Consider the following 61,583-nt stretch of genomic DNA (forward strand, 5'->3'; position numbering starts at 1 on the left):
TTGAACCTACAGCTCTTTGCAAACATAAAACTCAAGTTGCTTGCTGCCTGTGAGTAATAAAGTTCTCTATCTCTGACCCAGGGTTTCGTGTCTTCTGCCAGCATCCATGAAACTGTGGCAGGACAACTTTTTAACTTGTAAAAACAGTAAAATTTTAGACCTTTACAGTTCTTGGCAATTTGTCAGCTGTGCACAGTGAGGCTTTGATCACCTGTGCCCAGAGTCACCCAGGCAGAAAGCAGCAAAACTAGGTGTCTTTTTTTTTTTTAAAATTATTTATTTATTTTTAACATTTATTTTAGGTTTAGAAATACATGTGCAGGTTTGTTATATATGTAAATTGCATGTCACAGGGATTTTGTGCACTGATTATTTTGCCACCCAGGTAATAAGCATAGTACTAGAGAGGTGGTTTTTCTTTTCTTTTTTTTTTTATTACATTTTTTTTTATTATTGCATTTTAGGTTTTGGGGTACATGTGAAGAACATGCAAGATTGTTGCATAGGTACACACGTGGCAGTGTGATTTGCTGCCTTCCTCCTCTTCACCTATATCTGGCATTTCTCCCCATGATATCTCTCCCCAACTTCCCACCCCCACACTGCAAGCTTTAGTTATGCTAATGTGGACTTCCTCTGTCAGCAGGTAAATGGCCTGGATCATGACTAGGCTTTTTTCAGCTGCTTTATCTTTGTGCTTCTCCCATAGTTCATGGATCTCATGCGTTGGGCTAGTGGTTCTCAGACTTTAGTGAGCCTCAGAATCGCCTGGAGAACTTATTAGAAATTCAGACTTATCAAATAAGATGCAGGTTCATCCACAAAGACTCGATTCAGTAACCTTGGCTCCCCTCCCCATGGGTTCTGTCCTGAGGGTGTAAGGACCACACGCTGAGTTGCTGCTGTAAAGAACAGGCTGACCCTGAGAATTTGTGAGCAGGGATTTGATCAAAACTGGCTTGAGACAGAGGAGTCTGGTGCTGGGCTGAGTTGCTGGAGGAGATCAGCTCTACGGGAGGCCACTGTGGTCCTTGGGTCTTGAGGTGATAAGGCGATAACGGTGGGGGGCAGCAGAGGGGAGGAGTGAGCCAGATGCAGGTAACCCTGTGTTTCTAGCCTCAGGGCTTCCTGCACCTGGCTGTCTGACCCACCTGGTATTTTGCATGTGTCATCTCCTGGCTTAAACAATCACTGTTGGCTTCTGCAGGAAAAAAATAAAAATAATCAAATCTGGTGGCTTGACCTGCGAGGCCCTTTGTTGTCTGATTCAAACCAGCTCTGCAGCCTCTGCTCCCGGTTTTCCTTCGGCACTGTGGTTAGCCCACGTGGTGCAGGCCCAGACCTTGTGGGTCCAAATCCCAGCTCTGTGCCTTACCAAACTAAGCTTAAGCTAGTAGCCCTCAGTTTCCTAGTTGGCAAAATGGGAGTGATGACAGTGTCTACAGCATAGGGGAGCTTCGATGATTTAAACAAGTTCATGGATGCCACATACTTGAACAGAGTTAGGCATAGAGCAAGAGGCCAATACATTTGGCCTGTTTTTATAAGATCATTCTTTTTTACTGGAACTTCCCACCATCTGCCACCTCCACATCCTCACTCCAGGCACCATTTACTGTGCCTGACTATTTACTGTGGCCCTGTGCAGGGCCCCCTCCTTCAGGATGCCTTCCCTGCTTACCCGGGCCTCGCTCCCTCACTCAGCGTGCCCTCCATCTGAGCTCCAGCAGCCCTGGTCTGTGTCCCTCCCCCTCCCCTGGCCTGCCTCTTGCCTTTGTCAGGAGCCTGCAGTGTTTACCTCTTTCTCTTCTCTGAGCTCAGGTCGTTCCCTGGGGACACACATCCTGGGTCCAGGGCACCTGCCTGCAGGTGGGTGAGCAGGACACCAGCTGTGGGACTTTAGGCAGGCTGAGGCCCCACTCTGTTTCAGTTTTCTGACCTATATAAACTACCGGAGATAGGCTAACATAAGTGTTTGAGCTTTAAAAGAGGGAGAATCGAAGCAAACTCTCCCAGAAAGCTGAGTATGTAAAAGCAGCGTGAGTGCATGTGTGAGAAGGCCTGGGAGTGTGTGAGCACATATGTGAGCATCTGTGTGCATGTGTGCATGTATGTATGGGTGTGTGTGTGTACTGTGTGAGGTGTGTAAGTGTGTGTGAGTGTGGGTGGTCACAGCAGATCCGCCCAGCTCCCACCTCTCCGCTTAGGGCTCAGCAGATGAGGCTTGAAAATCTCTGGGCTAGAAGAATTCTATGCCCCTGAGGAAGGAGACCTAGGCATCTGGGATTCCCTCCCCCTCTGTCATCCACTGTGCAGCTCAATAGAAGAGAGAGCAGGCTAGCTGGCGCCTCCTGAATCTCCTTCCTGAAAATAACACGGTTGGTCTTGGGGAAACTCTCTGGAAGACACTGTTTTTACTTAAAACAAGATCAAAACAGAGATCTTTTCACATGTGAGTCCTAAAACTGTAAACCAGAACCCTTTCATATGTGATTCCTGAAACTGTAAACAGAGACCTTTTCACATGTGAGTCCTAAAACTGTAAACGGGAACCCTTTCATATGTGATTCCTAAAGCTACAAACCTAAGATTCTTCCACGTGTAACATCTAAAGTATAAGCCTATATAAAGGCAGAACCTTCCTTTGTTAGAGGAGCTGGGTTTTTGACGAATTACTGCCTGGTCTCCCGGCCGAATAAACTCCTCCCTCCTTTATTCGGTGTTCGTGTTCGAGAGATCCGCTTCCCTCCGCGGCTCCTGCTACACCCCCACCCTGCAAGTGTAGGAGTTTTGTCTAAATCATCTTGCTGGGCTTTTAGAAAATGCTTACTATGTTTCTTTTTTCTTTCTTTCTTTTTTTTGAGACGGAGTCTTGCTCTGTTGCCCAGGTTGGAATGCAGTGGCTCAATCTCGGCTCACTGCAACCTCCACTTCCCACGCTCAAGCAATTTTCCTGCCTCAACCTCCTGAGTAGCTGGGATTACAGGTGCCCACCGCCATGCCCAGATAATTTTTATATTTTTATTAGAGACAGAGTTTCACCATGTTGGTCAGGCTGGTCTTGAACTCCCAACCTCAGGTGATACATCTGCCTTGGCCTCCCAAAGCACTGGAATTACAGGCGTGAGCCACCGCGCATGGCCAAGAAGATGCTTACTATGTTTTTTAGCAGTCAAGGTGAGGATAGGGATGAGGTACCGTAGACATAGCAGGAACGGGAAGCTTGGGGTTCCTGAAGCCTCCTCTCTTCTCTCCATGCTCCAGTCCTTCCTTCTGAAGCCCCAGACGTGGATCTCTCTGTTGGGAGGTGTTTGTTTGGTTTGTGTGTGCCAGGCTCTGGTTGTATGTTTACCCAGCCAGGACGGATATCTCTGGTGGATCTTCTCATCCCCACAGCCTCCAGCCCTAATCCCAGGCAAGGCCTTTGGAGGAAGCACTCCCCTCTCCCACCACAGCACATTCCACTGGAGGGGGAGGGGTCTTGGCAGGTCTGAGCCAGGGGAGGGCAGGAGACACTTCCTGGCGCTGTGGTTCCTTGGTGCATCCCCATGCCCCCCTGGTGCTGGCACCGCTGGCAGGCCTCGGGCTGGTGCTTGGACATCCTGATGAGGACTGATGCTGGCACTGGGTAGTTCCTGCCTGGAATGGAAGCGAGGTGCCTGAGGGAGCCAGTGAGGTTTGTCTTCTGTTAACACTCTGTGTGTGTGTCTTTGGGGTGGGGTATTGTTCCCTTTCAACTGACTTCAGAAAGCCCTTCAGATACCAGGCCCCTGTCATGGGGTCAGGCGTCAGCTGCTCTTCCTTGGGGCAAAGGGGATCTCCCCCGTCTCCCTTATCTCCCCCAGAGCCCCCAGGTCGGGGCATTCCTGGTGTTCCCAGCTCCTGGCAGCCCATCTTGCTGTGCGATTCTCTGTGGGTTTTGCCTAATGAGTGTTTATTCTGCAGCTGGCTGGAGCCAGGAGGAGCCAGGCCTCAGCATCCTGTCTCCAGAGCAGCTCTGAAGCTCCTTCCAGCCACTCTCAGGAATGCCCCTTCTCCCCCCACCCCCTGCTTAGCTGGTCCAGAAACTCCCTAACCTGACCACCCCTGCCTCAAGTCTGCAAGGCTCCGCTTGCCAGCCTAAAGCCAGTGGAGCCTGGAATGAGTCAGAATTTGAAAATCATAAGCACTCCCCTTGACTCATGATAGAGGTGAGACACACTCACTGTTGCTTTTTTGAAAATGTGGAAAACACAGATCTTCACTGGAAATCGTCTCTCTCTTGGCTGGGTACAGTGGCTCACACCTGTAATCCCAGCACTTTGGAAGGCTGAGGCAGGTGGATCACTTCAGGTCAGGAGTTTGAGACCAGTCTGGCCAATGTGGTGAAACCCTGTCTCTACTAAACATACAAAAATTAGCTGGGCGTGGTGGCTGGTGCCTGGAACCTCAGCTATTCAGGAGGCTGAGGGAGGAGAATCGCTTGAACCTGGGAGGCAGAAGTTACAGTGGGCTGAGATTGCGCCACTGTGCTCCAGTTGGGTGACGGAGTAAGATTCTGTCTCAAGAAAAAAAGAAAGGCACCTGTTTCATCACAACCCCTAACTGTGGGCTCCGTCTGTGAAGGCAGGGCCCAGGCGGACACAGCCCTTGTCCTTCCCCTCCTTCCGTGCGCGTCAGCGCTGGGAGATCGGGGTACAGTCAGTGCTTGGTTAGCAGAACCCAGTTCTGCCAGGACGCCTTCCAACACAGATCCAGGAGGACCCCAGGTGTGATTCCTGTCCTTCTGGAGGGGGATCGGATCAACCACCGTCCCAGATGAGTTTCCCAACTGCAGTGCAAATGCGAGGCTCACACCTCAACCAGGAGCCGCAAGCTTCTCTCCTTCCCGGGTCCTCCCCACGAATCTGCCAGCCTGACTTGTTGGCTCTGCCTTTGGGATATTCCTTGCATCAGGCCACAGTTCCTCTGATGTCTCCCCAGAATGAGCCCCCAGTGTCTCTCACCTGGACTCTGTGAAAGCCTCTTATCAGATCCCCGGCTCCCTGTGCCCCAGAGTCTATTCCACAGGGAGCAGCCAGGGGCAGGGAGGGCATCCCAGTGCTCCTCTGCTCAAAGCACCACTACTCTCAGGATAGAACCCAGCGCCTCCATTAGTCTGCAGACACTGACTGCTCTGTCCTGGCCTCCCCTGGGCTTGTCTCCTGCACGCCCTCATCCTGGCTCACCCCTTTTAACCACTGGGCCTGCTTGGTGTTCCCTGAACAGACCAAGCTCTTTCTTCCTTAGAGATTTTGCCTCTCCTGTGCCCTTGGCCTGGAATAATCTTCCCTGGGGATCTGGGGGCTCCTTGCCTCATTCAGGTCTCTGTTCATGTGTCACCTCCTCAGAGAGGCCTTCCCTGATCACCCTTCAGTGGCCTTCCCTGCTGACCCCTTCCCCGGCTTTGCTACTCTGCCCTCGACCCCCAAATGAAAGCCCCAGGAGGGCAGGCAGCTTTTGACTGGTCTGCTCTTGAAGCCCAGAGTCTAGAAGGTGCCTGGCACACAGAGGGTGGACCATAACTGGTGTTAAATTAAAGAAATAAAAGGGCTTCAGGAGAAGGCTCTGTTCTGGCATAAATAATCATTAAATGTTTACTAACGCTGGAGTCAGCCCTGGGGCTAGATACAGAAGCTCTGGAGTCAGCCCTGGGGCTAGATACAGAAGCTCTGGAGTCAGCCCTGGGGCTAGATACAGAAGCTCGAAGTCTAGATGGGGAGACAGAGCTGTGGTGTGTGCTGGGTGGGTGGGTGGGGGTGGGAAGGTGGACCCAGCCTGAGTGGGTCAGGGTGGACACCTCGGGGAGGAAGCGCCCATGCCATTGGAACTGAGAGGCACTGTCGTGGCTGCCATCCAGGTAAAGGGAGGAGGCAGGCGGGCAGGGAGGATGCTCTGGCCTGTGCCGGGTGGAGGTGGCCACCAGCACACAGCAGGTGTTCAGTGAAAATGTTCACAGTGTCCAAGACCCCTGCAGCCGAGGAGGACAGTTTGAGTTTCTGGACGGGAACCTTCCCAGGTGAGGGGAGTAAGAGCCAAAGCTTCCCCTCAGGAGTTGTGGGATGAGATGGGTTTGGAATGGAAGGATTTTGCCTGTGGAGGGGTCTTGCTCATTTGGGACTGCCCAGAATCTGTTCTTGAGGGAGGCAGCATCACCCCCACAACCCAGCAGGGTCCTGATGGGAGGGAAGTTTGCCACCCAGAAGGGAGCGGGGGACCAGCCGGGTGCCCTCTCCTGGGGCATGGGAATTCCGACAGGCACCGGGATATTTTCTTTCTCTCTGTCCTGTGTCTGGCACTCTCCCTGCCCCAGTCCAGATGGAATGGGCCACAGCTTGAGGTGGGGCAGAGGGGTCAAATGAGGCCCACACTGACCAGAGCAGGGCAAAGGCTGAGAGACATACCCCTGGCTAAGGCGGGTGGGGTGGCCTCCCGGTGTGGAGTGAGCATGAGCTTGCTCACGTACTCCCCTCCAGGGAGAGGGAGTGAGGAGGAGGCCAGGCCCCTGTCTTCCCAGGGTGTGGAATGTGGCAGGGGGAGGGGAAGAGGGGAAGCTGGCCCCTGGACCTGGGACTATTCCCTGCAGGACTCAGCTCTCTCTCCCCACCCCCACCATCTGCCCTGGTTCTGGTCAGGCTGGTTTTTCCTCCCCTGAGGACTTGGAGAGGAACACCAGGGGCCATCCCGACCCAGCTCACCCACCCTGCCCTCCCCATTTCCTGGGTTTCCACTTCTCAGAAATCGACTGAGATGGGCTACAAGCAGAAATGGCCAGACCGGGCTGTGGGGAGGCTCAAGTCCCGAGAGCATCAGCCTCCGGACCCGCGTACGGCTTTGGGCTGCTCCTGGCACGGCCACTGCTGCCTGGTCCAGGCTGCCAGGCTCTTCAAGACAGTGAATAGGATTCTTCCCCATGTGGGCAAGAGTAGGGCTCCCCAGAGAAGGCATGGGTCCTGGGGCTGGGGGATGGTGGTGGCAGGGGTCTTGGTCAACTGAGACTAGCCACAACTCTGCCAGCGTCTCTGGCACACAGCAGAGCGTTGTGCAGGGGCCCCCTCTTTCATCACTTCCATTTGTCATCAGGTCATAACGGCATGTCTTGTCTCTGTCCTTTACTCTCCCTCCTACCACTACGGCTAGGCTCAGACCCTCTCATCTGTATCATCTGTAGCATGGACTATTTTTTTTTTTTGAGACGGAGTCTCGCTCCATTGCCAGGCTGGAGTGCAGTGGCACAATCTCGGCTCACTGCAACCTCCGCCTCCCAGATTCACACAATTTTCCTGCCTCAGCCTTCCGAGTAGCTAGGACTGTAGGTGTGCACCACCACACCCAGCTAATTTTTGTATTTTTAGTAGAGACAGGGTTTCACCATGTTGGCCCGGCTGGTCTCAATTGCCAGTAGTCTCCCAAGCTGGGCCCAGTTACTCAGCTCTTCCAGGTCCCGTTCTCTTTACTCTTCTGCCTGAGAAATGCCTACTGGTCCGTCAGCTTCTTGCCTCTGTAATTAAACAGCTCTCCATTCCCCCAGGCAGACATCATTCCCAGCGTCTACATACTTACTCATATTGATTGGTTTGAGGCGTAAATGCTACTGGCTCAATAGCTGTAGCCTGATGGCCCACTTGGTGGCTCCCACTTCAGCACCCCGAAAGATCCTCCATTTGTTTCAGAGAGTCCCTGGGGAATGCCTCGCGTGTGCCCACAAGGTGGTTGCTGGCTTGCATAGAGTACCCTCTGCTCTGCCAGCAGCTCCAGCCCCACAGGTTCATGCCACCACCTGGGAGAGCCTCATTGCCTGTTGTGAGGACACCCAGGGGGGCCGACTCCAGATGCTTCCAGACCATGGATCCCTCGAGAGTCAGAGTGAGTTGAGGGGGGCTCTCCTCAGGTCTGAGTCACGGCCACAGGGAGCTCTCCCTGTACTCACACTCTTCCGGAGTTCTTGTCCCTTTCTGCCTTCTTGCTTCATAAAGAAGTAAAACTAGCCTGGTGGACCCAGGGGTGGGGCAGGAGCAAAGAAACCTTTTCCAGGGTCTCTCTTCTCCCCACATCTACTTCTCCCTCTTCCAAAACTTCATCTCTCATTTCTCAATTCAAGGCTAGGGTTGGCGTGGATGAACAGAGATAGCAATGTCGGCGGTGAGTGTAGGGAGGGGAAGAGGGTGTTGACTATATTAAGTTAGGTAGTTCTAAATGTCCGTGGTTTAGTGTTACTTAAGAAATGATTTGTTTTAGTTACCAAGAAATATATAAATGCGTTCTTATAAAACTTGAAACCGTAGAGATCAGGCTTAGGTTCCTATTGGCTACCATCCTTCAGTCAGCTTCCTTCCTTACCTGTGCACATATTCATACGTATTCATATGGACCTTAGCAATGAGTCATCTTTTGAGTGTATGTTGACATGAATTTATCATGTTAAGTGTGTTGCTCTCCCACTGGATTTACAGTACTCAATAACTAGTATTTTTTTTTTTTTCAGATGGAGTTTCACTCTTGTTGCCCCGGTTGGAGTGCAATGATGTGATTTCAGCTCACTGCGACCTCTGCCTCCTGGGTTCAAGCGATTCTCCTGCCTCAGCCTCCAAAGTAGCTGACATTACAGGCACCCGCCACCACGCTTGGCTAGTTTTTTGTATTTTTAGTAGAGATGGGGTTTCACCATGTTGGTCAGGCTGGTCTTGAACTCCTGATCTCAGGTGATCCACCCGTCTTGGCCTCCCAAAGTGCTGGGATTACAGTCGTGAGCCACCATGCCCAGCCCCACAACAAGTTCTTTAGGGTTTTCAATGTCACTATTCATTGTCATCACTCGTTCCGCTTAATTTATAGTAATTTCTAGTCCTCCGCAGCGTGGATGTTACATAGTTACTGAACATCTCCCGCCATTTGTGACTCTTTCTGTCTGCGCTACAGCAAACAATGCTGCATGGGTCATCCTTTGATCTGTCTTCTTCAATACATCGGCCAGCGTTTCTTTCAGGTGAACGTGAAGAGTGGAACTGATGGCTCACGGGGTGTGTGAATGTTAAAAAAAATGATGACATTGTCAAATTGCCCTGCAGAGTGGTTACCACAACCCACCCCTCCACCAGCGTGTTTGAGGAGATTCATTTGCTCATAGCTTCCCTACACTTGACTTCATCAAACCTTGTGAGCAGGCCAGTCTAATAAGGAAAAGTAAATCTCCTGTCTTCTTGGGGATTGGGGAGAGGTGGTCCCCTGGCTGCCTTAGTTGGGTAGGGGTCTGGGAGGGGGTCTGGTGCTATTGACGGGAACTTCCAGCCAGCCCTGCTTAAGGTCCCCCTTCTAGGCTGCACCACAGACTTTGAGAGGAAAAAATTTCTTTGCATTTTTGGTAGAGACAGGGTTTCACCATGTTCCCCAGGCCAGTCTCCTGAGCTTCTCTGGAGTATGTTGAGAATGTGCTTGCCTCTCATGGGCTTCCTGCCCTCCCCTCTGTTAACTTCTTCCTAATCCCCCAAACCCTAGGTCTCGGCTTTCTCCCATCTTCTCTGTTGCCATTTTTGAGCTTTAAAGCTTTTGTTGAAATTTCTCATTTTCTCATCTTTGGTCCTCCCTCCCTCCCTCCTTCCATGCTGGGTCTTGCTCTTGCTGGCTGGAGTGCAGTGGCACAATCTTGGCTCACTACAGCCTCAACCTCCCAAGCTCAAGTGATCCTCCCACCTCAGCCTCCTGTGTAGTTGGGACTACAGGTGCACACCACAATGCCCAGCTAATTTTTTGCATTTTTGGTAGAGACGGGGTTTTGCCATGTTCCCCAGGCTGGTCTTGAACTCCTAACCTCAAGCAGTCTGCCCGCCTCAGCCTCCCAAGGTGCTGGGATTACAGGTGTGAGCCACTGTGCCCTGCCTCTTCTTCCATTCTCTTAAAAGACTCCTTAACTGTCATCATAGCAGGGTTTTAGGCAGGAGTGAACATTGATGTAGCTATTGAACCTACCACATTTCACCAAAGCTAACTCGTTTCTATACTCCCCCTACCAGATTGTCGGGCTCTTAGAGGCAGGAAATGTTTGTATTTGTTTCTGTGCCTCAGCCTCTGGCAGCATGAGTAGGACAGAAGCAGCACTTGATGCATGTTCACTGAATGAATGGAGGAGCGGGCGAGGAAGTACCTTGTGCTGGTGGTCCCTGGGGAAGGGGAGGGCGTTCAGGTAAGGAGACACTAATTGACAGGACATGCAAGCTCATGAAGTTTTCCATGCGTTTACCTTTCCTCTCCTCCGGATTATAACAGAGCCTTCTGCTTTGCTCATGGACACAAGTCTGTCTCCTCTGCTAGGCTCAACTTGGAAGAAACTTGCGTGAATGCCCCACCGATTGACCAAACAAATAATTGTGTATCGGAGCAGGCAGGGCAACTGGGGATCTTGGCAGATGATACAATGCCTTCCCCAACTTGATGGCTCTTTCTCCAGGCCAGCAGAAGAAGGCACCTTGACCCCTATCCCGTGAGGGGAGGGCAGCATTAGTGATTGGGACTGTGGCTTGAGGAAGTTAAAGTTTGGCTGAAATACCCAGTCCACTACTTACTTGTGTGACCTTGGACAAAGTGTTAACCATTTTGAGCCTCAGTTTTCTTGACTGTAAAATGGGGACAATAATACTTAATCAGCATGGTTCACTGAGATAATATATGCAGAGTTTTAGCATAGAGCCTGGCCCAGTAGATGTTGACTATGATCCTCTATTGTATTAGTATCACCTTGGTCACCATTATTCTTGTTGTCACTATCACAGCATTTCATTCTACCCAAAGACTAGGTCTCTCGCCCCTGGCTTCTTTCCTGTGGCCTCCAACCACTATCCCATTTCCCGAGGGATGATGAAAACTGCCCTACCTTTAACCTCTCCGCTCTGGGAACCATCTGCATCTGCTGAAGGCTAAGAAGCTTCTTGCGTATGTCTGAATGGACATGCGGAGAGGGCCTCAGCCTCAGTGTTAGGAGTCAGAATCCCAGATCTGCCTCAGTTCAGCTGGTTGAATCATCATGCGACCCCAGGAAAGTCACTTTACCTCTCTGAGCATCCTGGGACTGGATTGGCTTTTTCTGTAATTTGTGGGTTATTAAGATATTTAAAGTTTCCATGGTCCAGTATGTTTGGGAAATACTGGTTAAAGAAAGTTAAATAGAGCCGGGCGTGGTGGCTCATGCCTGTAATCCCAGCACTTTGGGAGGCGGAGGCAGGCAGATCATGAAGTCAGAAGATCGAGACCATCCTGGCCAACTAGATGAAACCCTGTCTCTACTAAAAACACAAAAATTAGCTGGGTATGGTGGCGCATGCCTGTAATCCCAGCTACTCGGGAGGCTGAGGCAGGAGAATAGCCTGAACCAGGGAGTCGGAGGTTGCAGTGAGCCGAGATCGTGCCACTGTACTCCAGCCTGGCGACAGAGCAAGACTCTGTCTCAAAAAAAAAAAAAAAAAAAAAAAGACAGTTAAATAGTAACACTTGTAGCCCAAATTATAGTAACAAATACTATATAACAATAACAGTATATAATAATAATAAAATAATAATACTAATGCTGTTTGAGTGCTCACTATTTGCCAGACGCTGTGATAAACTTTTCACAAGCACCATTACATTTATTACTTGAAGCAACCCTCTGAAATTGGTATCATCATTATCATCATCTCTATTTTACAAATGAGGGACTGAGGTTTCCAGGGCTTCTGGTACTGTGCATTGTGAAACTCCAAAAGAGAGGCAGAGAGAGCAGAGTTTCTGATCTTATTGGACAGGGACCTCTTTTCCCACAGGGATCCCACGGTGCTGGGGTTCTATAGAGTTGAGCTGGGGAAGGCTGGGCAGGATCCTCCCTGGGATTCCTTTGAGCTCACCGCTCCATACCCATCACTTCCGACCCTCTATATCCCTCTTCTGCAGACCCCAGAACTGAGACTGGAGAGATGACTGTTGGATGGGTGCTCCTCTGGCCAGGTTCTGCCCTCCTGAAGCCAGAGGTCGACAGGAGCCTCCTGGTTGTCAGCACCGTCTCCTGAGTGGGAGCAGCAGCTTGATCCTCAATTTCATCTCTGAGTAGGGCAGCCTCTACAGACGGTTCTCCTGAGTTCTTGATGAATCAGAAAGTGCCGAAAGCCACATAACTCATGGCCAGGCACTGTTTCTGGACAGAGAGAGGGAACAAGGTATTCTCCTTGGCCCAGCCAACAGTTTGGTCTGGGGTTGACTGTCCTTGGAACTGGCATGATAAGATTTTGAGGGAAGGCACCCAGAGGAGTTGTCTTGCGGCCGAGATTTCCCTGGGAGGGAGATCAGGGCCTCTGTCACTCTTAGCTGATGGTCAAGAAGCTGGAAGCCGGAATCTGACACTCCTGGCTATGGACCTTCCGCAAGTTACTGCCTCTCACAGAGCCTCTGTTTCCTCATCTGTAAAATGGAGATAAGAATACCCTTTCCACTGGGCTGCTGTGAGGATCCAATGAGATCTGAAAAGGCTTTGTAAACTGTGCTACCCTATAGTCAACTGTTCTTCTGTTTATGGTCTTAGAGTAGGAAGCTGGGACTCCAAGCACCTCTGAAGGTTAGGGAGCTCAGAACACCTTAATTTTACCGGTAGAACTGTTGATTCTATTCTTTGTTCTTTAATACAAAATCCCTCCCGGAGCCTCCTATCAGGCCAGAAAAACAGAGCTGCCTGTGGGGTTTGGTGTGCATGGCAACTATCTGGCCAATCTCCTCTTCCCCCTAACAAGGAGCAGGCCTCCTCCTCAGGGCCAGATAAGGGAGTGACTCACAGCAGACCAGTCCCAGGGCCCTGGCTTTTATGGCCAGTCTTGGGCTCCCCTTTCTTCCCCTTGGGCTCTCCAAAGACCTTTGGTCTTCCTGCAACTGATTCACTAGTTAAACAGTCTCAGACTGGCCTTCCTGAGGGCTGAGAGCCATTCCTGGTGGGTGAGGGCTGTGTGTTTATGGGATTTCCTGCCCCAGTTCAAGGATGAGTTGGCAGCTAAAAGAAAGTTTGCTGGGGACTTAGGTTTCTGAGGTCAGAGACAAGTCTCCATCAGTCACAGGTAACCCAGGTGATAATACACAGAGAGGAGGGCTGAGCTGGGATGCCCCTCTTTTCATGAGGGGAAACTGAGGCCTGGAGATGGGCAGGGACTGGGCTGTCTTCCTTACCCTCTCAGGAGGGCCTCTGTTCCAAGCCTGGGTGAATGCTCTGCCATAAAGACAAGAAGGAACCATGGGGACAGTTCTGGGGACAGGCAGGGTCACTGGGGACAGGAACTGGGGTGAGGTTGTTGCAGTGCCCTGCAGTGCCTGGCAGCGGGCCTGGCCCTCCAAAAAGATTAAAAAAAAGTGGGTGGAGTTGTTGAACAGAGCAGGGCTGGGGCTGTGTGGGGAGGAAGGTCTCGTCTCTATTGTCAAAACCCTTACCTTGTGCCCGGGCACCTTGTGTTACTCCCCCGGGCTCATTCATGCACACTTCTTCATACGAGGATGAGGACATGCATTCAGCAGCCCTCTGACTAAGGAGGACAGGGATTCCATCTCATTTTTGCCTTTCGGCGGCAGATGCTAAATGCCTCATGGGCAAGTTACTGGCCTCTCCTAGGCTCTGCTTTCTCATCTTGGAAACATTAGAGCAGCCCCATATGCTGTGGTTGAGTGAATGCATGCTTTGGGGGATGGAAGGGAGGGGGTTATCCTGGTGGTCAGGGACAAGCGGGCTTCGAGAGTTCCAGAGTGGGGGTTAGCCCCCATGTGGGATTCAGGCTTGAGCTTGGTGTGCAAAGGTGCCAGCTGCCAGAACCGCTCCCTGCAGCTGTTCTTGGGAGCCTACTGTCACCTGGGGCACTGAGTAGTCACAACAGGGTGAGGCAGCTTTGTCTTAGGAGAGCTGGGTTCCTGCAGCTCAAAGTGCCCTCATCCGGAAATGTCGGGCCTTTGCCAGAGGGGACTAAAGGGGAGTTGGGCATGGGTGTTCCCAAGAAGCAGGTTCTGTTCCCAAGAAGCGGGTTCTGTTCCCAAGAAGGGGGCTGTACTTTCCAGTGGAGTGCAGGAATCTGTGAACGCACTTCGTGGAGGGTGGGTTGGTTAGGATCGCAAGCAAGTGGCTCCTAACAGCGTTCTGGAGGGAGTGCTCTGAATGGTTAATCATTGGGGCTGGGTGTGGTGGCTCATGCCTGTAATCCCAGCCCTTTGGGAGGCTGAGGCCGGTGGATCACTTCAGGTCAGGAGTTCAAGACCAGCCTGGTCGACATGGTGAAATGACGTCTCTACTAAAAATACAAAAATTAGTGGGTGGTGGGCACCTGTAATCCCAGCTACTTTGGAGGCTGAGGCAGAAGAATTGCTTGAACCCGGTAGGCAGAGGCTGCAGTGCGCTGAGGTCACACCACTGCACTCCTGCCTGGGCGACAGAGACTCCGTCTCCAAAAAAAGAAACAAACAAAAAAAACAAAATCACTGTGTCAGGGTGTGTAGGAATATGACCCCAGAGGGACTGTAATTCCCAGTGGGTGTCAAACTCTGGTTGATCTTAAAGGGTGAGGGTCAGAACGTGGGTGTCTAAGTACGTCCCTGATGGGGGAAAGCCTAGAAGAGGGTCTGCAGAGTGAGAATGAGTGAGTGTGGGTGGGAGCTTCTGCGAGGATCGGGGTGGGGCAGCTCTGGATGGCAGGGGCCTCTGGTCTCTGGGAGGAGAGGGTTGCGGGCAGAGCCGCCAGGAACTGACCAATGGGTAGAGCGCCCGTATTTGTTCTCAGGAGCCTGCAAATTCCTCAGGGCTCAGATATCCACCCCTGACACCATTCCTCCCTTCCCCCCATTCCCCGCCCCACTTCCCGGCCCCTGGCATAAAAGGCACCCGGTGAGGGCCTCGCCGCGCCTCCCGTGATCGCAGCCTCTGGGACCAGGGTCGCTCCGTCCGTGCTCCGCCTCGCCATGACTTCCTACAGCTATCGCCAGTCGTCGTCCACGTCGTCCTTCGGGGGCCTGGGCGGCGGCTCCGTGCGTTTTGGGCCGGGTGTCGCCTTTCGCGCGCCCAGCATACACGGGGGCTCCGGCGGCCGCGGCGTGTCCGTGTCCTCCGCCCGCTTCGTGTCCTCGTCCTCCTCGGGGGGCTACGGCGGCGGCTATGGCGGCATCCTGGCCGCTTCCGACGGGCTGCTGGCGGGCAACGAGAAGCTCACCATGCAGAACCTCAACGACCGCCTGGCCTCCTACCTGGACAAGGTGCGCGCCCTGGAGGCGGCCAACGGCGAGCTGGAGGTGAAGATCCGCGACTGGTACCAGAAGCAGGGGCCCGGGCCCTCCCGCGACTACAGCCACTACTACAAGACCATCCAGGACCTGCGGGACAAGGTGGGCGGAGGCCCGGCCGCGCGAAGTGCACCTGCCGCGGAAACCCAGCCCCGCGGGCCGGGCGAGGTTCCAGGCGGGGCGGCGGGCGGGAGCCCGTTAGGACGTGGGAGGGCCCGCAGGTGGGGCCGAGAAAAGGGGGGCAGGAGGCGGGGTCCCAGGCAGGACCTCAGGGCGGGATGCGGAGGCGGGGGTGGTGGAAAGGGGAGGGAACTGGGCGGGGCAGGTAAGTGGGTGGGGCCTCTGGAGGCTGCGGGGCGGGGGGCGAGCTTGGAGCGCCAGGAGGGAGAAGGGACGCGAGTCGGCGAGGCCTGGGAACACGGAGGTCCGAAGAGTGGGAGGAGATGGGACCCAGCTGTGGAGTGTCCAGAGGTCTAGGCCAGGGTCCGCGCTGCCGCAGGAAGATGCGAGAGTTTGACTTTGGTGATCTGGTCCATCCGGGGCCAGTCCTACTCCTCCGACAGCAGCGTGGGGCCTCTTGCATTCCGTTTCTCTGGCCGCAAGGGTCTGGTGTCCCTCGCGCTGAGGCTTTGGCCTCCTCCCACTCTCCCGCCCTGGGGCCCATTCCTCTAGGAAGAATGGGAGATCTGGCTGTGGCACCTGCGCTGGGTAAAGGAGGGGTGCTGGGTAAACCTCTGCTGGGGAGGACCCGGTACAGAGGCAGCTCCCTGTCGCAGCAAGAACGGATCTGTGTCACAGGCTCTTACAGGGAAACTCGAAGGGGCCTGTGGGGTAGGGCTTGGTCTCCACCCACAGAGAAGGAGAAATTTATTGGGTCGTGAAGACATTTATCAGAAGCCATGGGACATTTACAGCCTCACACGCTGGGTCTCCCAACACAGATTCCCAAAATATTTTCCAGTGCTGTACTCGTGGCATAACCCAGACCCACAGACCAGGAGGAAGAGCTAGAGATGTCAACAACCAACAAAAACAGTGCTTTACACACTTGTACAATTGTGACCTACAGGGGTGGGCGCTGTTGCTCACACCTGTAACCCCAGGACTTTGGGAGGCCAAGGTGGGAGGATTGCTTGAGCCCAGGAGTTGGAGACCAGCCTGACCAACATGATGAAACCCTGTCTCTACTAAAAATACAAAAATTAGCTGGGTGTGGTGGCGTGTCCCCATAATCTCAGCTACCTGCAGCAGGAGAATCACTGGAACCCGGGAGGCAGAGGTTCAGTGAGCCAAGATTGTGCCATTGCACTCCAGTCTGGGTGACAGAGCAAGACTCTGTCTCAAAAACAAAAACAAAAACAAAAAACCCAGGCATGCTGGTGGGTGCCCGTAATCCCAGCTACCTGGGAGGCTGAGGCAGGAGAATTGCTGGAACCCAGGAGGTGGAGGCTGCAGTGAGCCGAGATTGTGCCATTGCACTCCAGTCTGGGTGACAGCGTAAGACTCTATCTCAAAAAAAAAAAAAAAAAAAAAAATTAGCCGGGCATGGTGGCATGTGCCTTGCAGTGAGCCATATGTGATCAGTGCCACTTCAGCCTGGGCAACAGAGTGAAATTCTGTCTCCAAAAAAAAAAAAAAACTTGTGACAGACAATAAGTACATTTTACTAGGCACCCTCACACATTCTTTTTCTCACCTGTGTGTGTTTGTGCACATGCACACACACAAATGGATGAAACAACTCTCTCCATACAAGGAGAAATCCCCTCTGATATTTTATAGCCTGTTATGTTGCATTAAAAGCTATACAATCAGCCAGGCGCAGTGGCTCACACCTGTAATCCTAGCATTTTGGGAGGCTGAGGCAGGCGGCTTGCCTGAGCTCAGGAGTTCAAGACCAGCCTGGGCAATATGGTGAAACCCCACTCTACTAAAATACAAAAAAATTAGCTGGGTGTGGCGGCATGCACCTGTAGTCCCAGCTACCTGGGAGGCTGAAGGAGAATTGCTTGAACCCCGGGGGGCAGAGGTTGCAGTGAGCCAAGATAGTGCCACTGCACTCCAGCTTGTGCAACAGAGTGAAACTCTGTCTCCAAAAAAGACCAAAAAAAACCCCCAAAAAACCAACAATCACCACCTGATGCATTGACTAATGAGTGATGACCTGCTTTTTGAAAAACAACCCAGTTACCGTAATCAATGATAAGCTGGCAATTGTGAATGCACCCCTCAGGTCAGAAAGACCTCAGGTTGGGGTGAACTTGGATGAGGCATCACCCTAAACTTTAGTTTCTACCTCTGTAAGATTGGAGTAGCCACTGACCTAGCAGTGAGGAACCAGAGGCTGTCAAAGATGAGATTCAAAGTGCCTGGCACATAATAGATACTCAACAAATGGGCTTCTTTCCCTGGAGGCAAAATGTGTTTTGGGTAGTGGGTGGCTACAGACAAAAGTATAGACAAAATCTCCCCGGGTCTGGTTTACAGACCCCCTTCAGGCCATGTAGAGTTTCATTGCACACAGGTCTCAGAGATTTCCTCCCTTGCCTTCCTGGCCTCCTCTGCCCGTGCCTCCCTGGCTCCAGTGTTTCCTCCTGCCCCAGCTCCTGGGCATGGACTATTTCCAAGGCCTCCCAGAGAGTGGGCCAGTGGGCGGCAGATGTTGGCTAGGGCTTTGGTGTCTAGGGAGCAGGGGCATATTCATTTGCTTCCCTTTCTCTTCTGGGAAGAAAGTGAGTGGGCAGCGTCTGTGTGCTACACTGGTGCCAACCTCTGCCTCTGCCTTCCAGATTCTTGGTGCCACCATTGAGAACTCCAGGATTGTCCTGCAGATCGACAATGCCCGTCTGGCTGCAGATGACTTCCGAACCAAGTGAGCGTCTCTGCCCTGGTGGCTGCAGAAGCCAGGATTGGGGTGGGGGCTGGGGGGTTTGGAATCTGCCCTCACCTAGCCTAGCTGGCCTGAAGCTAAGCCCCCTGTGGAATCCTGAACTCTGGGGAGGTAGGGAAGTCTTCAGAGATGCAGAGAAAACTCTGCCTGGCTGCAACTATTTTTTCTGAAAGGTTTGAGACGGAGCAGGCGTTGCGCATGAGCGTGGAGGCCGACATCAACGGCCTGCGCAGGGTGCTGGATGAGCTGACCCTGGCCAGGACCGACCTGGAGATGCAGATCGAAGGGCTGAAGGAAGAGCTGGCCTACCTGAAGAAGAACCACGAGGAGGTGGGTTTCAAGCTGGGCCTTTCTTCCATCCTTCCTTAACCTCCCAGGGCTGAAAACTCTTTTATTCTGTATCCTCTGACCGTGGTAACATTTGGCGCACTCTCACCATGGCACTGGGTGTGGGTCATGGATCCCAGCGTTCCAAAAGGGATCAGTGAGGACCCTGTCTGTCCCCCAGTGCGAGTTACTAGGTCTGCACCTGAAAACTAAGCCCCTTTGGCCTGGAGGGTGGGGGAGTGACCTGGGCCAGTTCCAGAGGGGGCTGGGTCCTGACATGCTCACGTCTGCTGTATCTGTTCAGGAACTCAGTGTGCTGAGGGGCCAAGTGGGAGGCCAGGTCAGTGTGGAGGTGGATTCGGCTCCAGGCACTGATCTCGCCAAGATCCTGAGTGACATGCGAAGCCAATACGAGGTCATGGCCGAGCAGAACCGGAAGGATGCTGAAGCCTGGTTCACCAGCCGGGTACGCAGAGGGAAGCAGGCACGCTTTGGGGGTTGGCAAGGAGAGAGGGCTCGGTGTTCCCTACGCGAAGGTTGTCCTCGCGTATTATTCCCCCTTCCTTCTCTTACTCCCTCTTCCTCCTCTTTCTGCAGACTGAAGAACTGAACCGGGAGGTCGCTGTCCACAGGGAGGAGATCAAGACGAGCCACACCGAGGTCAGTGACCTGCGGCGCACCCTCCAGGGTCTTGAGATTGAGCTGCAGTCACAGCTGAGCATGGTACGTATCCCCTGGTTCCCTGTGCAATGCACACTTATGCCCTTGCAGCAGCCTAGGGCAGCCTGGCCGGTGGCTGTGCCCATGTCCTCCCCGGGAACCAGGCTCTGCCGAGTCATACCCCCCTCTCCCCACCCCTAGAAAGCCGGCTTGGAAGGCACACTGGCAGAAACGGAGGCACGCTTTGGAGCCGAGCTGGCAGAGATCCAGGCGCGGATCAGCGCTATTGAAGCCCAGCTGGGCGATGTGCGGGCTGATAGTGAGCGGCAGAATCAGGAGTACCAGCGGCTCTTGGACGTCAAGTCGCGGCTGGAGCAGGAGATCGCCACCTACCGCAGCCTGCTCGAGGGCCAGGAAGATCGCTACAACAACTTGTCTGCCTCCAAGGTCCTCTGAGAAGGCAGCAGGCCCGGGGCTTCCGCTGTCCTTCAGAGGGTGTCTCCTGAGTGAGGAGATGGGAAGGAAGGGACCCTTATCCCCGGCGCTTCCCCTGACCTGCCAATAAAATTTTATGGTTCAAGGGAGGAAGGACGTTTGGTTTGTTATTTCAGCCCATGGAGAGATGCGTCAGGCCCTGGCCCTGTTTAGGTTTTATTTGAACCAAAGTTTACTCTGTCCCAGGAAAGGGAGGGGAGGATACACACATACCTTGACTGTAATGGTAATTCCTGTTTGCGGAAGTCTTCATTTATTTAACCCGGTCCTTAAAATAACCTTGTGAAATAAGTGTTGCTTCCATTTTACAGAGGTAAACTAAGGCTCAGAGAGGTGAAGTCGTTTGTTCCACGTGTAACTGCTCTAACGCATGGCATAGGTGGGATTTGAAATTGTTTTTGCTTCCAGATTTAGTTTTCTTTCTACTCTACTCCCCGGGCGTTGAGGTATCTGAGCGAAATTAATGTGTATTGAACACCTAATATGTGCCATTGAATCAAAAACAGTCCTAAAAGGTAGTTAGTATGAGCTGCATCTTATAGATCAGGAAGTAGGCTAAGAGAGGTTAAGTAACTTGTCCAAGGCCACACAGCAACTACACGGCAGAGCCAGGACTAGAACCTAAGTTGCCTGATTCTTAGTCCATGGTGCCATCCCCAGCCAGGTGTTCTCCTGGAGTTGACGCTGCTTGTGCCTGTCTTGCTGACACTCCAGTCTTGCTCCATATGAAGGCTCAGGCCGGGTATCCCTAGGGGCAGTTTCTCCTGACACATTTCTCCATCTTACTGACACTGGGGATTTCGGGCCAGGCAACCTGCTCGGGAGGCTGTACCTGTCAGCGTGTGTTGCGTGTGTGCATGTACTAACACATTCACTGGGTAAGCCCTGCAGAAGCCCCTTAACGCCCACCAGCCCATACCTGGGCCCAGGGCCTGGAATGGGACCCAGCAGTGACCCAGACCTCCCACACAGACCCCCCAACCTGGATTGCCTGGGGCCTGCCCTGGGCCAGCAAAAGAACCAAGTCCCAGCTTCCTGGTACAACTCTGCCCTTGGGTGGGTATGGCCCTGCTCCTGTGGTTTACAGCTCAGCTGCCAAGAACAGAGGCCAATTCGAGGTGAGGAAGAGGCCCCAAAAGAAGTCCCACTTCTTCCTGGTGGAGAGGTGAGGGCTGCCCAAACCTGTGAGTGACAGGGGCAAGTCAGGGACACTTGTTCCATGCCCACATGCTGCTAAATGTCCTCAGCACCCTGCTAAGGAGGCTGGAGACCCCATCACGGCCATGGCAATCCCGAAGGAGGATCTATTTCCTCCTTTTCCTGTGGGTCTCAGGTTGGTTATGAACATGTGACACCAGAGCCCTGCTGCCGTATCCTGGACTGGGACCCCCTTCTGCCCCCTCCCCAGCCGTCCTGTTCTAGCCTCCAGCACCCACAAACCCCCACCCCCCCACCTCTCAGAAAGCCTTGGTGCTGATGGGAGAGGCCTGGCCATACCCTCAGCTGTGATGGCCCAGAGGCACTTGTCCCTGCCTGTGAAAGCCTCCCTTGTCACAGCTGAAACCTTCCCTCTGCCTCAGGGGCCCCTGGAATGTGACTGTGGGGCGGGGTCTGTGCCCACACAGGTGGGGCAGGTGACTGAGTCTCAGGCCTGAGTGTCAGGAATGAAGCCTGTCTTTGTGTGCACAGTGCGGGGTGGAGCTGGAGTGGGGACGCTTTTCTGTTTCAGCCTGGATTCCTGGGATAGGAGAGAGAGGGGAGGGGGAGCTGGGGAGAGTGCCTTTACATCCTGCTGGTCATGATGGCCACTTCAGTCTGTTGAGCATTTCCCTGAGTCATCTTGCTCCATTTGAGTCTGGCTAGGCTGGAGTTATTTCCATTTTCCTGATTGGTAGACTGAGGCTGAGAGAGAGGAGGCATCATTACCCAAAGCCGCACACCTGGTCAATTGGAAAAGATGGGTTTAAAGGTAGCTCTCTAGGCTCCAGCCATGCCCTCTGTCCCTTGTTTCCCTGGGGAACAGGGGAGGTATGGGAGGGTTCTAAGGTAGATGGAGACTTCCTTCTTCTTGTGCCCTCAAATGCTCACTATGGCCCTGAGGCTGGGGGAGTCTGTGTTAATGGCCCAAGTTTAAATCATGAACCAGGCTCAGAGAGGTTGGGTCTCTTTCCACTGGGCTGCACTGACTCATCCCAAAGAGAAAAGGCCAGTTCCAGAGATGGCCCCATCTGGCTGCAGTGAGCAAAGGTCAGAAGCTGGCACAGCATCCTGGGCAGCTGCCTGGGGCAGGGCCCGGGGCTATAGCCTGGGCTGGGGCCAGTTAGAACTTTATCCTCCCAAGGCCGTCCCACCTGGTGCTAATGAGGAAGCCCCGGGCCCCACCCAGACCTGGAGCTCACAGTAGCGGTTTGGACTGAAACCAGGGATTTGTGCGTGGGACAGCGAGGGACGTAGCTGCCACCCCTCACCTGGGCCTGCGAGTGTAGGGAAAGCCACCTCGAGGGGCTGCTGGAGGAGAGTCAGGTGCAGAAGGGGATCTGGCTAGGGTCCAGCCCTCCCTCACCCCAGGGTGAAGGGCGAGTAATTGTTCATGTGTTAATTGCTGGGGCCGCAATGTCTGCAGAGGCTTTTAATGAGCTCTGGATGATCCGAGTTTGATTATTTTTCTTTCGGAGAAAAAGACAATATCCTTCTACCCATGAGACAATACCACACTGTCTGTGCCCAGCATTGGAGGCTGGGCTCACTGCCAAGCTGGGTGAGAAGGAACCCACCCCCAGCCTCGCAGGCCTGCAGTTCCCCTTGCCATCCCAGCTCAGATGCAGGAATTTGGGGTCTGCAGGAAGGACTCTTTCTGTGCCCTGTTTCGTTGAGAGTCTGAGGACCTGTTTGAGTCCTGGCTATGCCCTTTACCAGCGGTGCCACTTTGCACAAATTGCCTCACCTCTCCAAGTCTCAATTTCATTCTTTCTGAAACTTGCACGGGGGTCACCCTCTGTTGTGAGGATGAGAGGAGGCGACGGATACAAAAGTGCTTCAAAAATTGTGAAGTGCAGGGTAGAAGTAGAGGATTACGTTATTACAGTAAAATAAGAACGTAAGAACAACCTGCGCTGCCCCGTAGGAGCCGGCTAAGGAGGAGTGATGCCGCTGAGCCTAAGAATGTGCTCAGGCTCACAGGGCATGTTCTGAAGCCCAACGCCAAACCCCTCCTGGTGAGACCACTCAAGAGGCCCAGGTGTTGGTCATGCACCCTGGCCCCTGCATATCTGGCACCAGGGCGGGGATCCAAGAGGAGGCAGGATGGGGGCTCTTGGGCCTCAGGGCTTCCCTGGAAAGTGAGAGTTGGGAGCACCCCTTGCCACAGGTAAACGGAGACTTAAAAAGGTAAATGTCCATGGTAGAGTCAGGATTTGAACCCAGGCCTCACAGTCTTACCACGGTAATTGATAGAGCCAGGATTTAAACCCAAGCCTGAGGGGCTCCAGAGCCCTGGAATCCTCTTCCTGAGTTTCTGTAAGCCCTGGGGCCAGGTCCAGAGGGCCGAGCCACACCTCCAAGTGGCACTGCCCACAGGTATCAGGTGTCCCTGGAAAGGTTTCCCTGAGCTGGTGGCAGAGAAAAGGGCTCTCCTATGTGTTCAACTCCTCCATCTGTGTGAAGTGATTCCTTGGTCTTTGAGATCTCGTGTCTTCCAGCCTGCCTGCCAGCCTCCCGTCCTTCCTTCCACAGCACTCAGGTACATAGAGCCTTCTGCAGTGGCTCCTCCCCAGCCAGCACTTGACAGGACAGATGGGGGCTAATCTGGCCCTGCTAAGCAGCGACATGCCTCTCCTGGAGAAGGCAGGGGCTTCCTGGAACTTGCCCCAGCCTTATCAGCAGAGGTTTGCCCCAACACATCCCAGAAGCGAGCAAAGGTTCAGCGACGTGCAGCTGGCAGGTGTCGGGATCATCAGTCATCCCCTTGTCAACCCTGAGCCTGCTGGGCTTTTGTGAGGGTGCCAGGGACACAGGCTGGAGGCTGGCAGGAGGGGAGTAGGGGTGGGAGGAGGAGAGTCCATCTCCCACACCAGGGAAGGGACAGATGCTGGCTCCTCTGGTCACTTCAGCTGGACCCTGGCTTCTGTCCTCCACTTGCCCCCAGGGACCCTGCATTCCCATTCCCAGAGGCTCACTCACTCACTCACTCACTCACTCACTCACTCACAGGGTTTTGAGTTGGATAACACAGCATAATGATAAGCAGTAACTCCCAAACTGAGAACACAGAGCTGTCCCCTTGGGGAGAAGCTCAGGGCTCGGGGCAGTGGAGAAGTCCAGCTGAGGGCACAGTTGGTCTGAGCCGCTCTCAGTACGGGCAGAGGCCTTGGTAGCCATTCGCTGCCTGCTGCTCTCTTCTGGCATGGAGAGATGAACCTGTAATCCAAGTGTTAAAACGGTGCCCTGGGGGAAAACACCATTAATTCTGAATCATCTCTTTTGTTGCATTAGAAAAAAACAGAAGAGAAAAACTTCACAGGAGCCACTCAGGGTGTGCAGACAGCTGTGTTTGTCAGGAAGGCAGAAGGAGTTGGCTTTGATTTGGGGGAGGAGACCAGGTCCCACAATACCCTCAGAGGGGTATATAAGGAGCCCCAGTTGGGGGGTGGCAGACGCCCTGCTCTGAGTGCAGCCTGGCCCGGCACCTCCTGCCAGCATCTCTTGGGCTTGCTGAGAACTCACGGGCACTGGCTACCTGGCCATGACCACCACATTTCTGCAAACTTCTTCCTCCACCTTTGGGGGTGGCTCTATCCGAGGGGGTTCCCTCCTGGCTGGGGGAGGTGGCTTTGGTGGGGGGAGTCTCTATGGGAGAGGTGGAAGCCAAAGTATCTCAGCTTCTTCTGCTAGGTTTGTCTCTTCAGGGTCAGGAGGGGGATATGGGGGCGGCATGAGTTGTGGCTTTGGCGGAGGGGCTGGTAGTGGTTTCGGTGGAGGCTTTGGAGGTGGCATTGGTGGGGGTTTTGGTGGTGGCTTTGGTGGTGGCGATGGTGGCCTCCTCTCTGGCAATGAGAAGATCACCATGCAGAACCTCAACGACCGCCTGGCCTCCTACCTGGACAAGGTGCGTGCCCTGGAGGAGGCCAACGCTGACCTGGAGGTGAAGATCCGGGACTGGTACCAGAGGCAGGCCCCAACCAGCCCGGAACGCGACTACAGCCACTACTTCAAGACCATTGAAGAGCTCCGGGACAAGGTGAGTCCTCAGATGTCAAAGAGAGGGGAGCAGGTGACTGGTGCCCTGCACACGCCTCTAATGTCAATGTCACTGCTGACTCGAGAAAATCCTTTCCTGCCCAGGCAACGACTGTCTGGTGTGTAGCCTCGGCAAATTTGGAATGCACCTGCTGTCCGGTGCAGAGGCTGGCACACACCTTCTCTACTTGCTGGTGCTGGGGGAGGGAGGGAGGGGTCTTGGGAATCTGGTTAGGACCAACGGGGGCACAGGTGGGGGCAATTATAAAGAGCAGCTTGCCAGGCAAAGTAGCTCACACCCATAATCCCAGTGCTCTGGGGGGCCAAGGTGACAGGATTGTTTGTGTCCAGGAGTTAGAGGCTGCAGTGAGCTATGACTGTGCCATTGCACTCTGGCCTAGGTGACAGAGTGAGAACCTGTCTCTAATTAAAAAAATAATAATAATAATTAAAAAGAGCAACTCACCCTCCCTACCTCATGCACTCTGCAGGCTTCTGCATAAAGTGTTTCTTTACCTCTTTGGCAAGAAAGGGATTGGAGTGTAGCCTCATGAGTCCCAGATGCTACAGCCTCTTGTGTTTTCCTGTAAAGAGGGCTTTTGTGCTGAAAGTACTGTTGGGTCTTCTGATAGCTGGGAACCCATTACCCATTCTGCCACCCACTCACTCACTATTTTACTCCCTGAGACTGGGTTCCTCATTTGGAAAATGCCTTCTTTAGCTGCTCTCTGGGTTGCCACTGGCTGGAATGTTCTGTAGGTCCATGGCTGTGTCAAGGTGTGCAGGAGGCAGTGGCCATGACTTGGTCCACGGGGGGACTGGTGGAGTGTCTCTGAGAGGGCCATTGTCAGAGCTGACTGCACCTCACTCTGTCACTCTCTGGGGCCACCAATTCCCATAAGCAATACTGCCTCCTTGGTCTTTCATGCCCTGGAGACAAGGAGGGCAGCTCCTTAGGTGTCTCAAGGAGGGTGGCATGCGGCAGAAGAAGAAATGGACACTCAAGATCAGGCTGGACTCTGCCCACCCCAGAGGCCCTACAGATGTTTGCTGGTGGTGTCAGAGGGGTGACTGTTAGTGAGGGGCTGGCCTTAGGTGTAGAGCAGAGAACAGCAGGGGAGAGAGAGGAGTCCTCTAGGCACCAACTCTGTCTCCTGCAGATCATGGCCACTACCATCGACAACTCCCGGGTCATCCTGGAAATCGACAACGCAAGGCTGGCTGCGGACGACTTCAGGCTCAAGTGTGCTCCCGCCTCCCTCAACTCTTCCTGCATTGCCCACTTTACTTGGCCTTCTCCTGGCTCTGACTCAGGCAGCCCAGACCCCTCCCACTTCCTTCTTTGGTCTCCCTCTCTCCTCTCAGGTATGAGAATGAGCTGGCCCTGCGCCAGGGCGTGGAGGCTGACATCAACGGCCTGCGCCGAGTGCTGGATGAGCTGACCCTGGCCAGGACTGACCTGGAGATGCAGATCGAGGGCCTGAATGAGGAGCTGGCCTACCTGAAGAAGAACCACGAGGAGGTGAGAGGTGGCCCCCATCACCCTCGAACCTGAGAGAGGTGTGGAACCTCTTCTCAAAACGCACTTAAATTGCCCAGAGGGAAAGACTGTGGCTCCAGGAAGCCCTCCCAGATTTTCCCGAGATTAAGTTGGTGGGAGGCAGATGGGGCTGCTGGTGCTTCCTCATAGTTGGCCTGGGGCTTAGTGGTTCAGAAACACCCCCCTCCCCCAACCAGGTGTCCTCATGGAGAGGAAGGGGCACTGTCCCCTGGTAGCCCAGACCACAGCCAAGCCGGGTGGCTAGTATGAATGGCTATCTTCCTGACTGGCTTTGTGAGCTCACATCAGGGGCCTGCCATCTCGGGGTCCTCCCTTGGTAGGACCTAGAGCAGCAGAGAGCTCCTCGGAGCCGAGGGGTCCATGCGACCAAACCTCTTTGTGTGCAATGGTGAACAGCGGTTGGGGTGTTAGGGGCAGAGCCAGGATTGGCATGTGGGAACGCAGACTCTCAGGTCTCTCTTCTGCTCTCCATCTCTAAATGGGCCCCTCCCACCCTGCAGGAGATGAAGGAGTTTAACAGCCAGCTGGCCGGCCAGGTCAACGTGGAGATGGACGCGGCGCCGGGCGTGGACCTGACCCGCATGCTGGCGGAGATGCGGGAGCAGTACGAGGCCATGGCGGAGAAGAACCGCCGGGACGCTGAGGCCTGGTTCTTCAGCAAGGTGGGCCTGACCTCCTGCCCCGCCCTGCTCTGCCTGCCCCAGGCCCCTCAGTCTCGGAGGAGGCACTGGGGCTCACTTCTCTTGTGCATGAACTACAGACTGAGGAGCTGAACAAAGAGATGGTTTCCAACACAGAGATGATCCAGACCAGCAAGACGGAGATCACAGACCTGAGACGCACGTTGCAGGGGCTGGAGATCGAGCTGCAGTCCCAGCTCAGCATGGTACGGCCACCCGTGTCCCCCATCCCGGCCTCTTGGCTGGTAGAAGCTCCCACCCTTCCTGGCTAGTTAAGCCTTGGAGTTCTCAAGTCCCCTCAAGAGGTGGTTCTCTGCATTCCATTCAGTGCCCCCCACCTCCCGGCTGCCCTCAGTGGGTTCCTTTTCAGCCTGATGTGTCTATATACCTGTTGCTTCCCCAGAAAGCCGGGCTGGAGAACTCTCTGGCCGAGACGGAGTGCCGCTATGCCACGCAGCTGCAGCAGATCCAGGGGCTCATCAGTGGCCTGGAGGCACAGCTGAGCCAGCTCCGATGTGAGATGGAGGCTCAGAACCAGGAGTACAAGATGCTGCTGGACATCAAGACGCGGCTGGAGCAGGAGATCGCCACCTACCGCAGCCTGCTCGAGGGCCAGGACGCCAAGTAGGCGCCTGGGCACAGGGGGAGGAGTGCTGAGGGCTGGTGGTGCATAGGGTGCAGGGTCATCCTAAGGGAATGGCAGGGTGTGGCAGCCTGGAGGAACTGTGAAAAGAGGATCTGGACTCTGCACTCTGGTCCTTGACTGTTACCTGGGGCAGGTCACTTCCTCTCTTTGAATCTGTGTTTCTTCTGCAAATGATAGAGGCTGGGCTAATGGTAGTGAAGATCTAGTGCTCGTTCCGTTCTCTGCATGAAATAGACGGGTATTCTCGTAGATCAGAATCTCGGCCAGGCGCGGCGGCTCATGCTTGCAATCCCAGCACTTTGGGAGGCTGAGGTCAGGAGTTTGAGACCAGCTTGGCCAACATGGTGAAACCTCATCTGTACTAAAAATACAAAAATTAGCCAGGCATGGTGGTGGGCATGTAATCCCAGCTACTTGGGAAGCTGAGGCACAAGAATCACTTGAATCCGGGAGGTGGAGGTTGCAGCGAGCCGAGATCATGCCACTGCACTCCAGCCTAGGCAACAGAGCGAGGCTCAGTCTCAAAAAACAAAAAAACCCCAAAAAAGAATCTATCTACTTGGGGGTGGCGGGCCTGGATGGGCTAGCAGGATGTCCCACCCCTAGAGGAGTCAGGTGTGTGGGTGGTGTAGGTTCTGGAGGAGACTGCATAGCTATCTACGTGAGCTTCCCTTAGGGACACCTGAGCTTCTGCCCTTTGTTTAAGTGAGCTTCCCTCTTTCTTTCAGGATGGCTGGCGTTGGCATCAGGGAAGGTAGGAAGGCTTCACTCTTCTGGTGTGGGATGGGGAGGGCCACCACTCCCTGTGGAATAGGGAGGGAAGGAGAAAGAGCCATAACATCCCATTAGGCGGAAACGTTCCCATTCCATCGGATACCTCTTCCCCAGCGGGCCCTCTATCAGCCCCAGGTGAGAGTGGGGTTGGCGATTTATTGAGAAACTTCCAGGTTGAGTAGGCTTCGTTCAAGGTACGTCTCTCCCCAGGCCCTATCTTCATGCACTTCTGCTAAGACGCCCACAGTGAATCCCCTTTCACATCAGCTTCAAAACCCTCATGTCGTTGCTCCCTGCCGGGCATACCTGCCATTGCCACTGCCCAGCTCTGTGACGAGGAATTCAACAACAGATCTCTGGCGGCTCTTAAGGGATTGGTCGGTGGCCATCCTCAGGGGTGCTGTCTAGTTTCCCCAGAGCCCTGTCAAGTTCCCGGCCACTTTGGGAGAGAGGGGAGCTTCCCCCACTCCAAAGCCTGCTCCTTCTCTCTGTAGCCTCTTTGGGAGGTGGCGGTGGCAGCAGCAACTTCCGCATCAACGTAGAGGAGTCAGTGGATGGAAAGGTGGTTTCTTCCCGCAAGAGAGAAATCTAAGTGCCCATCGCAGGAGAAACGTCCCTCGCCACCCCCCACTCATCAGGCCAAGTGGAGGACTGGCCAGAGGGGCTGCACACGCAAACCCCAGTCCCTGCCTTCTGAGAGCTGGAAAGAGTCCCTTAGCCTCTTATTTCAGGGCTTTGCATGCACTCTGCTCCCCCTCTACCTCTCCCTGACTTCTTTAGAGCAAGGAGGTGCGAGAAGCAGCTGTATTGTGTAATGAGCTCATTTGTACGGTGTCTGTTCCTGCAATAAAGAATTACTTTTCCTTTGCAAATATATCTTGGCAATCTGCCCAGTCAGTCTTTCTTGATGGGGTCCCAGCTGGCCTGTGACCTCTGAGGAGACCCAGGGTCCACATGCTGACATCTCCCCCGACTTGGGCCTCTTCCCTGTGTGGCCACAATTCATTCTTTTGGGTACCCAGGGCGCTGGTGGCTGGGACAAACACAGTGCCACTCAGGCGATTTGCTCTTCTGGGTCACCATGGGGTGACCAGGGAAGTGAGGGTTGGGAAGTTCCCTTAGAACAGTTTGCTGTACCCAGCACAGAACTCAGCACATCTAACAATTGTTCTTATTTACCAGGCGACTGATTGCATTGATTGTGTTGGTTCACCACTCCATGGCTGGCATGATGCCAGGCATACTCACCCACGGGGCTCATTTAATCCTCACCACTGTAGGTGGTCAGGATTTTATTCCCACCTTAGAGATGAGGTCACTGGAGGCAGAGAGAAGAAGGACTTGCCCTGGGCCTTGTGGATGGATGATAAGCAGCAGGGCTGGGCCTGGGCCTGCATCCGTAGGACTCCAAGACCAGCTCTTGCTCTAGGACCGCAGGCCCTCTTCACAGCCTGCTGCCAGGACCCTCCTTCTTGCTTCTGACCCTCACCACATGTGCTGCTCCAATCTCCCCTCCTTTCTAGCCAGGCATAACTGACCTCCAGGGTGGCCAAGCCAGTTCCCATCTTGACTGACACCTTTTCCCCAAAGGCACTTGAAGCTGACACCTTTTCCCAAAAGGCACTTGAAACTGACACCTTTTCCCAAAAGGCACTTACATTGCCCAGAGGGAAAGACAACGACTCCAGGAAGCCCTCTTAGATTTTGCCAAGATTAAGTTGAAAGCAACATCGACCCCTCTTACCCTCCTTAATCCAAATCCTGCTCCTGCTCCCCCATCCCCGGAGTCTCCACCCTAGTCCTGATAGAGCAGTAGCATCCACACACACATCGTTTGCGGCCTCTGGTCTCAGGCTATTTTCTCTGAGCTTCTGGATTGATAGTCCCAAACACAGGGCAGGAAATGAGGAAGTAGAGAACTCTGGGTGCAGAGGCTGGGCTGGCTCAGGCCCCAGGGTGAAGATTGGGGATGAGGAGGGAGAACCGGTTTCTTGGTCTCACTGGGAAGAGCAGGTTGGAGGTGGCTCTGCTCTTTGGAGAATCTGATCTTTTGAGGGAAGAGTCAAGCCCTCTGAGAGGGTCCTCGTGTGTCTCGCTGTGCAAAGCCCCTTCCTCACACACCCCTGGTTGGAGAGAAAGTGGAGCCTGCTCTTTCTAGGGGAGATTTAATTAAGAATCTGTCTCCTGAGAACACACAGAGGCCAGACTTCCCTGGGGCTGGAGGAAGGAAACAGAATTTATTGAGCGTCTATGCTAAGTCAAGCCCTGGGCTAGGCGTTCCAGGATGGCATCTCATTAACTCTTCCAACGGCTCTTTCAGTTAGTAGCAGCCTTCAGCATCAATTTCAGAAGAGGAAACTGAGGCCTGGAGAAGTTCAGTAACTTGAATGAGGTCACAAGCCAGGAAATGGTGAAGCTGGGTCTGGGACTGGTCGCTCTGATTCCAGACCCTCGCTTTGCCCTTTAAGACGTGAGATGACAGAAGCTGCAACACTTTTCTTAAGTGGTGTGCTAACTAAAAATCTAAAACCCGTCTCTCCCTCTTTCTCTCTTTTTTTAACAGGCCATGTCTTGCTCCATTGCCCAGGCTGGTCTCCGCTCCTGGCCTCAAGTGATCCTCCTGCCTCATCCTCCCGAGTAGCTGGGATTATAGGAGTGAACCACTGCGCCCGACAGAAACCCATTTCTTAACCTCTGCGGGCAGCATGTCCAAATGCCATACAGTCCATCAGCGTCAGAAAGATTGTCCTCACATCTAACCTTAGTTTCTCATGCTGTGGTTTAAGCTCACCCTGACACCCAACCTGTTAGCTGCCAGATACCCCAGGTCCCGGGAACCGCCAGTCCCCTTCCCACCTCTTTCGGTCCCTGGCAGTCAAAGCTGGTGGCCTGGCTGCTGCTTCTGCCTCACTGGCCTTCAGGCCTCTGTCAAGAGGTCTGTCCAGCGTGCCTCCTCTCTGGACCAGACTCTGGCTTGATGGTAGGAGGAAAATCTCCTATCTCCCTGGACTACCGATTTTTGCTCTCCTGGAATGCCTGGAGGGGCTGTCAGAGAATTCCTGGAAGCTTGCCAAGTCCCATCCCCAACCTGAGCCTGGAGTGAGATGCCTGCACCCAGGGATGGCTCATGCCCTACTGAGCATTTAAATAGTCTCTGGGCAGAGAGGGTGCACCTTCTGACGGCCCTGGGCTGATGTCAGTCTTGGTTCCAGCCAATCAGAGAAGGAGGCAGTGGGCGATTCCTCTTCCTTCTCCCCACAGAGAGAGGGCGGCTTTCTGACTAGAGATTAGGGCCTTGGGTGTGTCCTCTGCTCAGACTGGGTTTCCCAGATCAGGCATAAGACATGCTTGCCGCTATCTCCCTGAGGACTGTGGCTGGCCCCTGCCTCTCTCTGGGTTTCAGTTTCCCTTTTTTTTTTTTTTTTTTGAGACGGAGTTTCACTCTTGTTGCCCAGGCTGGAGTGCAATGTCGGCAATCTTGGCTCACTGCAACCTCCACCTCCCGGGTTCAAGCGATTCTCCTGCCTCAGCCTCCCAAGTAGCTGGGATTACAGGCATCCGTCACCACGTCCAGCTAATTTTTTGTGTTTTTAGTAGAGACAAGGTTTCACATATTGGCCAGGCTGGTCACGAAATCCTGACCTCAGGTGATCCACCTGCCTCGGGCTCCCAAAGTGCTGGGATTACAGGCATGAGTCACTGCGCCTGGCTCTGTTTCCCCATTTTTCAATTGGGAGTCTGGTTGGACAAGATGATCATGAGGGTCTCTATGAGATGATCTGTACCCTGGGACCTCAGAAGGGAACCTGTGATGGCATCGACTGTGTTCACTCTTCACTGCTGAATTCTCAGTGCAGGTGCTAAACAAAGATTTGTTTAATGCATCAACTTGCTTCTCCTTTGCTTTTTCCTGCCTTAGACATTCGTCAGTACGCTGATCATGTGCCCACCTGGTGGTCACCTATCCCTCCATGGGCAGCTGGCAGCACAGGGGGAAATAAGGAGCAGACAGCTGTTCTCCTGAGATTTTTTTTCGATTACCACCTGTGGCTCTCCTGAATTGGAGCTGGGGAGACCCCACTGGACACCACTCACGTTTGCCAATCCTCACCTAAAGCCAGCTGACAAAATATCCCCGAAATGGCATCTCAGGCATTCATCCTGAGCTTTCCTGTGCCAGGGGCAGGATTTGGGGATATATTCAGCAAAGGTCCCATCTCAGGGAATCTGAGATGGAGTAGGAGAAATAAACTAGGAAATCTACCTCCTTTCATTTGCCTGGTGGCTGTGGGTGCCATGCTGGCTATCGGGACCAGAGAGAGAAGGGGGCTAAGCAGTGTGTCCCAGCAGGGTAGAGGCTCAGAGGAATCCTGACAGGTTGCTGAGCAATGCTGGGCTTGCATTTCCTCATGTTTAAAAGGGAGGCAACAGCAACCTCCTGGGTCTCAGGTATTTGAGGAGCCTGGAACACGAACTCATCTCGTGCCCATTTTTCAGTGGTGACCACTGAGGCACTGAGAGCTTGAATGACTTTCCCAAGATTACACAGTGAGTTGGTGGTGGATGGAGGATTGAAACTCAGGTCTACCTTGTCCAAAGCCCTTGCTGAGCTTGCTGGGTGTCTGAGAAGCCTGGGCGGCATAGAAGGGATTTTAAAAAGTTGGGTGTTATAGAGATGCAAGAGCCTAAGGCATTGAGGCTTAGCCTTGAAAGACTCCTGAGTGGTGCTGAGTCAAGCAGGTATCTCTGAGGAGGGGGAGCTGCCCAGAGGGCCTGGGGTGATTCTCTGGGGAGAGGCTGCCTTTCAGGACAGGCCTCTTCCCTGTGGAGAAGCCTTGAGACCCTTTTTGAGGTTGGTCAGTTGTCCTGGACTCTGGGTCCCATGGAGTCCAGGGAGAGAGGTGCCTGATCCAAGCAAGGAATTCCAGATTAGAATCTGGGGACAGGGTTGAAGCCTCACCTCTGCAGATAAATAATCTAATGACTGTGGACAAATCTTTGAGAATCAGAGACTCAGAAAGGCAACTTACTGAAGGAAACTTAGAAATCATTTCAATGTAGGGCCCACATTGGGCTGGTGGTACAGCTGGAAATTCACGCACTTCCCCCGCCGATTCTTCTTATTCCTGGGCCTCAGCCTTCTGAGCCTTGGCATTCTGGGCCTCAGTTTCCCCAAAGGTGACACGAGGGGGTTGGATGAGAAAGTTCCTACAACAATTCTGTGCTGAATGAGCACTCCTATGGGCCCCCAAGCTTTGGAGCTCAGACTAGGGACAGACAATAGGCAGGCCGACCCGTCAGGCCACCAGCTGCTCAGGCCTAGCTACTGTGGGAAGCAGGATGGTCCACCTGCCCGGCCTGGGGTGACAGGTTGGCCCAAGAAAGTAAGGCCACAGAAGATGCCCTTGCTTGGATGGGGATGGTGCCAGCACTGGCCTGGAGGGATTTACCAAGGACACAGGTGCACTTTCGAGTTTAAGCAAAGTGCTTAACCTCGCTGGGCCGCAGCTTTCTCACCTGAGAAAGGAGTATCATAAAAACAGCAGAGGGGTTTTGAGGACCGAATGAGATTACACAGGCTTCAATAAATGGTAGCTAGTGTTATCTTTCAACATATACAAGAATGTGAATATAGAAAAAAAAGCCTTACTTTTTCTTATCTGTACCCACACTCAACATAGAACAGCTCTGTGACCCCATACCAAACAATTCTCTGACACTAACTGGGTGTCCTACAAGTCCATGCTATTCTGACACTAACTGTAATTAGCACGGACCCCATAGACTAAGGGCTCAGTCCCGCAAGGCTGTCCCCACAGCCAACTGCAGATGCCATCTGCAAAGAGTAGGTCCCCAGGTGACCCATTTCTGTCTGATTTGGCTACAAATCACCACAAGGGGGTGATGACCCCCTTGAATAATTTGACAGCACAGCTCACAGAATCCAGGAGGGCAGGGCACTTATTTATTGTCAATTACTGACAAAGGGCATTTTAAAGGCTAAAAATGAACAGCCAGACAAAGAGATACACAGGGCGAGGTGCAGAGGTCCTTGAGAGCAGGAGCGTCTGTCCTTGTGAAGTTGGGGTGCAGCACCCTTCTGGCATGTGGTTGTGTTTTTGGTCACCAACCCGGAAGCTCTCTGAACCCCACAGTTCAAGGATTTGTATGGAGGCTTCATCACATTGCCATAGTCAATTACAAACTCAATGTCCGGCCCCTCTCTCCTTCCTGGAGGACCGGAGATGGGGTGGGCTGAAAGTCTTTGCAGTGAGCAGCCCCCATCCGGAGCCCACTAAGAATCACCTCATTAGAACAGAAGACGCTCCTTCCACTAGGAGATTCTAAGGGAGTAAAAGTTCTGTCAGAAACTGGGCTCAAAGACTCAATATTAGAACAAAGATGCCCCTAGCACCCTTATTACTCAAGGAATGACGAGTGTTTTAGAAACATTCAGAGATCAAATATCTGAATTCGCAGCAAGACTGCTGAGATGCCATCAGGGTAGAGAGGGCCAGAGGCCAGGTCTAAATCTTGCCTTCTTGGTGTCCTTGGACAAGCGACTTTCCTCCCTGAACATTAGTTGTCGCACCTATAAAATGGGGCTGATGTAAACCCTCTCCCACTGTTGTGAGACTCGGTGACAATGTGTTAAGCCCAGCCTTGCTTGCAGGGGCTGCTCAGGAATGCAGATTTCCCGCTCCTTCCCTTGAAGCGTTACTGGGAGGAGACTGGAGTCATTGGGTTTCTTTTTTTGTTGTTTTTGTTTTCGCCAAAAAGCAAAGCAGAAAGCTTAAGACGAGGTAGCAGCCTCAGCTCCAGCGCTCTCTCCTTCTTCCATTAGGGCTGGGTAGAAATAGGAAGAAAGATGGGTCCCTGAATGGATCTCTGCCCAGCTTCCTCCCAGAGGGCTCTGGGATTCACTGCGGGTTGGAGGAAGGCATTCCTGTGTCAAGGCATCACAAGTCCCTGCTCAGCGGGGAGGGGATGTGCCCTGACCCCGAGAAGGCAAGAGTGTTACGGGTCACTCCATGTTTGTGTTACTGGGGCTTTGGAGGATCTGCCGCATTGTTACTCTAAGAGGCGTGGGCCTGAACCTGCTCGTCAGCCCTGGGAGGTTTGGGGCATTGTCACCCCAGGCCTGGCAGGTTCCATTAATCACCTTCTTGTCAATTTTGATCCTCTACTGGGAGAGCAAGAGCTCCTGCTTTGGGCTGAATCACCCCTTTTCAGAGAGAGAGCTGAGCCATCAGCTTGGGCAGGAGGGCCGGGCAGGGTCAGGGGTCAGCCCAAACCCCTGGCCTCGCCAGGCTGTTAGAACACTGGCAACGTGCCCTGGCTCTGTCCCTGCTGATACCCGTGCGTGAAGCACAGGCCCGCTTCTCTACCACAGAAAACAAAGGGCCAGAAAACCCTGACTCAGATCTCTCCTTTCTGATCTTGCTGAATCAGTGAAGGGGGTTCCAGGAGAACCTCATGCCTGTGCCGCCCCATCCAGCCCCTGGCCTCGTATCATCCAGACCCCTGTAGCTGTTGTGAGCCAGAAAGCTATTCCCAAGATGCCATCCGCAGCAACCCTGGACCCTTGGTGAGCGGGGGCCCGGGAGTCTGAGTCCAGGGTCCTCCACTGTTAGCCCTGGAATGGAGGACCTTCTATTTGGGCCTCACAGATGCCAGCTGAGGGCCTTTTCTTCCAGCCTGAATGGGGAATCCGCCTCTGGCAGGGTCCTTACTTTGTCCCTGAGTTTCTCAGCTGCATCTCAAGATTCTAAGCCGAGACCCCGGCCCCAGGTCCTGGGTCACATCCTTTTATGTGGCCTCTTGGTCAAACACTCAGAAGCTGGGACAGACCTCATGTGACTGGCATACTAGAAAGGGCCCTGCTCACGTGATTACAAGACTGTCTTCCTGCCCCTAAAGCAGCTAGTGTAATGGAGTGAGTAAACCCGAGGGCCAGACTGACCCAGGGCATCTCAACCTCAACACTATTGATATTGTGGGTCTGATAATTCTTTGCCATGGGGACTGTCCTTTACCCTATAGGATGTTCAGCAGCATCCCTGGTCTCTAGCTACCAGTAGTACCCCAAGTTGTGACAACCAAAGTGTTCCTAGACATTGTCAAATGTCCCCTGGGGAGCAAAGCAGCTCCTAGCTGAGGACCACTGAGCTTGTCTATGGGGACAGAAGTTGGAAGGGTGGTGGTATCAGGGGCGGGGAGTCAAGCAACTGACTGGGACAAGGTGCAAGGAGCTTTATGGAATGCTGGGAATGTTCTGGATGGTATTTACACAGGTCACGCCTGGGTCAAAAGATGTCAAGCTGGACATGTGATCTATACATTTTACTGTATGAAAGATATACCTAAATAATGCACCTTAGTGCCAGACAGAACCAGACTTGGACTTCAGTCCTGATTCTGCCCTTAAGGTTCCTTTTCCTCATGTGCAAAATGTAATAGTAGGACCCTCCTCCTGAGGTGCCGTGAAGGTTAAATGAGATGAGTGTAAAGTACCTTCACCCAGTTCCTGCCTAGGGTGAGGGCTCTGAGAACATTCGCTGTGATAATGGATAGGGCCACTTCCTCTTTCTGTGCCTGAGTTTTCCAGCTGTGACTGATGGTCCCTAAGATCCCTGAAGGTCTCTGTCACTGTGACTTTTTCTGATGCTTTGGGGCCATTGCTTTCTCAGCCTAAATACTTTCAAGGCGGTTGATTCTATCAGACCAAGTGAAGTTTGTCTTCAGAGTTGCTGGGACCCCTGGAGTGGATGAAGTACTAAGACGGATCCAGGACATCCCAGGCAGAAGTTGTAGGTATAGAAAAAAGGAAGGTCGAGGGCTACGGTGACCTGGCAAAGCACAGAGCCACTTTGCAGCCACCACTTCCCTCGCAGAGGCTCCTGGCAGGCCTTTGCATCTCAGGTCCCGTTCTAATACTGGGTGGGGCACAGAGCCTGCAGGGTGAACTCCTTAAGTGGAGGTGAAACAGAATTCACTTGTCAAAAGGGCAGTCTCAGGCAGAATGCTGTCCCCTCTGAATCATTCCTTTTGTTAAGGATTAAAAAAAAGCCACCCCCAAAAGGCACAACCCACCCTGGAGAGAGCAGAGGTAACTGGGCTTGTGGGAAAAAGAAGTGCAGTTGGCATCAAGTCAGAGGGTGGGGAAGGGAGGAGAGAAGATATCCAGCCCCTATGGAGGTGTATAAAAGGTGTCCACGCTGGGGAAGAGCCACAGTCCTCGGCCCAGGCCAAGCAAGCTTCTGTCCGCACCTGCTCTCAATCTTGTTCTCACCATGAGCCTCCGCCTGCAGAGCTCCTCCGCCAGCTATGGAGGCGGTTTTGGGGGTGGCTCCTGCCAGCTGGGAGGAGGCCGTGGTGTCTCTACCTGCTCAACTCGGTTTGTCTCCGGGGGATCTGTCGGGGGCTACGGAGGCGGCATAAGCTGTGGCTTTGGTGGAGGGGCTGGTAGTGCCTTTGGAGGTGGCTACGGAGGTGGCCTTGGAGGTGGCTTTGGTGGGGGTTTTGCTGGTGGCTTTGGTGACTTTTGTGCTGGCGATGGCGGCCTCCTCACTGGCAATGAGAAGATAACCATGCAGAACCTCAACGACCGCCTGGCTTCCTACCTGGAGAAGGTGCGCGCTCTGGAGGAGGCCAACACTGACCTGGAGGTGAAGATCCGTGACTGGCACCTGAAGCAGAGCCCATCTAGCCCTGAGCGGGACTACAGCGCCTACTACAAGACCATTGAGGAGCTCCGGGACAAGGTGAGCCCTTGGAAGCTGAGGAGGGCACCCCCATGCAGGGCAGAGCCTCCAAGGCCAAGGAGGTCCCACAGTGTCGCAGGAGACCAGGTGTTGGCGAAATTCACAGCCTTCTTGCGGGGTGAAAAGCCTCATCTTTTACTACCAAGAGTCTCTACCCCGATGGGCTTTCTCATGCCACAGCTCCCCAAATGCATTTTCTCTCATTATTCATTTTTCTTGTTGTTATTACTCATGTCATTTTTTTTTGCTGCTTTCCAGACAGTTATATTATTTGTGACTCGATCTCTATAATCCCAACCCACTGAGCTATTTGGAAACATGACAGGTTTAAAAGCCACTAAGAATGGGTGAAATCAACAGAGAAAGAGAGACATGTTCATTCATTGCCCTGGGAATAATTGTTTACTTTGTAGGGGACCCATGCAAACTGATATTCTTAACTGGTGATGGCTAAGTGGGAGAGAGAGAGGCAGAGGCTTAGGCAGTGCATAGCCTGCATGCCCTCTGTTGAACCCTGCCTGTTATGCTGTGATGCCAGCCTGCTGGAGTAGAAATCCACCAGCCTGGGCTGAGTCCCGGCCATGTGGAGTAGGCTTTCAGTGCTTTGGAATATAAATGTTTAGACAAGAAATTCAAATGGATGGGAATATTTGTCGGATTTCCCCTCTACTCAGCTGGGAGGTCAGCTCCTGCAACGTGATTGGGAGATATGCAGCACCAAGCTGAGTCCCTCCTGACTTTCAGGGGAGGGCTCTCAAGACAGTGGACTGGGGAGGGTGCTAGTCTGAGGCTGCCGAGACATGACGAACCAAAGATATTCTCAGCAGGTCATTCCTCAGGAACGCACTCCCTGTGTCTTTCCCAGGGTGCTCAGACATGGAACGTTCAAGCAATAGGAGCAATTGGAGGGAACGCAGCCCCACCCCTCACTTTACGGAAGAGCAATGGAGGCCCAGAGGGAAATGCCTTGTCCCAGCTCAAGTTAGAGGCAGAGTCCCCTGGGAACCAGGTCCTGCCCATGTTTTCCCAGCCGCCTCCTCAAGCACGTGGAACCCCTAGAGCAAGCTTGTCCAGCCTGGGCTGCATGTGGCCCAGAATAGCTTTGATTGAGGCCCAACACAAATTTGTAAGCTTTCTGAAAACATTATGAGTCTTGCAATTTTTTTAAATTTAAAATTCTTTTTAGCTCATCAGCTATCATTACTGTTAGCATATTTTATGTGTGGCCCAAGACAATTCTTCTTCTTCCAGTGTGGCCCAGGGAAGCCAACACACTGGACACACATGCCCTAGAGATTACCTTCTTTTGCATTTTGTAGATCCTGACTGCCACCATTGAAAACAACCGGGTCATCCTGGAGATTGACAACGCCAGGCTGGCTGCGGACGACTTCAGGCTCAAGTGAGATTTTTTCCCTCCCTCTCCTTTCCCAGCAGTCTCTTAGTTTAGACAAATGCTCACCTGGCCAATGACACTGGAGCATCCCAGGACTGACGGTCTAGGAGAAGTATCAGAGTCCAGTGCAAGGGTAGGGGGACTGTTAAATATCATTTATGTCTTGCTTTTCCAAAAAACATTTAATTTTTTTACTATTTCAGGTATGAGAACGAGCTGGCCCTGCGCCAGAGTGTGGAGGCTGACATCAACGGCCTGCGCCGGGTGCTGGATGAACTCACCCTGTCTAAGACTGACCTGGAGATGCAGATCGAGAGCCTGAACGAGGAGCTGGCCTACATGAAGAAGAACCACGAGGAGGTGAGCGGGGACTGCAGGCTGCCTTGGGCTGAACCACTCCAGTGAGAAGGAGGAAACCTCCCCTGCAGCTGGTCACAGCCCTCCACTGTGGGACCTGGAAACACTTTCCAGAACACTCTGCCAGCACTCAGAGCCAAGGAGAGGGAGGATGAGGAGCCTCACACATCTTCCTTTCCCATCCCCACAGGAGATGAAGGAATTCAGCAACCAGGTGGTCGGCCAGGTCAACGTGGAGATGGACGCCACCCCAGGCATTGACCTGACCCGTGTGCTGGCAGAGATGAGGGAGCAGTATGAGGCCATGGCGGAGAAGAACCGCCGGGACGCAGAGGAATGGTTCCACACCAAGGTACCTGGCCCTCTCACCCCACATGGCCAGGGGAGCCAGGCGGATACAGCCCCTTGGTCGGGCTGTTTGAGCTGAGCTTCCCCATCAGCTTCTTCCTGCTTGCATTTCAGAGTGCAGAGCTGACCAAGGAGGTGTCTACCAACACTGCCATGATTCAGACCAGCAAGACAGAGATCACGGAGCTCAGGCGCACGCTCCAGGGCCTGGAGATTGAGCTGCAGTCCCAGCTGAGCATGGTACGCCTGCCACCTCCTGCCCGGCAGCCACCACCTCTAGGTTTCCCCCGGGCCTGGCTCCCCACGTAACATCTTCTCTTGCTCCACCAGAAAGCCGGGCTGGAGAACTCGGTGGCGGAGACGGAGTGCCGCTACGCCCTGCAGCTGCAGCAGATCCAGGGGCTCATCAGCAGCATCGAGGCACAGCTGAGCCAGCTCCGCAGTGAGATGGAGTGCCAGAACCAGGAGTACAAGATGCTGCTGGACATCAAGACGCGGCTGGAGCAGGAGATCGCCACCTACCGCAGCCTGCTCGAGGGCCAGGATGCCAAGTAGGTCCTCTCCAGCCTCTTTCTTTATTTTTTTTCTTTGAGACGGAGTCTCATTCTGCTGCCCAGGCTGGAGTGCAGTCGGGCGATCTCGGCTCACTGCAACCTCTGCCTCCCGGGTTCAAGTGATTCTCCTGCCTCAGCCTCCCCAGTAGCTGGGACTATAGGCACATGCCACCATATCCAGCTAATTTTTTTGTATTTCTGGTAGAGACAGGGTTTCATGTTGGCCAGGCTGGTCTCAAACTCCTGACCTTGTGATCCGCCCACCTTGGACTCCCAAAGTGCTAGGATGACAGGTGTAAGCCACCATGCCCGGCCTCTCCAGCCTCTTTCTTAGGATAGTGACTGCAGGACCTGTGGGTGTCAGAGCAGGCAGGGTCTTAGAGATCAGTCCCCTTATGTCAGGAGGAGACCCCTCCCTGTCTGAGTTTATGGGGACATTTCCTTGGTGCTTTCTAATTCGGGCCTCTGAGTTAGACTGGAGGGAATAGGGACTGTGGAGGGAACATCTGATATTGAAAAAGTAGGAGCTTGGATTCAGCTCACCTGAACAAAGCATTACTATGGTGCTTTAACTGCCTTTAGACCCCTTGCACACAGATCAAGCCACCCTTGCGGGCTCAGGGCTCCAGTGGAGGGTTGGGGGTTTGGATAATCCAGAGGAAGGACAAACACCCTGATCTTGGGGCCAATAATATCTCCCCTTGAGACCTCTCAGACAGACACATAGACAGACAAGACAGGCAGACAGACAGTCCTGGCGGGCACCTGATGCTGCTGCCCCTTGAGTTGGGGCACAGCTCGGAGGCACTAGAGTCCGGCCCAGGGGCTCCAAATAATCACCCAGAGGAACAGGGTTCCTCACCCAGAGGAAGAGGTAAGCACCTTCCCTCGGTTGCCCTCTGCTCATGGCTGCCCCTCTCCTCTCTTCCAGGATGATTGGCTTCCCCTCAGCAGGTAAGGGAACAGCCCCACGGACTAGGCTCCTGTTTATGGCCAGATAGGGGTGGGAGTTGGCCCGGGAGGGAGGGAGCCAGTGCTGGGCTCTCCAGTGTAGGGAGAGGGAGAGCTGGGATGGAAGTGGTCATTTCCTCATCAATTTTCCTTTCAAAATTGATGACTCTGCCCCATAGAGCTGTTGGGCTGTCTTGGCAAGAGCCACCTTTGGGGTCAATAAAGAGTCCTACCCACGCACCATCTGACTAATGAGGAGTTTGTGAGCCCACTTGGGGGGCCCTGCCCTGGCCCCAGGTGGGTCATCTCCAGCCTGAGCATGTCTTGTCTCCTGTTTCCCAGGAAACGTCAGCCCCCGTAGCACCCCTGTTACCACCACTGCCAGTGCCTCTGTCACCACCACCTCCGGTCGCCGCACTTCTGATGTCCGTAGGCCTTAAATCTGCCTGGTGTCCTCTCCCTCTGTCTTCAGCACCTGGAGGAGGAGAGAGCTGACAGTTCCCCACAGGAGAGAGGAGGGTCTGCCGGACCCCAGGCTCAGTCCCTCTGTCCTCAGGACCCCGGTCCTGACTTCCCCAGTTCCTGAGGATGGGCCTCCCACCTCTTCTCTTCCCGCTGGATCTCCCTCCTCCCTGACCTGGCTACGCTTGGGTTTCTCAACTTCTCTACGTAAAAGAAAAGATAATTCAATAAAGTTTCCTGTCTTTCTGCAAACGTAGTTTTGATTCTGGTCTGGTTTCTGCGGTGGCCCCTGCTGCGGCCCTGGTTTGGGAGGAGGGAGGGACACAGCTGGGCGGAGCAGCAAATCCAGACGAGGACAGGCCTGGGGAGCTTCCTATCGAGGAAGGACAGATGCAGCCCCATGGGCCATCTGAGCACACAGGCACAACAACGGCAAACACAGAGGACCCGGGCAGCTCACACACCGTGGTGTCCCGCAGACACGGACAGACGGAACACAGCAGAGACGGCGCAGGGGCACGGGAGCCAGTTCCACAGTCTAGCAGATGAGGATGTTCAGTCAGAAAGGCAGCAACACGATGATAGCAGAGTCAAGTGAGGGGAAACGTGGGCGAAAAGCACAGAGGCTTCAGGTTTCCAGGTTCTCCAGGATAAAGGGCAAGGAGGCAAAGCCTGCCACTCCCAACCAGTCCTGGGACCAGCTCCCTGGCTGGCCGTGGCGCTGACCTGGCCCCCTTCTCTCTGCAAAGCCTCCTTGCCCGAGAACCTGGAAGCCTGAGCCAGGAGCCGGGAGTCATCTTGGCCTCCTCTTTCTCCCTCCCCCGCTTCACAAGTGCTTCCTGTGGGCACCACATTGGCTATAACGTCCTTCCTGGTCCTCACTATGGGCACGTGGCCACAGCCTCCTCGCTGGCCTCCATGCCTCCATGTGCCACACTCCAGCAGGGGCGATTGCTGGAAACCGAGTCATCTTCTCAGCTTAGAGACCCCCCAGTCGCTCCTCACTGGCCACTGAGGAAAGCCTAGACTCCTTGCCTGCCTCCAGGTCCTGGTGGGCAGGCTGCAAGCGGCGAGTGAAGGGGTGATCTGGGGAGAAGGAGGCCTGGCCCCAGCCTGCTGCCTCCCTGCTTCCTGCAGAGAGCGTTTCCTCTCAGGCTAATGGCTCCCTTTTGGCCTGAGGCCTCCACTCCTAATGTCCTCCCCAGCCCACCCCTAGGTCCTGCCACTCCCACCCACTCCTGGGACCAGCTCCCTGGCACTGACCTGGCCGCGTTCTCTCTGCACGCCCCCCTCCTGCTCTCCCCGCCCCTCTGGCCGCCCCAGCTCTGATTCGCAGCCTCCTCTTGCTCTGCTCACTCCTTACACGCGGACTCGTCCCCTGGATTCTGGTATAGGTGTTCTTCTCTTTTCCTCGTCACCGTCCCCGTGGTCATCCTGGACATGCCCATGGTTACAATTGCCCATATGTTCTGATGACGCCCAAACTCGAATCTCCACTGAGGCCCCTCCCAGCCTCAGATTTCCATTGCCAACTGTGAGCCGGACATCACCTCCTTCAATCCACCCATGCAAAAGACCTCCCATCGTTCTCCCAGATCTGCTCCTTCCTTGCCCTTTACCCTGGAGGACCTGGAAACCTGAGCCAGGAGCCGGGAATCATCTGGGCCTCCTCTCTCTCCCTCACCCCCTTCACAAGTGTTTCTCGTGGGCACCGCATTGGCTATAACGTCTTTCCTGGTCCTAACTGTGGGCACGTGGCTGCAGCCTCCTCGCTGGCCTCCCTACCTGCATGCTCCACACTCCAGCAGGAGCGATTGCTGGAAACTGAGTCTTCTTCTCAGCTTAGAGATACCCCAATCGCTCCCCGCTGGCCACTGAGGAAAGCCTAGACTCCTCACCTGCCTCCCGGTCCTCGTGCAGCCTTTTCTGGCCTCTCCTCAGCTCTGGCTACTACACTAGTCTCCCTTGCCCACCCAAGTTCCTGCCACCCCAAACTGCCCTCGAGGAAGCAGGCAGGTGGCTGGGGACCCTGGGGCTTTGTTCAATGAGAAACCTCTGTCTGAGCCAACCTTTCTCTCCTCTTTCTCTCCACACTCCTGTCTTTGTTTTATTGGAGTCTACCAGTTTTTTTTTTCTCTAGATGGAGTCCTGTTCTGTCCCCTAGGCTGGAGTGCAGTGGCGCAATCTTGGCACACTGCAACCTCCGCCTCCGGGTTCAAGCGATTCTGGTTGAAGCGATTCTCCTGCCTCAGCTTCCCAAGTAGCTGGGACTACAGGCGCACGCCACCACATCCAGCTAAATTTTGTATTTTTAGTAGAGATGAGGTTTCACCATCTTGGCCAGGATGGTCTCAATCTCTTGACCTCATGATCCACCTGCCTCGGCCTCCCAGAGTGCTGGGATTACAGGCGTGAGCCACCGCGCCTGGCCTGGAGACTACCAGTTTTTTATTTAAAATTTGTACTGAGATGGACACCCCCTCTTCTGCAGCAGCTGGCTGGGGCGGGGCACACTTGGGTGTTCACATGTGTGTGCTCATCTGTCCTAGCACTGACAGTGTGCTCTAAGTGGGCGGGGCTGTGCTTTCCTCAAAGCTGGGGGTCTCTCATCCAACGGAGTGCAGGTGGGCTCCATCAATACTGAGATGAATGAACAAACTGGGGAAATGTCCCTCCAGTGCCATTTGATTTTTGTCAAGGGGCTTAAGGCAGAGGCTAGATGGAATTTCGGCACTCTGGCCATCGGCAACCTTCCTCCTATTCCCTCCCCTCCCGTCTCCTGCGCCCCTGTAGAGTTTATTCTCCCCCTTCATTGTCTTCCTTCTCTTCCCCCACCTCAATCCCCGCCTATGGACTGCACACAGTTTTTTTTTTTTTTTTTTGGGGAGATTCACTGTCACCCAGGCTGGAGGTCAACGGTGGGATCTTGGCTCACTGCAACCTCCCCCTCCTGGGTTCAAGCAATTCTCCTGCCTCAGCCTTCTGAGTAGCTGAGATTACAGGCACCTGCTACCACGCCCAGCTAATTTTTGCATATTTAGTAGAGACAGGGTTTCACCATATTGACCAAGCTGGTCTTGAACGCCTGACCTCAGGTGATCCACCTGTCTGGGCCTCCCAAAGTGCTGGGATTACAGGCATGAGCTAATGGCTCCCTTTTGGCCTGAGGCCTCCACTCCCCTGGCCCACACAGTTGTCTTATTCACACAGTGGCCGCTCAGACATGCCCGGCCCAGATTGCTAAGCCAACAGAAAGGTGTCCACCCTCCACCATTTCAGATCCCACCCCAGACCCTGCCACCAGCACTACAGAGAAAGGTGGGGCTCGACGCAAGTTCATGTGCCTGGAACGGCACCCGGAGCTGAGGCATCAAAGAGAAACAGGACATGCCCTTGCTCCCAGCACCTTTTTACATTGTTGGTGACCTATTTGGTCAGCAGCTATCTATTGAGTGACCACTGAATACCAGGCACTGTGTGGGGTCCCAGCAAAAGAGGGGCAGATGAAAGGAAGCCTCTGTCTTCAAGGAGTCCATGGGTTGACAGGAAGGGAGGAGGAGACACCCACACCAATAAACTGTCAGTCTTCAAAACTCCGCTCAGGTTTCAGCATTTGCTCTAAGTCTTCTCTGGTCTTCCCCACTGATCTCAGCAAGGCTCTGTGCTTTCAGCAATTACCGGGGTGCAATGTTCGTGGAGCCTAGAGCCACAGGGACCTGATTTGCATTTGTAATCCTGGGCAAGTGACTTAACTTTCCTGGCCTCATTCCTCATCTGCTGAGTCTTCCTTCCTCATAGGTTATTAAAGTCAAGTGCTCAGAACAGTCACTGGCGCATAGTAAGTGCTCAGTAAACAAGATACCTCTGGTCATGACCTTTCTGGTTCTCTTTTCTAAGCTATGAGTTCCTTCTGGGTAGGGTCGGTTTCATCTTCAATCTCATCCTCATACCTAGAATAGTGTAAGGGCTCAATAAACTGTAAGCCTTATAAGGGCTCAATAAATCTACTGAATGGAGAAATGAGGGAATAAATAGATACAGACTATGGGAAATGAAAGCGGTAAGTAAGCATTGTACAGAGGGCACAGGAAACAGGAGCCCCTACCCTAGATCGAGAGAGGAACCTGGGGCCTCAATGTTGAGCTATCCTGGCTGCTCCAAGGCACCCTGGGGTCCAGATCTTGGGCCTTACTGGGCCTGGGACAGCCCCTTTTCCCGAGACCCTGGGCAAGGCTATTTAGGAGCAGCCGCCTCATTTTCTGAGCTAGTTTTGCAGAACATGGTGGGGTGTGAGGGTAGTCGCCCATGGGAGCAGTGAAATGAGCCACACTCTAGGCCCAGTGGGGACTTTGGCCTGGGAGGCTTTCACCCAGACTCCAGGGAGGACACTGAGAAGCTGGGCCCCATGTGAAGAACTCTGTGGCCCCATCAGGAAGGCCAGGGAAGCTCAGAGGGCAGGCCAGGAGCAGGTGTTTCTGCTGAAGCTAACCCAGGAGGCTTCCTGAGCTGGGAGTAGAGGGTAGTCATCCCAGCTCTGTGGTCTGAAGGGTGGGGAATCCGCCTCATTCTGCCTGGGACTCAACTCTTTATCATCTGTGTGGGGTGGCCATTCAAGTGAGGGCAGATTTAGCAGGCCTGCTGGGTCAGGGCTCCCCCTCCCGGGGCTGACCCAGGTGCCATGCCCCTGCTAGTCTCACACGGCTGCTTCCCAGTGCTGTGGCTATGAGGAAACAGCCCCTTTCGACTGGCACCTGGCTCATCTCCACACCAGTGACTGTGAATGAGGCCAGGTCGGCGCCAGAGATGCCAGAATGAAAGAGCACGGAGAGGGGAACATGGCAGTGCATCCTTTATTCTCATCTTTCATTTCATTCCGTCTTTACAGCAGTCCCGTGAATTGGGGCAGCTGTGCCCATTTTACACATGGAAAGACTGAGGCCCGGACAGGGAGAAAGACCTGCCCAGCGGGAGAGCTGGAACCTGTGGTTCCAATGTGCTTTCCAAGACTGGGGCTGGTCCTTTGCCAAGGGTCAAGCATTCAGCTCCAGGAATCTGGGGGAGAAGCGAGGGTGTTTCCCAGACCCCAAAGCCTAGGGGATGGAGGAATCAACCTGCGATGTTCCTGGGGTGTGTTGGCGCCTCAGAGCCAGGTCAGGTTCTGGAGGGAGGAGGGCAGCAGGTGCCCCACACAGGTGGAGAGACTCCTGGCGCTTCAGCCACCTCCCCTCTCACCCTGAGCAGCAGGCACCTCCCTTTCTTCTGGGCTCCACCCTGGGGAATGGGCCAGGCTGCTGCCCTCCTCAATGCGGTGGCTGTCCTGCCCGGGCCCTGCAGGGGGCAGCCTCACCCCAGAAAGCAGGTTGGTGCCTCGGTGGCCACCTGCTGGGACACAGGGTGGCGGGGCTGGGCCCTAGACCCAGTCCTGGACGGGCCTGGTCTTGACATGAGACCCCCCATCCGGTCCCCAGCTGGGCCCTTGACAAACAGGGTGTGGTTGCAGGCAGATTCCAGGCCTGAGACCCCCTTGGTGCCTATTCCTCCTTTGTGTTGGGTGAGAGCTTGGAGGATCCACAGAAGACCCTGAGTATGAGAAGGGGTGCCTGGGCCTTCCTGGCAAGGGGACTCTCACCATCCCAGAAGTCACAGCAGGGGGTACAGGGCGATAGTTGTGATGATGAACTCTGCCAGCCTTTTTTTTTTGAGACGGAGTCCTGCTCTGTCACCAGGCTTCAGTGCGGTGGTATGATCTTGGCTCAGTGCAATCTCTGCCTCCTGGGTTCAAGCGATTCTCCTGCCTCAGCCTCCCAAGTAGCTGAGATTACAGATGTGTGCCACCATACCCAGCTAATTTTTGTATTTTTAGTAGAGACAGGGTTTCACCATTTTGGCCAGCCTGGTCTGGAATTCCTGACCTTGGGTGATCTGCCCACCTCAGCCCCTCAGAGTGCTGGGATTACAGGTGTGAGCCACTGTGCCCGGCCACTTCCAGCTTTTCTTATCCAGCTGCTGGGGCCCTTCCTTCCTCCCTGCCTGGGTCAGGGCACCTGAGGGCTGCCCAGGGACCTGCCCTCTTTTGGATGGTATCCCTGGGGCTGTTGGTGGCTGGGGCAGAGCAGAATATGTGAACTGTGTCCCTTCGAGCAGGGGCTCCGAAAGAGCTGGGCACACTTCACACCCTCCATCCTCCTGCAGAGTTTGAGAGAAAGTAAGTGGGTGGGGGGTGCTGCTGAGACTTGCACAGGCACCCGTTGGGGGTGGGTAGTTGGGGGACTTGGCCAAGAGCTGGTATCCATGTTTATGAACAGTCATAATGACTCTGTGGCTTCTTTCATCCAAGGATCTCAGACCAGTTTGAAAGTAAAATCCATAGTGTCAGGCATGGTTAATTACAGCCTGGAGCCCGCAGTCTGGTTTGCAGATATGCTGTTGTTCGTAGGAAGAGAGCTGAATCAGCTGCATGCCAGCCCCTGTAAATGCAGACTACAAGTCCAATCGAACAGCGTGTTTGGGAAATTCGCTTTATGGTTGAGCTAAGTGTTACTTGAATCCAGGGGACGCTAGACACTGAGGTCCCAGCTCTTTTCTCCCAGTGGGCCTGGCCGTGCGTCTCCCACAGTCACGGCTTCTCCAAGCACACCAGGGAGAGAAAGGACGCTCTGAAATGCTCCAACCACAAAAGTGGGGTGGGGGAGTTAGGGACTCAGTGGGTCTGAGCAGGAGACTGTGGACTCTTCCAGATGGGAGCTGGCAGCCAGTGCAGCTTTGCAGGGAGAGCTGGTCCCAGGTGAGAAGGCAGTGGGCCCTGAGATGCGGGAGGCCAAGCTTGGCCACAAGAGGACCAGAGAGGTATGGCTTAAGGCTGGGGTCAGGGTGGCTCTCTGGGCATCTACCATGGCAAAAGCAGCTTGCAGCAGAACCTTGAAGTCCTGGGCAAGTGCAAAAACCACACCACAGTGGGAGAGAAAATACTTTTGTATTTTAGAAGAGATGAGATTTCTAGGGTAACGATGGGCCTGGTAAAGTGGGACTTTGAAGGCCTGATTAAGGTCAAGGCCTGATGGGGGTTCAGGACCAGGCTGGGAACAGCAGGTTGGGAAGCTGGACCCCTGCTCCTTGCAGGGCCCTAGAGTCTCAGGAGAAGCCACTGCTCGGGACCAGGACCAACGCTGTGGAGGGGCACCCAGGCAGCGGGTGGGGTGGGGGAACCTCCTTCATCGCTGAGTGCCTGTTCAGATGGTCCTGAGCCTGGTGAGGCCGGTAATAGCAGGGGGCAGGTGGACATTTGTGGCACAGTCAGGGGGGTGGGAAACGGAGCAGAGAGAGACTTGCCAAATCTTGCCCAGGAAGGTCTGAGTCACCCTGCTGAAGGCAGCTGCTGTCAGGGCGGAATGTCACTGAGGTGGCCAGGATGGGAGGCAGGATAATTCAGCCTCCACATCTCCAAGTACTGTTTGGACTTGGGAGGGCGAGAATGGCATCCACTGAGAGCAGGTGTGAGAGGACAGAAAGGCACGATTCTCCAAGGGAAGCCCTCCATGCCTGACCCTGAGAACAGCCAACCATGGTGACAGGCCACCAGGGGAGGAAGGAAGAAACAGCGGCATTTGTTGGCCAAGGCTCCCAAACGGCGATGCTTCCTCCCTGAGGGTTTCAGACACGGGACACTCAGTTACACACATACACACACACACATACACAGACACACACACACACACACACTCTCTCTCTCTCTCTCTCTCTTTCTCTCTCTCCCTCTCTCTGTGAGCTCCAAATATCACATTTTAAAAATTTGCTAAATCTGGCAATTCTCTCTTTATTAGGTCTGTGAATGGCCTGGAGTTTTCCGTCATCAAAACCGAATAAATAAGATGTTTCCTGGATTCTTTGGAAAAGTTATACCGGTGGCCAGAAAGGTTTTAATTGCAGGGTTTCCCTCTTCTGTAACGCGTTCTTCAACTTTGTGAACCTGCTATTGCATGTCTGCACTCGAATCTACCCTAAGCTGTCAGTGGATTTGGCCTGAGCTGTTGATGGGGTTATTTGACATGGAATATATAGGACCCTGCTTTTCAGGGGAGGGGCCTGGGATCCCAGGTGCTTTGTCACTTGAACACATCCTTTGTTCCAAGGCAAAATCGATTGCGTGGAGGAAATGAGGATGAGCTGTGGGTCTCCCAGGGTCCTGGGTGACCGCTGGGTGCTGGGTGGGTCTGAAGAGGTTAAACCATGAAATCGACATTTCTTCTGGTGGAAAATTCTCTAGGATCTAGGTGTGTGGACCTCAAGGATGGAAGAGGCAGTGGGAGAAAACCAAAAGGGTGGAACTGAAATCAGCAGGCTGCTCTCACAAACCACTGGTCTTCTGCGGAGATCTTGTTCTCATTGGTGACCATTTGTGGGCGGCCTGGCTACCCCACAGGCTGCTGTCTGGTTTGCTTCCTCCACTGTCTTTGAGCCCTTAGGTGGTGGTGACCAGCACAGCCTGACCAAAGCCCAGAGAAGCAGAAAAAGAGATGCCCTGCTTGAAGAACTCCCTTCCTCCTTGGGCACACTGTGACAGCTATGCCTTGTGCTTGGGAGGGACTGTTCAGAACCGGGCAGGAGACTTGGGCCTGACATTTTGGGTCTTTGCTCATGGAGAACCTTGGTTTTCAGATAGAAGTTCATTTGAGTGTGCGGACTTCTTTCTGCCAAAGAAGGGGCCACAAACTCAGCGGTTGATGTTGAATTTGGTGGCCTTCCAAGATAGGCTCGGTGAAAGGCCAGCATGCTTTCTGTTCCTATGACAGCAATTACCTTCCTCCCCTTTCCCCAAGCTGGGATCATGGTGGACAGAACGTCCTGTCAGCACTGCAGACTGCAGATGGGGTGAGGGTTTTTGGAATCTTCTAGAGTAAGTGTCAGAGACCAGATGGAGACTCCTAGCTCCATCTAGGAGGGAACTGAGGCAGCTCTGGACACAATCCCAGACCCTGCCTCTCTGGGCAGCTGTCTATTCTCAGACAACTGGGTTAGGCCTCTGAATTAGTATTCCATTAAACCGGGACAGGCGGTTTGTGCTCTGGAAACAGCGTTGGACTGGGGTTCTGACTATATGGGTTCTAAGAGCAGTTTCAGTCTCTTAAATCTGTGAAACCATTTCCTGTTTATGAAGCCACTTTGGATGTAGTCCTCACAATCCTGTGATTGTGGCGTTATGACCTGCACTGAACTATTGTGAAAGCTGAGGCTTGGAGGGATCCAGCAGCTTGAACTCCACTCTTGCTAAGTCCAGGCTCAGGGCCCTTGCCCCTGCTGTTCAGCCCTCTATTCTCTGAGTTCCTTCTTCTGCAAAGCAAAGTCTTTGACTCAGTTGGCCAGAGATGCCATTTCAGGCCTGACATGCTGGGATGCTGGCTCAGTGTCCCTGGGACAATGCACCACTGATTGGGCCTTCTCGGGTAACCACCTGGGGAGGGGGTTAATGCTGCCACTTGGCCTGTGGAGGGAAAGCCAGGAGGAAGCCTGCACCATTGCTCCTGGGGTGTGCTGTGCTGGAGGCAAAGGGAGATCTGAGGCCCATGGGTGTTTGGACAGAACATGAAACCCAGTCGTGTCACGAACTTGAACCTCCTTGATGCTTATTCATTCTGAGGATCAATGCCAGAGAAGGGACAGGGCAACGGGGATGGTGAATGAGTCACAGACACATTCAGGCAACTCCCGGGCCCCACAGGGTGTGCTCGGGCACCTGATCCTATACTGTCTGAGATCATAGGTGCCAGCTCATTGTCCAGGCCCTTCCTTGTTCACATTGGGGCTCTGAGGCCCAGTGTACAGGGGCCTCATGCTGTACTGGAATTTGGGGCAGAGCTGGGCCTGGAGTTCAGGTCTTCTGACCCTTAGCCCAGTGCACTTTTGATTGATGTTAGAAAAATGGTCTCAGAATACGATTCTACTTTGAAATAAAACCTGATGCAGGGCAGCCCTGGTTTACACAACCATGAACAACTGGAAGTTCTCCCTGGCTGGGCTAGCACGGGATGGGGCGGCCTCTTAGAGCTGCCAGGGGAGGAGAGCAACCCTGAGCCCCGGGTTCTTGTCTCTGATACAGGTCGAGTGTTTGTTGCTGTAAGCCTCACCCCATCCTGTGTTGGCCCAGGCTGCTGGGTGGGAGAGGGCAGAGGAATTCCTCCCCGAGTCTCCCTCCGCACTTCCCTTGGGTCGGGGGTTGGCTGTGCAAGTCAAAAATAAGGAAAAAGGCGGGACACTGAGGGCAGCTGAAAGACTTTCTCCTTTGACGAGCTGGTCACCTGCTCCAGGGAAGGTACACTCCTCTCTCCACAGTCCTAGGGGTGCCTCTCTGGTCCACAGCGGCCCTTGTGATGCTCAGGTGAGAATGATGGGGGCATTTGGACATTCGGATCAGCAGACTCCTTGCTTATTCAGTTGTCCTGAGAGAAACATAGAATCAGCCTCAGATACGGATCATACAGTACAGGGGTTAAAACAAGGAAGAAATGAGAATATTAACTTCAGAAGTCAGCCAGCCACAGATCCCAAACAGAGAAGAACTGTGCAAAGGGCTTGGTGCAGGCTGCCCTTGGGCCCATTTTGGAGGACAAGCACGCTGTGTCACAAACAAGGTAAACTGAGGCATAGGTATATTGAGGACTTGCCTGAGTGGGCCCAACAGGGACAGCCAGACTCCGCACTGTTGTCCCAAAAATCAAGTGGGGGGTGCTTAGGGGAAGTTGGGTCAGAGCCCCAGTCTTGGTCTTGATAGTCCAATGGTTCTCAGCTGGGGGTGGTTTTGTCCCCTGACCCCCAACTCCGGGGATATTTGGCGATGTCTGTAGACATTTTTGGTTGTCAACACTGGGGCGGGGGTGGCTACTGGCATCTGGTGGTAGAGTCCAGGGACACCGCCAAATGTTTTACAATGCACAGGGCAGCCCTGAACAGCAAACAATGACCTGGCACAAAGGGCTGAGATTGGAAACCCTGTGATGATCTGCTCCTAAGTTCTGCCGGGAGAACTGCAGAGACTGGGTGGCTGTGAGGAAACCATTACTAGGGCAACTGGGGCTCTGGGGGCTGATGGTCTCCTCTTGCTCCCAGAGGGGCTGCACGGGGGGCCACCGCCAGCTGCTCCTGGGCATCTTGTCAAAGTGTCTGCCTTGCTGGGATAGGCATGATCCCCTCAGCTAGTCCTCCCTGGGTAATTTCAGAGAGAAGCTTATAAAACGTTTTAAGAGGTTGGCAAATTACAACTTGAGAAGCACATAAATGCCTCCATAAACGCCAGCTTTGCAAACCAAGCGTGTGTGGGGGCAGAGTGAGCAGGCTGTCCAAGCCTTGGGAAAGTCCACGTTTCAAGGCGGAAGACCCAGGCTCATCTTTGGCCCTTAATTCTCAGGTTCTCCTCTCTCAGCTTGCTTAACTATCTGGCAGTATTTAGCTTTTTTATTTGTATTCCTCCTCTGTCCAAAGAATCTGCTATTGGCCATTTCTGTGACCTGTTCATGGACCAGGAGGGTCAGAGCAGGTCGTTCTAGGCTCCTGATTCCACCCTCAGAGGTTCAAAACGCTGACGGCCACAAAGGAAACTGCCCTCCAGCTCTGCCCAGGGATCCAAGCATGCAGATTCCATAATGGCAGGAGTCTGTGATGATGTGTTCATTGACTAAGGGACTGGCTATGGGGCACCCTCTTCTCCCATTGCCACCCTGCTGTGCCCAGTGGGCAGACAGACCATGCTTAGCAGTGCTCACACTTATGAACCTTTGCTGGCCACAGCTGTAAACCATCATCAAAGACTCTCCTACCCTAACCAACACTTCTGCGGGACCCAGTGGCTTGCAAAACACTTTCACTTCATATCTGTGGGAAGCAGGCGGGACAGAGGGATGATCTCTACTGTTCCGATGAAAACACTGAGGTTCCTGGGGAGGAAGTGATGTGCTCAGTATCTCTGAGCAAATTAGCCACAGAGCCAGGATTTGAACTAGGTCTCCTGTCCCTAAATTCTGGGTACTCAGACTTGACCCCAGTTGTGTGGGGAAGCAGTGGGGCAAGGAAATTGGATTTGGTGTCTGAGAGCCTGGTTTCAGACCCAAGCTCTGCCAGTCACTTCCTGTTCACCTTGAGCAAGCTATTAAACCATTCTGAGCCCCAGTTTCCACATTGGTACAAATGAAGATAACATCAGCCACCTCCTAGGATTGTTAAGAGGTGTGAATGAAATAACCACTAGCCTGGTACATCACAGGTGCTCCCTGAATGTCTGTTCCTTTGCTCTCTTTTACCATCCCAGCAGCCCAGGCAGGGTGAGCAGCTATGAGGGGTGTTGGCAGTGGATGGGGGTGACAAGGGACAGACTAGGCTCCCCAGGGGAAGGCAGATGGAGAGAGCAGGAACCAAATGTCATTCGTGAGGCCACTCCCGATTTATGGAATCTGGTGCAAAGACTCTTTGAAGAGGCAATAAAACTCACTTTCTGCTAGGAAATGACAACAGTCGAGAGTCCTGACTTAGCAAACCAAATTCAACAATGTTTTTTTTTATAAGGCATGGGGTTCTGGATGGGTAGCAAAAATCACATTCTAATGAGATTAGCTTTCGGGAATAGGAATAGGCTTTCCCAAGAGCAAGGAATGTGCACCATGCCAACACCCCATGGAGAGTGTATATAAATGCTCCGCAGAGGCCTCGAGTCCAGAACCTGAGCTGCGTGCTAAGCTGCAACCTTCCTCTGCTAGCACCATGGCCACCCAGATCTGCACCCCGACCTTCTCCATGGGGTCCGTCAAGGGCCTCTGTGGCACAGCAGGTGGTATGTCTCGGGTGTCCTCCATCCGCTCTGTGGGCTCCTGCAGGGTGCCCAGCCTCGCCGGTGCTGCGGGGTGCATCTCCTCTGTTAGGTCGGGCCTCTCCAGCCTTGGGAGCTGCTCGCTTGGCTCCTACCTGTCTGCTGGGTGCCACCCCTCCGGCTTCGTTGGGAGTGGGGGCTGGTTCTGCGAGGGCTCCTTCAACGGCAGCGAGAAGGAGACCATGCAGTTCCTGAACGACCGCCTGGCCAGCTACCTGGAGAAGGTGCGTCAGCTGGAGCGGGAGAACGCGGAGCTGGAGAGCCGCATCCGGGAGTGGTATGAGTCTCAGATCCCGTACGCTTGCCCAGACTACCAGTCCTACTTCAAGACCATCGAGGATTTCCAGCAGAAGGTAAGAAAGACCTGACCCCTCTCTAGCTGAGCAGCCTAACTCTTAGGCGGCGTCTGTCTCATTCCAGGGCCTTTCCAGATGGGATGGTAGCTTTTAGGGAATTCTCCTGGTAGGGCCAACTTTTCTCTCTAGGCCTTTGGTTTCCTGGGGGACCCTGGCTTCTCTGCTGGCCTCTTGCTTGTGCCTTGTTGCCAGCCGTTCCTCACACCCCCTTGCTGTCTCAGCTGTAGGAAGGGAAGGAACGTGTACCAAGCCCCTACTGGATACAGCGCTGTGCCTGACACTTTCCTACTCCCTGGCTTATTTATTCTTCATCTTGGAGAGATGGGTATTGCTGGACCCATTTAACAGATGTGGAAGCTGAATTTTGAGGGGTTCAGCAACTTGCTCAAGATCACACAGCCTGAGTGTTAGACGCAGAACCTGAATCCAGGTCTGCCTCACCGTGGTGTATCTCGCGGTGCCACTCTGAAAACTACAGGTGCCAGGACTGATGGCCACTGACATGCTTGGGATGCCCCTGTGGGTTTGCTGCTCCCTCCATATCTGGGATGTGGCTCAGGGCTGGAAATGCTAAAGGTGATGGTGATACGTAGTAGCATGGCCTCTGTGAGCTGAGCTATCCCCTACCTGGCCCCACATGCTGGGCCTCCTGTAGCTCATGGGAAGCCTCTTGTTCCCCAGATCCTGCTGACTAAGTCTGAGAATGCCAGGCTGGTTCTGCAGATTGATAATGCCAAGCTGGCTGCTGATGACTTCCGGACCAAGTGAGTGGGCCTGATCAGGGAAGGTTTACCATGCCACTCCCTTGCCTCTGTCTCCTGCCTTTGGGAGCTGGTAAGGTGGGAATAAGGATCATCACGCTCCCGACCGCAAGTCAGCCACTGCAGCTGGACAGTAGGGCAGGGGACCCTGCCTGTGTGGGGTTTCCCTTGCTGCAGACTCAGGAGGGTTCTGTGTGTGCAGGTACGAGACTGAGCTCTCCCTGCGGCAGCTGGTGGAGTCGGACATCAATGGCCTGCGCAGGATCCTGGATGAGCTGACCCTGTGCAAGGCCGACCTGGAGACCCAGGTGGAGTCCCTGAAGGAGGAGCTGCTGTGTCTCAAGAAGAACCACGAGGAGGTGAGGCTGGTGCCACGTGACCTCCCAGCATTTCCCATCCAGCTTAGGGAGCCATTGCTCGTCCTTGCGCTTAGTGTGTGGCAGGAACTATATATTTCCTTACATTTCATTCTTGTTTCATTTCATCCTTACAATCATCCCAAGAATTATAAACTGTTACAAGCTCCATTTTACAGATGCGAAAGCTTAGGTACAAAGAGGTTAAGTTGCTTACCTAAGGTTGTACGGGGTCTACACTTTTGCCCACGACACTAGATTTCTTTTCTTTTTTTTTGAGACAGAATTTCACTCTTGTTGCCCAGGCTGGAGTGCAATGGCGTGATCTCAGCTCACCACAACCTCCACCTCCTGGGTTTAAATGATTCTCCTGTCTCAGCCACCCAGTAGCTGGGATTATATGCATGTGCTACCAGGCCCAGCTAATTTTTGTATTTTTAGTAGAGTTTCTCCATGTTGGTCAGGCTGGTCTCAAACTCCCGACCTCAAGTGATCCGCCCAGCTTGGCCTCCCAAAGTGCTAGAATTATAGGTGTGAGCCACCATGTCTGGTCAACACTAGATTTCTATTTGGGCTCTAGTGCCTGATGATGGCAAATTAATTTGCCTAGGGCTTGTATCATCTCACAAATATCCCAAAGAAGGAGGTAGGTATATACCGACAAGGAGACCAAGGTTTAGAGAGATTTAAGTATCCTGTCTAATGCTATGCAGCTGGCAACTGAGGGAAGAGGGTTTGAATCCAGGTCAGTGAAACCTGTAATCCAGCATCCTTTTCACAACCTCACACCTCTCTCCTCTCTGCAGGAAGTCAGTGCACTCCGCTGCCAACTTGGGGACCGACTGAATGTGGAGGTGGATGCTGCCCCCCCAGTGGATCTCAACAGGATCCTGGAGGATATGAGATGCCAGTACGAGGCCCTTGTGGAGAATAACCGCAGAGATGTGGAGGCCTGGTTCAACACCCAGGTGGGGCTGGGGTGCCCTGGGACCATAGGCTCCTGGGCTGGGGTTACCTTTTGAAATAACCTGGTCTGACCATGCTCTGAGCCCTCACATGTGTTTCAGACTGAGGAGCTGAACCAGCAGGTAGTGTCCAGCTCGGAGCAGCTGCAGTGCTGCCAGACTGAGATCATTGAGCTGAGACGCACGGTGAACGCCCTGGAGATTGAGCTGCAGGCCCAGCACAGCATGGTGAGTGGTCCCTGCCTGCGTGTCTGGCCACAGCCTGCGGCAGGTCCCCGACCCACCAGCCTCGGCATGCAGGATCTCATGGGGTGTGATCACAGGCATATGCAGATGTGCAGGGCTGTGGGTTTCTGGGGTTGGGGGACTCCTCCCCATGGGCAGCTCTTCCTCTTTGCCATTGCAGCGGAATTCCTTGGAATCCACCCTGGCGGAGACCGAGGCCCGCTACGGCTCCCAGCTGGCCCAGATGCAGTGCCTGATCAGCAACGTGGAGGCCCAGCTGTCTGAGATCCGCTGTGACCTGGAGCGGCAGAACCAGGAGTACCAGGTGCTGCTGGATGTCAAGGCCCGGCTGGAGGGCGAGATCACTACCTACCGCCGCCTGCTGGAGGGAGAGGATTGCAAGTGAGTGGCCCTCGGGCTGGGGGAGGGCTTACTCAACCCCCAGTGCCATGTGGAGGGCATCAAGCCCAGAAGTGTTGTTGCCCAGATGAAGGGGACTAGGCCAAAGTCCCTCGAGATTCTCCATCTAGTCCCAGGCTTTGGCAGTGCATAGTGGGAGAATCCAACCCAGCACACACCGCGTGTTTTCCGCTGTCTTTTTGGGTTGGCAGTTTCTGCTCTTCGTACCTGCAGTTCGGTCCTCTCACCCTAGGGGAATTTGGAGGCACTGAGATGGTCCGAGGCCACCCGTGTCGCTTGATACTCTGGACCTGTTTAACACAAATCTCAGCCCAATGCTCCGATGCCAAATGCACCCGGAATGATTTTGTTTTCCCAGGCTTCCTCCCCCACCTTGTGCCATGGCATGCAAGCCTGCCATTAGAGTTCCTTCTGTCCCCTCGGCGCCCTGTGCCCCGGCTGTGGCCTGCATCCCCGCTCCCCAGGTTGGCACTCAGATCCGCACCATCACCGAGGAGATCAGAGATGGGAGAGTCATCTCCTCCAGGGAGAACCTGCAGTCCCGCCCGCTGTGACAGCTCACCTGGTCCACCAGGGCAGGGCCCCGACCACAGGAAGGAGGACACCCATGGGGCTCCTGGCAGCTGAACGACCCTGTCCCTCTCTAGAGGCGTCCCCCTATGCTTAGCAGGTTTTTCTACCAAAACACTCCCGGTATTGCGTTTCTGGACTTAACTGTGCTTTTACGCCATGCAAAACCAGGTTTCCTGGAAATTTACCCAATAAAGTGTGTTCTCCTGGCATAGCAAACTCAATTTCGGCTGACTCTGTTGATGCTCATGTGCTCGTGTGGTTCATGGGGGTGTTTGATCAGGGGCTGCAGGATAGTGTGGGGTTTGAGTTGAGGTCTATCTTCTCCGGCTCTGAGTGGGAGGAGGTGGCAGGGTGATTCAAAGTATTTAATAACAAAGCTGCCTCAGGCCCTGCTCAGTGAGAACAGACACTGACCCAGTCTGGATGGGTGCTGGCCGTAGCTCTCAGCTTGGCGCTGACCATGAGTAGATACCTTAGGGAGGCCCCAAAAGAGGCAAAGGCTCCCGAACCAGTCCTTCTCTGTAGTAGCCCGACCAGCCTCTTTCCCCTGCCCGACCCCTTCCCCCTCCTTGTTCCCCTCATGCTCTGGGGCCTGAGGTCTGCACCCCTGAGAGATTTGGTGGTGATCTCTCTTTTTCCTCTCAGCTTCTCCTCTCTTGCCCAGCTCCTGTCACACTGCTGCCTGACACTGGGGATGGTTCAGGAGAGGGGGGTCCCAGGAACAAGCAAAGAGGGCCAAACTCTAGGCAACCAGCCTGAGTCGGCCATGCCGGGGAAGGCGGTCAGGGAGAGCAGGGAGGTGAAGGTGAAGGACCAGGTGACTCCATGTCCCAACAAGGCACATAGGACCGAACTGAAGGGTGCCAGGGACAGTGGGGTGCGGGTGGGGGCTCAGACGTGGAGTTAGAGGACAGGACAGCCAGGCTTCATTGTGGAGCAGAGTTCAGGGCCTGGATTCCACTGGCTGAGTCAGGCAGCTCTGCCGGTGGGACCTGACCATACCAGACCTGGACACCCCTCTGATGAGAGAAGCATGGCCTGGGAGAGGTCTGAGGGCCTCACGGTTGGTTCCTTTGCCCCCTGCTTCAGTCTTCATTTGAGAACACAGGACCAGAGAGAGCAGTGACTCGTCCCAGGCACAGAGCAGTGAGTGGCAAGACCTGGCGATCACCCAGCTCTTCTGGCCCTGACTCGGGAGCTCTTCTCAGTAGTTTCTCTCTCTCTTGCGCTCACTTTCCTCTGGGATTTCCTCTGGATCATGGCCAAGACCTCCATCACCTGACTTTGCCTCATGTCGTCAGCTCTTTGGTGCTAAACATGACTCTTCAATCACTTGCTGGGCAAGCCAGAGGCAGAGCAAACACATATCAGACCCCAGGATAAGATGTGCATCGGTAGCATCAGAGCATCCTGCCTTGAGCCCGACTCTGTCACTCTACATGCCTGGTCACGTCACGAGCCCTCTGTGGTCTCTGCAGGTTCATCTGTGAAATGGGGCTGCTGGGAGGCTCCAATGAGACAGCATGTGTGCAGCTTCCAAATCATGGTAGCTATCAGTGTTGCTCTTACTACAAATGCAGAGTCCCTGGCCTCAAAGAGTGTCAAACAGGAACCCCCATTGCGAGGGCCAAGCTCTTTGCTTTGTATCTGGCAGGGTGCTGTGGTGGGGGCTGCGATGCCAGCATTGCCCTTGGAGCTGGAGAGTGAACCCAAAGGCCTCAGCCTCAGAGGATGCACCTGGCTCTGGGAATGGGGGACAGTCTGCATGACTCTTTCCCCTGCCCCCCCTTCCCCCTCCCTGCTCCACTCATGCTCTGGGGCCTGAGGTCTGCACCCCTGTCTCTGGCCTGAAGCCGGTGGGTAACCAGGCATGCACAGAGAGCACTGCACCTCTGTGCGGAAACAGCCAGGGGTCCGGGGATGGGCCGAGTCTTCTGATTGGGAAACAGCTGAGCTACCTTGTCACCGTGGATGAACCACACAGGGCGTGACCTGGCAGGTAATCATGTCATCAGCACCTTGCATTGTACAGCACTTTCCCTTTTTATGATCACTCTCCAGTTTACAGGACACACTCACAACCTCATCTAATGCACACATTCAGCCCTGAGTGGCTGTATGCTCTTTATTCATGCATCCTTGCCTAGCTTTTAATTACATTGTCCAGAGCATCTGCGTTGGTTAAGAAATGCCTCCTGTCTCAACCTGACACACACCCTTAACTGAGTTGTAATTGAAATCACTGACCTACGTGCAAACCAGAATTCAACTGTGTTGTGGGATAGGTGGTGACTGGTCTAAAGTCACACAGCACGTGGCTGACTTCTCAGGTCTTTGTGCTCCTATTTCATTGATATCAAGAGAGAAAGGATAGAAAGCATTTAATACAGCTTCCCCAGAGTGAATATGATGCTTTATTTCAAGGTGGTCTGGTTTTTCTGATCTTTTTTGTGCTTTCCAGGTGTGCTATCTGACTGTTTTTCTCATTCACACATACACATCAATTAATCAGCGAAGAGATCATGTGCGGAACACGGCCTACACAGCCAATCCAGTCTTCAGGTTCAGGCCTATCCAGGAAGGAGCAGGGGTGGCGGGAGTGGCTGGAACAAAGAGTGGATAACAGGCACAGTTCCCAAGGAGCTCACGTCCCGCTGTGGAGACACCTCGCCCCCACACTCCCGGCAACTGCACTCCC

General features: G+C 53.9%; 4 protein-coding genes across 6 annotated transcripts; all 4 read left to right on the plus strand.

The window, feature by feature from the left end:
• Positions 1 to 14,900: 14,900 nt before the first annotated feature.
• KRT19 (keratin 19) lies at positions 14,901 to 19,740 on the plus strand. Its single transcript, XM_021673644.2, has 6 exons — positions 14,901 to 15,381; positions 18,069 to 18,151; positions 18,343 to 18,499; positions 18,801 to 18,962; positions 19,094 to 19,219; positions 19,358 to 19,740. The coding sequence occupies exons 1-6, from the start codon at positions 14,962 to 14,964 to the stop codon at positions 19,610 to 19,612; spliced, it is 1,203 nt and encodes a 400-aa protein (XP_021529319.2). The 5' UTR covers positions 14,901 to 14,961; the 3' UTR covers positions 19,613 to 19,740.
• Positions 19,741 to 24,331: 4,591 nt separating this feature from the next.
• Positions 24,332 to 29,421, plus strand: KRT15 (keratin 15). 2 transcript variants are annotated; one of them, XM_012443878.2, is made up of 8 exons: positions 24,332 to 24,887; positions 26,047 to 26,129; positions 26,252 to 26,408; positions 26,948 to 27,109; positions 27,208 to 27,333; positions 27,531 to 27,751; positions 28,502 to 28,527; positions 29,042 to 29,421. In XM_012443878.2, the coding sequence occupies exons 1-8, from the start codon at positions 24,393 to 24,395 to the stop codon at positions 29,137 to 29,139; spliced, it is 1,368 nt and encodes a 455-aa protein (XP_012299301.1). In that variant the 5' UTR covers positions 24,332 to 24,392; the 3' UTR covers positions 29,140 to 29,421. The 2 variants fall into 2 exon arrangements, with proteins under 2 accessions (XP_012299301.1, XP_021529318.1); XM_021673643.2 differs by lacking the exons at positions 28,502 to 28,527; positions 29,042 to 29,421 and having other exon boundaries at positions 24,498 to 24,585; positions 24,637 to 24,887; positions 27,531 to 27,755.
• Positions 29,422 to 37,778: 8,357 nt separating this feature from the next.
• LOC105711240 (keratin, type I cytoskeletal 13) lies at positions 37,779 to 42,635 on the plus strand. 2 transcript variants are annotated; one of them, XM_012443876.2, is made up of 8 exons: positions 37,779 to 38,311; positions 39,631 to 39,713; positions 39,911 to 40,067; positions 40,255 to 40,416; positions 40,527 to 40,652; positions 40,743 to 40,963; positions 41,898 to 41,920; positions 42,260 to 42,635. In XM_012443876.2, exons 1-8 carry the CDS (start codon positions 37,841 to 37,843, stop codon positions 42,355 to 42,357), a joined length of 1,341 nt encoding a protein of 446 aa, XP_012299299.2. In that variant the 5' UTR covers positions 37,779 to 37,840; the 3' UTR covers positions 42,358 to 42,635. The 2 variants fall into 2 exon arrangements, with proteins under 2 accessions (XP_012299299.2, XP_012299300.1); XM_012443877.2 differs by lacking the exon at positions 41,898 to 41,920.
• A 12,442-nt stretch (positions 42,636 to 55,077) lies between these two features.
• KRT36 (keratin 36) lies at positions 55,078 to 59,106 on the plus strand. The gene is made up of 7 exons (XM_012443856.2): positions 55,078 to 55,582; positions 56,267 to 56,349; positions 56,549 to 56,705; positions 57,509 to 57,670; positions 57,770 to 57,895; positions 58,074 to 58,294; positions 58,671 to 59,106. Exons 1-7 carry the CDS (start codon positions 55,124 to 55,126, stop codon positions 58,864 to 58,866), a joined length of 1,404 nt encoding a protein of 467 aa, XP_012299279.2. The 5' UTR covers positions 55,078 to 55,123; the 3' UTR covers positions 58,867 to 59,106.
• The last annotated feature ends 2,477 nt before the right edge of the window (positions 59,107 to 61,583 follow it).

The sequence above is a fragment of the Aotus nancymaae genome, unplaced genomic scaffold, assembly GCF_030222135.1.
Source record: "Aotus nancymaae isolate 86718 unplaced genomic scaffold, 86718_ANA_hifiasm-v0.15.2.pri h1tg000089l, whole genome shotgun sequence".
NCBI lineage: Eukaryota > Metazoa > Chordata > Mammalia > Primates > Aotidae > Aotus > Aotus nancymaae.

Coding starts and splice junctions, on each gene's coding strand:
- KRT36 (XM_012443856.2), top strand. CDS start 55,124: ATGGCCACCCAGATCTGCACCCCGACCTTCTCCATGGGGTCCGTCAAG. Junction 56,706..57,508: donor TCAAGAAGAACCACGAGGAG/GTGAGGCTGGTG, acceptor TCCTCTCTGCAG/GAAGTCAGTGCACTCCGCTG. Junction 58,295..58,670: donor CTGGAGGGAGAGGATTGCAA/GTGAGTGGCCCT, acceptor TTGTTTTCCCAG/GCTTCCTCCCCCACCTTGTG.
- KRT19 (XM_021673644.2), top strand. CDS start 14,962: ATGACTTCCTACAGCTATCGCCAGTCGTCGTCCACGTCGTCCTTCGGG. Junction 18,500..18,800: donor TGAAGAAGAACCACGAGGAG/GTGGGTTTCAAG, acceptor GTATCTGTTCAG/GAACTCAGTGTGCTGAGGGG. Junction 18,963..19,093: donor AAGCCTGGTTCACCAGCCGG/GTACGCAGAGGG, acceptor CTCTTTCTGCAG/ACTGAAGAACTGAACCGGGA.
- LOC105711240 (XM_012443876.2), top strand. CDS start 37,841: ATGAGCCTCCGCCTGCAGAGCTCCTCCGCCAGCTATGGAGGCGGTTTT. Junction 40,068..40,254: donor TGAAGAAGAACCACGAGGAG/GTGAGCGGGGAC, acceptor CCATCCCCACAG/GAGATGAAGGAATTCAGCAA. Junction 41,921..42,259: donor GATTGGCTTCCCCTCAGCAG/GTAAGGGAACAG, acceptor CCTGTTTCCCAG/GAAACGTCAGCCCCCGTAGC.
- KRT15 (XM_012443878.2), top strand. CDS start 24,393: ATGACCACCACATTTCTGCAAACTTCTTCCTCCACCTTTGGGGGTGGC. Junction 26,409..26,947: donor TGAAGAAGAACCACGAGGAG/GTGAGAGGTGGC, acceptor CCCACCCTGCAG/GAGATGAAGGAGTTTAACAG. Junction 27,334..27,530: donor TGCAGTCCCAGCTCAGCATG/GTACGGCCACCC, acceptor TTGCTTCCCCAG/AAAGCCGGGCTGGAGAACTC.